The sequence below is a fragment of the Phocoena sinus genome, chromosome 20 (genome assembly GCF_008692025.1).
Source record: "Phocoena sinus isolate mPhoSin1 chromosome 20, mPhoSin1.pri, whole genome shotgun sequence".
Taxonomy (NCBI): Eukaryota; Metazoa; Chordata; class Mammalia; order Artiodactyla; family Phocoenidae; genus Phocoena; species Phocoena sinus.
The window spans coordinates 57474300-57544626 of NC_045782.1; the positions used below are offsets into that span (position 1 = coordinate 57474300).

A 70327-nucleotide genomic window follows, 5' to 3' on the forward strand; every position below is an offset into this window, starting at 1 on the left:
AGAAATGATTGAAAGCTGGAGACACTGACTCGTGAGGAAATAAGAAAAACGCGCAACAGTCCCCAACTGTGTTTAGCTTGGCTCGCACACAAAGCGGGGGATGTGAATAAGGGCTCCAAGTCAGAGGGTGGCTACATGGGAGAATCGTGGAGGAGTATAGCTGGGAGGGACCCTGCGTGGGGGGCGGGAAGCGGGACGGAGGGGACCAAGTTCGGGATCTGAGCTCGCGGGGACCAGAGCCTACAGGCTCCCACACACCCCTCCATGCTTCCTGCACGGGGGTTCTGGCCAGGGGAGTAAACGTCTTCCCTCCAGCAAACTCTCCAGCGCCCACCCTGGACCCGGCACCCCACCAGGCTGGAGGGGCAGCCGGTGAGGAAGCCAGGGTCCACTCTCAGGCAGCTTCTAGTGCACCAGCCAGCAGCGGTTCTTGAGGCCTCTGTGCCGGCCGTTCCCTCTTTCTAGAATGTTCTTCCCCAGATATCCAGATGGTCACTCACCACCGTCGTGTTGGGATGATGCCGACTTTATAACCGACCCTCTTTTTAACACGGTCAAACCGCACAAAGTCCCCCCCGACTGCTGCCCCCCAAATCCCTCTCCTCTGTTCTGCCCACGTGCTCTGCGCTCCGGAGCTCTTGGCACTTTCGAACACACGTGTAGCTACTTGTTTATTCTGTCTATTGTGTTTCCTGACTCGTCCCCGTGGGAAGGACCGGGGCCCTCTCACTGTCCCCTGAGGCTGGGGGTCTTCGGAGCCCTCAAGGCCAACAGGACCACGTGGACCGAGGCTCTGGCTCGGGGATCCCTCTGGGGGTTCCAAACACCCACTTTGCGTCTCTTCCATCCTGAGTCACCTCCTCTGAGCCTCCTTTCCTCCAGCTGCCCGTCAAGTGGCTGGGGTTGCCCACAACTGTAAAGAAAGAATTAAAAATCATCCGGCTACTGGGGAGGAGATGACTGTGGGGGCTCCCCACCACGTGACCAAGCCACCCACACTGAGTTATCGTGGGAATGACGCAAGCACAGTCTCTCCCCGAGCGGGAACACGTGTCCGTCGTGTAGTAGCTGCTTGCAAACGCCCCATCGGGGGTTTCACACTCTACCGAGAACGGAGGGGGTCCGAGAGGCCCAGGCTTCACCTGGAGGTGAGTGGTGTTTTAAAAAGAAGCAATAAGGGCTTGGTGGCGCAGTGGCTGGGAGTCCGCCTGCCGATGCAGGGGACGCGGGGTTCGTGCCCGGTCCGGGAAGATCCCACATGCCGCGGAGCGGCTGGGCCCGTGAGCCGGGCCGCTGAGCCTGCGCGTCCGGAGCCTGTGGCTCCGCAACGGGAGAGGCCACAGCGGTGAGGGGCCCACATACTGCAAAAAAAAATAAATAAATAAATAAAAAATGGAGCAACAAAACCAATTAAATAAGCCCAAATCACCAGCAGGGGGTCAGTGTGATGTTCTAGGGGCCAAACTCAGGAGGTCAAATCCCAACAGCCTCTCAGGTCTCTGTGACCTCGGTTGAGTTGTTAAAAGATGCTGAGCCTCCGTTTCTCATCTGAAAATGGGTTCATGACAGGGACCGTCCTCACTGGCCGGCGTGAAGCTCAGAACGAGGTCAAGCGCGAGCACAACGCAGGCGTCGGGAGCGCAGCTGCATGGAGCGGCACGGAGAAGAGGAGGGTGGGAACGACTAGCACTGCTACCGGGGGCTCAGTGAGTGGTTGGAAGACGAGGCAGGGCCCAGGGGCTTCGGGGGATGCTGCCGCCCGCGTCAGGGTACCCACCTCTGATTTGGTCTTTGAGTCAGTCAGTGGCCTTCTCCAGCCCACTGAGAAGAGTCCCCCCAGCCCCTCCCTGCTTCACCACATCTGGACGGCCTTTCTCCTTCCTCTGGGGCAGGGACCTCGTCTCGTTCACGTCCCCCAGATCCTGGTCCAAAACCAGGCACTGTGGCCAGCAAGCGCCCACTGCGTGCGTGTTAACGTAAAGTGGGACCCATGTAGACAGCTCATACGTACCACCTAAGCTGAGTGCTTCGTCATAGACGGAGGTCAGCTGAGGCCCCTGCAGGTTACGGGCCCAGCCCAGGACCACCCACCCGTTTGTTCATCAGCAGAGCCAGGCTTGGCATGAGCCCCCTGACGCCTGGCTGCAGCCTCACCCACCAGCTTTTGAGGTCCTCACTGGAAGGGTTCTGCTGGCCGTATGCCCCGGCACCCAGAAACCCAAGCATTGTGGGTTGTCAGAAGGACGGAAGGATGGGGTTTACCGTGAAGGAGACCAGAGCTCAGTGGGAAAGGATCTACTGTCCTCTGAGCAAGAGAAACAGAAGAGAGAATTCTAGAGAACCCAGAAGTTCAGAACAAGAATGAAACGTTCGAGTCTTGGTAAATGCTGCGTGTCGCCATCCAGGCCGGGACTTTTGAGGCCTCAGGGGTTTTCCAGGGGCAGGTGGGGGGTGGGAGGGGGGACAGGAGTGTGTGGGAAGGAGGGGGTCCCGGTAGGGAGGCCTCCAGGCTCTCTCCACCCCTGCGCTAGCTTTAATCTGAGGGCGCTGCCTTTATCGGTTTTATTTGTGTATATTTCTGGGTACAATTTCCTTTGAACAAAGGGATCTGTGACTCAAAGAATGTTTGAAAACCACTTACTATTTCCAGTACAAGATCAAGGCGAAGAGCAATCAGGAATGGCTGGGAGAGACGGGGCAGGCTTCCAGGAGGGAGAGTTGGAATTCGGACAAGGAGAGGGGCCCTGGGTCAGGCCGATGACGATAGGATGGGGCGTGGCGACCAGCCAGGTGACCGTGGGATAGCCAGGGGCCTTCTCGGATAAGAGCAAGAGGCGTCTTGATAAACAGCCAAGTGGGGAGGGTTAGAGGGGCTGGGGTGAGGGCTGCCCCGCTCTCTCTTTTGTTAGGAACCCCGAGTAGCAGGCCCAGGTTTTAAGGTCTAGGGCAGCAATTCCCGAAACCTGGTTCTAGAACGTTCTAGGCATCTCCCACCATCTTCATGAAGTCTACAGCACATGGTGTCATTGGAGAACTTCCAGCAGAGCCCAGTGCTCAGAAATGTCCTCCCTCCCCTGCTGTGTCTGACCCCCTTGCTCCTGGGTTTCACGGCCTCTGGTTTCAAAGGCGTTGATCCATGTTCACATACAAACATCCAACCCAGCAGTGGTACCCTTAGGCATTCAACCCAGAGACGTGAGACTCACGTTCACCCAAAAACCTGCACCCGGAAGTCCCTAGCAGATGTGTTTATACCAATGCAAAACTGGAAACCACCCAAATGTCCTTCAGTGGGTGAGCTGTGGTACATCCATTGCCCGGAATACAACTCGGTGATAAAAAGGAATGAATAATTGATGTGTAAACATCTTGGACGGATCTCTAGGGAATTATGCTGAATAGAAAACCCCCAGTTTTAATAGGTTACATGCTGTGATTCCGTTTACATGACACTCTTGATATAACAAAGTTACAGAGATGGGGAACAGATCACTGGTTGACAGGAGTTAGGTATGGGGAAGAGGGTTAGCCTGGCTATAAAGGGGTCGGGGGAACACCAGAAAGCCTTGTGCTCCAACAGGAGCAGTCCTGTGTCTTGATGGAGCTGGTGGCTATACCAACCTTCACATGTGATAAAAGTGCATAGAACTACACATGCACAAAATGAATGCATGTGAAACTGGCAAAATCTGAATAAGCTTTAAGAACTGTACCAGCGTCACTTTTATCATTTTGATATTGCACTATAGTTATCCAAGGTGTGGTCATTGGGGAAAACTGGGTGAAGGGTACACAGGACCTCCTGTGGATTCCTTTCTTTCTTTCTCTTTCTTTTTCTTTCTTTCTTTCTTTCATTTTCTTTCTTTCGTTCTTTCTTTAGTTCTTTCTTTCTTTCTTTCTTTCTTTCTTTCTTTCTTTCTTCTTTCTTTTTCTTTCTTTCTTTCTTCTTTCTTTCTTTTTTTTTTTTGCAAGTTCTTCTGGATCTGTAATTATTTCAAAGTAGAAAGTTAAACAAAAACCCCAAGTATCACTGGGAGGGGTCTCTTGCACTTCAGTTAAGTTGTTGGAAATCGGTCAGATCTTCGACAGCAGAGGAGGTGGCAGGGAAGGGAGGGCCGCTGAACCTCAGCCAGCATCTCAACTGTTTGCTCTGGCTCCAAAGCAAGTGTCAGGTTGCAAAATTAAAGCCAAACAGAACAACACCAACAGGATGTATCCTTGAAAAAGAAAGGTCCAGTGGTGTGCTGGGGCAGTCTGGTTGCACTTCTCCCCCATTTCATGTTCCTTGAGTCATGCTGTGGCTTAAAATCAGCCATGGTGGGAGTATTTACACCACAGAAATTGGCAAACACTACAAATCAGGTTTGTTTTGTTTTTAACGCAGGAAGCCAGTTGTTAAGTATTCACCAGCACCCCGCTGAGAATACCTGGCCAGAACTGTCTTAGACATGAAAGGACACATATCAGCATCTACAGAGAGGCCCTGAGGCAGGGTGTCCAGGACTGGTTAGTGTGGTCAGCTGAATAACGGCCCTCTGAATATAGTTCCATCTGTGACTGTTGTAGTCACGTGAGCTATGTGAACTGCCACTGGACACTTCATCCTCTGAACCCCCGTTTCCCTTTCTGGAAATAGGTATGGTGCTAATGCTGGCTGCCCTGCCTACTGATGGCTTACTGGAATGAGATAAGAGGTGTAGAAATGAAAGGGCTTCGTGAACAGGCGGAGGCTCTGCTCCAAAATAGACCATCAGTACCCGATGCTCTGCTGGTCCCACACAGCTGGTGTGTTTACGAGTGTGTCCCTGAAGATTAAGGGCAGGGGCAGATACTCCCCGCGGACGTTAAAAGCCACCCTCTAGAGACCCTAGGTATAAACTCACCGAAGAGGCCATAATGCAGGTGTAACCTATTTGGTCTACGTGATGCTGGCAAATCGTCTCCTGTCTCCAGACTCAGTTTCCCCACGTGCCAAATAAAGGCGTTAGTTGGCTGACGTACTTCTGTGAGTGCTGAGAGACACAAACCATGACGTCTACACTCGTAACCCCGTCTGAGCACCACTGAATTGTCCCTGCGAGCACTGCGTTCTGTCCTTAACCTGCTTCAACTCCAGTGTCCTCACAACAACCTATTTCACAGGTGAGGCATGAGAGGCTCAGAGAAGTTAACGTTCCCGATGCCACAGGTCACAGAGCACTGGGCCAGGACTTGAACTTGGGCCTACTTGCTCTGACACCTATGTGACTTCCACTTTCCAAACTTGCCATGAGATATGTTCATGTTGTTTTGTAGGGAAACCAGATTTATTTTCAAAACACTTGAGAGGGTCAAGACTGTGGTCATATAACAGGGTGAAGAGTGAATCCCCCCGACGAACAACACCCTGTACATAAACTGCGTCTACAATCCAGGCCTTTCCAGGGGGAGGGGGAGGTGCCTCGGGGAGGACGGACAGACACCCAGTGGCTCCTGCCAGGCCGGTGAAAGACACAGAGGTGGAAGAAGAAAGAGTAGGAAAGAGGTTTCGTCCCTGCTCAAGTTAGAAAGCGGGGAGAGACAGAGACAGAGCTCGAAAACCACTGGAAGTTCCCTCCTGTCAACCTCTCCCCGTCTTAATTAAGCAGCCAGTCCCCCCCCGCCCCCGCCAAAACTGCTTTGCACTCAGCACGAGCCACTGCCCAGCAGGCCCCAGCTAAGCCTTCGAAGTCCAACTGCCTCAGGAAATGCCAGCAGCCCACAGGTGTGGGCAGGGAGGCCCTTCCCGCTCTCCTGCACCAGGCAGAACAGCCTCAAGGTGGCCCGAGAAGCTGCGAGAACATTCCCCAGACCCTCCCCCACGGGCTGGGACCCCCAACAGCATCCCACCGACTGTGACCACCCCTAGGGGGGAATGCATTGACCAGGGAAGCCCAGCCTACACCTGCGAGCGCCCATATGGGTAAAACTCAAACAAAACCTCCTATACTTAGCTCTATGATATGCAACGCACATGTGTTTTCTACCCTCTTTTTTTAATGCTGGTGGCAGCCTTCGACATTCATTTTACTGCTCATGGATGGCTTTTGAGTTTCTTTTTGGCTGCATTGGGTCTTCCTTGCAGCACACGGGCTTTCTCTTGTTGAGGCGAGTGGGGGCTACTCTTCGATGTGGTGCGTGGGCTTCTCACTGCGGTGGCTTCTCTTATTGCGGAGCACGGGCTCTAGGCACGTGGGCTTCAGTAGTTGTGGCGCACGGGCCTAGTTGCTCCGCAGCATGTGGGATCTTCCCGGACCAGGGCTGGAACCCGTGTCCCCCTGCATTGGCAGGCGGATTCTTAACTACTGCGCCACCAGGGAAGCCCCTTGAGTCTCATTTTTGAAAACCCAGACCACTGGATGGAGGCACCAAGTCCTTTCTTTCTTTTCTTTTCTTTTTTTTTTTTTTTTGGTTAAATATAATTTTTATTTTTAAAAAATTCAACAGCTATATTTATTTTAAAATTGCACCCAAGATTGATTCTAAAAAAATGTTTCAGTTATGTGTACTTCCTTTTAACAAGCCAATCTGTAACTTTTTTTTAAAACTTATGTATACATTCTTTTTTTTATACATTCTTTTCCGTTATGGTCCATCCCAGGAGACTGAATCTAGTCCCCTGTGCTCTACAGTAGGACTTGCTGTTTCGCCATCCTGTATATAATAGCTTACATCTGCTGACCCCAAACTCCCACTCCATCCCTCCCCCACCCCCTCCCCCTTGGCAACCACCAGTCTGTTCTCTGTGTCTGTGAGTCTGTTTCTGCTTCATAGACAGGTTCACTTGTGCCATATTTTAGGTTCCACATATAGGAGGCACCCAGGCCTTTCAAGGAGGCCTGGCCCGGTCCCCAGGCTCACCGCTCCATTCCAGGGGCCCCGTGCTCCTGCAAACCCTGGCGGTTCCTGAATGTCTCCAGTCCTTCCACACGTCCGGGCCTTTGCCCACGCTCGTTGCTGAGCCTGGATGCCCGTCCTTCTGCCTGCTGATGTGTCCTACAGTTGCGACCACCTTGATGAAGCCTTTCCTGAAGCTCTCATTTGTGCCATGGGCCGTGTGCAAGCACCTCTGTTCTCCACTGATCACACGAGGTGTGGTCATCCCATGGGGCCCAGGCGTGAGCCCTCTGGGACCTGTTCCCCCTGCCTGGCCAGCATCCCACAGATCAAAGTTTCTCCATTAACATTTGTGAATGAGAGAGAGTGGCGGGTTGCAGAGGGAGGGCCGGAGGGGTAGGATTCGGACCTCCTCCAACGGCAGGCCCAGCTCCTAAGGAAGGGGAGCAGGGTTTATGGGTTCATCGCTGTGTCACGGACAGCGCCCACCTCTGTCTCCAGGTGGGGGCATGAGTCATCCTGCAGGTAAAATGTTTAAGAAAACCCTTAGAGATGCTTTGACAAACCTTCTTAGAAGAGAAAAGCACAACCCCTTGACTTAATCCAGAAAGGCAGGAATGAGGTAGAGATAGGGAGATTTGGGGGCAGGGGGCAGTGGGAGAGAGGAGAGAGGGGGCCCCATTTCTAGAGCAGTGATGCCTGACCTTGACTCTAGAGCCCCTCCCCCATGCCCACCCAGCCGAAAGACCCAGCCTTTAGTGTCAGTGGTCCTTCAGGGGACAGAAGGGAGATGGAAGGGAGACCTTCCCCACCGGCACGTGACGATAATAATAGGACCCGTCTCACAGGGTTTTGTGAGGACCCAGCGCGTTAACAGAAATAAAGCACTTAGAAAATGGCCTAGCATGGAGAAAGTGTTCCGTTCATCGTATTTCATCATCACATCAGCACTTCAAAGTGAATATTATTATTCCCAGTTTATAGAGAAGGAAACTAAAGTGGGAAGTTCTCCAGGAGAATCAGCTCAAGGAGAAATACATCACAGAATCAAGTCAGCGAAGAGTATTTCGTGAGCCTCTCTCACATGAAGGGCCCTGGGAGCGTTCCAGGAAACTAAAGGTCCTCCGTGCCCTGAAGGGCAGAGAAAACCCTGAGGGGAGGAAGGGGCTCGTGGCTGTCAGGGAGAGCTTGACAGGAGCGACCACACCTGGAAAGTTCTAATCAGGGTGTGTGATTAGGTGGAGAGAAAAAACCATCAACAGCTCAGAGGCGGGGAGATGCTTTAGTTAGATTTACCTCCTCCACCCTCCAGCCCTGCACGAGAAGGTGCTGATTACAGAAAATAACATTGCTCTGCGTGAGAGCAGGTCACAGGACCCATTTATCACGGGCCTCAAAGGAGGCTTTTGATTTCCAAGTGAGGATGCTACCCCACCTCACTCCGCTAGGGTGGAAAAAAGTATCCACCCTCCATCCTCACCATTAGAGGTAAAGCCCTTCAACCTTGGGGGCACATTAGAATCCCCTGGGGGAGTCCCACTTCCCACCTCAATTAAGTCTGAATCCCCGGGGGTGGTGCCCAGGTATCAGCAGGGCTGATACCCATGGCTGCTCCAAAAGCAAGTTTGCAGCTCTGTTTCTTTGGCTTATTATTATTATTAATTATTATTTTTAATGGAAGTGGCCAGAACCTCTTTCCAGGTGAAGAACAGAAAGCAGGGAAGAACTGGCTTCTCCCTGTGACCTGCGTCCAAACCTCTTTTTCTCTTGCTGAGGGATTCTTCCCGGCAACCTCCAAGCAACCAGCCGAGAGATGCTGCCCTGCGTTTTCGGTCCTCAGCTATAGGACGAAGAACGCTTAGAGGCTTAGTAAGAGGCTTCTCAGCACTCTGGCCCCTGGGCTAGTAAGATCTAGAGTGAGAATCCGGTGGCCCCTTCTAGGACAGAGCAAGCCTCAGAACAGGGCTGGAGGACTGCAAAGGCGGCAGCATCTCTGCCACTACCTGCTGCCCACCAGTCCCAACCTGCGAGGGGAGCCTCAGTAAACATGGGGCTGCAGGATACAGCAGCCTCAGGCAGCGGGCCCCACCCCGAACCCCATCCCTTAAATCCACTTGAATTCGACTGGTTGGGAATCTCTGTCGACAGACTATCTCCCAAGGCCCCTGCTCCCCGAGCTTTGTTCCTCGGGGACGCGACTGCAAGCTCGTCTGAAGTGGTCCTGACCCCCCTCGTGTTGGGGGTGGGAAGCTAGGCAGTGAGCGCTGAAAAGGACTTGGGTCACGTGAATGAGGCGAGGGGTGGAGGGGACATTGCGCCCACCTTTTCACTCTCTCCAGGAGATGCTGTGTGGCAGATGGACCTCTCTGAACCCTAGCGTGGGACCTGTCAGTCATGCCTTCTCACCCCTGCGGTTACCTGGGTCCTCTGCGTTTACCTTTGTGAACATTTGTGTCTCTCCAGGGTCATCCTGCCGGAACCCACATCTCCTCCCGCCTCCCTTGCTCTTTCGGGGTCTTCACCTTCTGCTCCCGCCCAGTCCTTCCGCTGGGCTGGTCCCATCGGATGACTTCCCAGACCTAGTCCACTCCTTTTGCCCAACGTCTCACGGCCTTAGGTATTGCTGACCACACAATGTAGCTGTGGTGGTAGGGTGAAAATGACGATCTTGATAGATGGATGGACAAACAGACAGATAGATAGATAGTTGATAGATAAATAGATGGTAGATAGATAGGTAAATAGATAATAGATGGATAGACAGATGATAAATAGGCAGATAGATAACTGATAGATGGATGGATAGAGAGCGAGATGGTAGGTAGATAGATAATACATAGCTAATCAATAGATGGTAGATAGATGATAAATAAATGATAGATAGATAATAGATGGATGGATAGATGGATATAGGTAGAAAGATAGCTAGCTAGCTAGTTAGATAGATAGATAATAGATGGTAGGTAGATGATAGATAGATGATAAGTGATTGATAGATAACAGATGGATGGATAGATAGATATAGGTAGATAGAAATATAGATGATAGATAGAGATAGATAGATATAGGTAGATAGATAGATAATAGGTGGATGGATAAATAGGTATAGGTAGATAGAAAGATAGATGATAGATAGATATAGATAGATAGATGATAGATAGATAGATATAGGTATCACCGAGTGCTTAAAGCGTGTTTGCTCTTTTTCCGCCATTTCTGCCTCCCCTCTTGAGGGTTTATGGTGCTGAGTTTACCTGGGGGGCTGGTGCTGTGTGGGTCAGCAGTGGCTGGAGGGGGCTACAGGGAGGAAGGTGTTCAGAGACGACAAATCACTGGTCTGAGGCCCCATGGAAGTGGCCATCCCCAGCCTTCTGGGGCCGCCATCCCTGGGGTGGAGAGAGTTAGTGAGATGGTCCCTGCCTCACCTTCCCATAGAAGCAGCACGACCAGGAGGTGGGACGCTCTTGCGACGGAAGTAGCTACAGCCCCGGCTTCTCCCGCGGCTGTGCTAATAAGGAGGCAATCTTTCTTTTCCTCTGTCCTTTGAAGATTTGGGTCTAATTTGCAAGGGAGCTGCTAGCCTGATTGTTCCATTTTAAGGACGTGTAGCCCTGGAGGAAAACACCAACTAAGAAAACGGATTATCTTACAGAGGCAGACAAAGGAAAAAGAAGAAATGGCAAAATTTATAATTTTTTAAAATTTGGTAAGAGAAACAGGAAAAATATTTGTGAATAGTTATGAGGTCAGGTAGGGAAGCATTTCTAAGCATACACATATTAAGAACATATAGGATTTCCCTGGTGGCACAGTGGTTAAGAATCTGCCTGCCAATGCAGGGGCACAGGTTCGAGCCCTGGTCCGGGAAGATCCCACACACCACAGAGCAGCTAAGCCCGTGTGCCACAACTAGTGAGCCTGCACTCTAGAGCCCACGAGCCAAAACCATTGAGCCCGTAAGCCACAACTACTGATGCCTGCGTGCCTAGAGCCTGTGCTCTGCCACAAGAGAAGCCACCACAATGAGAAGCCCACACACCACAATGAAGAGTAGCCCCCGATCGCTGCTGCTAGAGAAAGCCTGTGCACAGCAATGAAGACCCAACGCAGCCAAAAAGAAAATAAATAAATAAATAAATATACATATTTTTAAAAAAGAACATATAATGGAAGGAGTGAAAGATTTGAATACTTTTTTTAAATGTAAAATTTTTCTATGTGAAACAGAACAATTTCTATAGGTAAAAAGAAAAATGTGTACAATTATAAATTATATAGGTTAACAAACAAAATATTAGAACATATATGACAAAGTAAATGCCCTTCATATATAAAGAGCTCTTAAAAGTGAATAAGGAAAAAATGGAAAATTCCAGTTAAAGAAAAATTCAATGAACATGTAATTTACAAATGAAGACATACAAGAATACAAAGTATATCCTGTCTAGTAATAAAAAAAATACAAACTAAAATAACAGTGAAATTCTATTTTTTTCACTTAAGTAAATACTCAGTGTTGCTAAGAGTATGCAAAACAGGAATTCTGATTCAAAGCTACCAAAAATATAAATACATTTCTGGGGGCAGTTTGCTAATATGAATTAAACTCTTCACATCCCTTCACTTAGTCACTCTCACTTTTAGGAACGTCGCTTAAGAAAATAAATATGAAGCTTTGCATATGAAGATGTTAATCACAGAGTTCTTCATGATGATTTTATTTACTTTTTTATTTTATTTTTTTTTTTGCGGTACGCGGGCCTCTCACTGCTGTGGCCTCTCCCGTCGCGGAGCATGGGCTCCAGACGCACAGGCTCAGCAGTCATGGCTCACGGGCCCAGCCGCTCCGCGGCATGTGGGATCCTCCTGGACCGGGGCACGAACCCACGTCCCCTGCATTGGCAGGCGGACTCTCAATCACTGCGCCACCAGGGAAGCCCCTTATTTATTTTTTAAAAATTTGTATTGGAGTATAGTTGATTTACAATGTTGTGTTGGTTTCAGGTGTACAGCAAAGTGAATCAGTTACACTTATATATACACATATATACACTTATATGTCCACTCTTTTTAGATTCTTTTCCCATATGGGCCATTACAGAGTATTGAGTAGAGTTCCCTGTGTTCTACAGTAGTTCCATAAAGATCTTAAAATTAAGAACAACCTAAATGTCTGAAAATAGGAAATTGATTTAATATAGTTTAGCATAAATATATTGGATAAAATACAATACAGCCAACAAAACCCTATTTTCAAAGAATATTTAGAGATACACAAAAATGCTCACAATATACTATTAAATTTTTAAAAAGGCAGGCTACATTGACTTCCCTGGTGTTCCAGTGGTAAAGAATCCACCTTCCAATGCAGGGGACACATTTCCCTGGTCAGGGAACTAAGATCCCACATGCTGCAGAGCAACTAAGCCCATGCGCCACAGCTACAGAGAAGCCCACACACCACAACAAAGATCTCACGTGCTGCAACTAAGACCCGACACAACAAGAAATAAATTAAATAAATAAATAATACATCTTTTTTTAAAAATTGAAAAGTAAATTAAAAAGGCAGGCTACACACTTTGTATGCATTCGAAGGCAAATATGCCTTTTTAAAAAAACAAAAAAAAACAAGCTAAAGGAGCTTGGGAAGCTCTGTGTATCCCTGAGCCAAGCATGGGGCCAGATAAACTGAGTGAGTGAGTGTTCCACCTGGACCCCTTACCCACGTCTTTTTCAGGGGAGGAATAGCCCTGTGATCGGCAGCTCACCAGAGTCACATGGAGTCGGGCAAGGAGATTCCCCACGGGAGGGACTTGGGGAATACAGATATAGCCATCCTGCCTACGATGACATTGACTGTGATGATGGCAGTGGCGAGAGGGGGAGGGGCTAGAGGGGCACTGAAGGGATGCCACCTGCCGTGCTGGGGTTCCCAGGGGCAGTCTAAGCATGTACTTGGTCACTGACAAAGCCGGGCACCAAAAACTAATTTTTAAATGTTTCCCAAAAGCTTTGAACTAGAGAAAGACCAGAAATGATTGATTTCTTTATATTTATTTTGTAGCTATTATATTGAATTTGCCCTTGAGTATTGTTTTTCTTTTGAATTAAATAGGGCACGGAGGGGAGTGGGGCTCGTCTGGCCCTCATTATCACTCTGTGTCACCACCAGACTGCTGGGAGGGGTCTGATCTCCAGCCCACCCAGAGGAAGGGGGCTACTGGCTGCAGGACTGTGGCCCCTCCTGCCTGGGAAATGGACAAGGTCAGGAGAGCCTGCTGGTGGGCACCAAGGCTCCCAGACCAGAACTCAGTGCAGACCCTACTCAGTGCATAAGACAACTGTGCACCTAGAAGATATTCAGGAAGCTAAGAGAAATGAGTGAGTTCTGTAAGAGCACAGGATATGAGGTCCAAATTAATACTCAGTTATTGAGACTTCCCTGTGGTCCAGTGAAGACTTCACCTTCCAATGCAAGGCGTGAGGGTTTGATCTTCGGTCGGGGAGCTAAGATCCCACATGCCTTGCAGCCAAAAAACTAAAACATAAAACAGAAGCAGTATTGTAACAAATTCAGTAAAGACTTTAAAAATGGTCCACACCAAAAAATCTTTAAAAAAAAACTCAGTTATTATCTATAGACTATCAAAGAACAATTGGAAAGTAACATTTTAAAATGCCATTTATAATAGCATTTAAAAAGAAAACCAAGAAATACCTAGGAGTATATATAACAAAATATATCCCAAATATGAAATATGAATGTTTTGAAAACAACAAAACATTACTGAGAAAAATTAAAGACCTTAACAAATGGTAAATTATGCTGTATTCATGGGTTGGAAGACTCAGAGTTTTTAAGATGTTAGTTTTACCCAAACTGATCTATGGATTCAACTCAGTCCCAATCAAAATCCCAGAGTCTCTGGTCGGAAATTGACAAGCTGATTATAAAATGTGTATAGAAATGTAAAGGACCTAAACTAGTCAAAAATATTTGAAAGAAGAATAAATTGGGAAGACATACCATCTGATTCCAAGACATTATAAAGCTACAGTAACCAAGACAGTGTGGGACTGGCATTAAAGAAAGACAAATTTATCAACAGAATAGACTAGAGAATCCAAAAATACACCCACAAATCTATGGTCAGTTGATTTTTCAATGAGTATGCTAGAAAAACGTCAACAGGGAAAGGAGAGCTTTGGAAAAACTGGGGATCCACATGAGAAGAAAAAGAAGTGAAACGTAAATCTAAACTTACACCATAGACAAAAATTAACCCAACGTCAATCAGAGAGCTAAACTTTATAAAAGCTAAACCATAAAAATTTTTGGAGGGAAAAGTCTTTTTGACTTTGGCATAGGCAAAGATTTCTTTTTAGAAAAAACACAAAAAGCACTATCAAAAAAGGATAAATGGGGCTTCCCTGGTGGCGCAGTGGTTGAGAGTCCGCCTGCCGATGCAGGGGACGCGGGTTCGTGCCCTGGTCCGGGAAGATCCCACATGCCGCAGAGCAGCTGGGCCCGTGAGCCATGGCCACTGAGCCTGCGCGTCCGGAGCCTGTGCTCCGCAACGGGAGAGGCCACAACAGTGAGAGGCCCGCGTACCGAAAAAAAAAAAAAAAAAAAAGAATAAATGGATGTTTGACTCCATCAAAGTAAATACCTGGTCTTCAAAGATATTTCTTATTTTTCATTAAAGAATTGAAAACGAAAGCCACAGACTGGTAGAAAATGTTTGAAATACAAACATCTGACAAAGGACTTGTATCCAGGATATATGAAGAACTCTTATAACTCAATAATAAGAAAACGAATGACCTAATTTTAAAAATAGATAAAGATGCTATCAGATATTTCCCCAAAGAAGATGCATTAATAACCAATAAGCAGACTAAAAGCTGATCAATGTCATTAGTTGTCAGAGAAATACGATGGGATATACTATACAGGCACTAGAAGACTGAGAATTAAAAAGCCTTATCACTCCAAATGGCAGTGAGGACATGAAACTCTCACACATTTTCATCCATTGTTAGTAGAAATATAATATGACAAGACCACTGTGGAAAACAGTTTGGCCTTCTCTCATATGGTTACAAACATACTTATATAAACTAACGCAACATTTTAAATCAACTATAATCCAATATAAAGTAAAATTTTTTAAAAAGGGAAATTTAAAAAAACATATACAACTCAATGATTTCACTCCTTACTTAAGTGAAAACATATGTTCACACAACTTATCAATGGATATTGAAAGGAGACTTATGCATAATGTCCTCACACTGACAACAACTCAAATGTCCATCAACAAGTGAATGGACACACAAGTTGTGGTACGTCCATACAACGACTAAAACTCAGCAATAAGAACGAACTAGACACATAACAGGGCTAACTCCTCAAAACTACCATGAGCAAAACAAGCGGACACAAAAGAGTACTTACTGGGTGATTCATTTATCTGAAATTCTGGAATTGTCAACTGTGGATGATTTTGTGCTCCCAGGGGACATTTAGAAATATCTGGAAACATTTTTGGTCTGTCTCAAGTTGGTGTATGCTACTGGCATCTGGTGAGTAGAGGCTAGGGTGTGCTAAACATCTTAAAATGCAAAGAATTATCTGACCCCAAATGCCCAAAGAAACCCGGGCAAAACCAACCTATAGTGACAGAAAGTGGATTGCTGATTGCTCCTGGCTGGGCAGTGCGAGAGGGAAGATTGACTGCAAAGAGGAGAGAGGATGTTTTATATCTTGATTGCAGTAAACAGAAGCATTTCATTTTATGCAAATTATACCTCAATAAAACTGATTTTAAAAAATGACCCTTAACACTACCTTGAAATACTTGTCTGTTGTTCTCACGCACCAGGTCACTAAAAATGCATGGTTCTAAGTGTAAAGTACCCTGAGCAATCTCTTAGGTCTGAAGATACCCCTCCCATCCTACAAAACTGAACCTATGTTTCCTAACTAGAATTTGAGGAGGGTGAAACCAGGAGGAGAGGCAAGAACAAAGACGTCTGCGGTCAATCCATAGCATTATAATATTCGATTATTACACACACACATAGATGCGGATATGGACACATACACACATCCATTTCCACAAATGCCGTTTGCATGGCGCCTGACGTCAGGAAAATATATGTGTTAATAACCTTTGCTGCAACCCCACATTCTTTATGCTTTGATCTCTCCATCCATGGATGTTTTCATAAAGCCAAAAGACGCTTTAACCTTTTGGTGAGGGTGCAGGCTTTGGGAATGGAGGCAGGTGAGGAGAAAGCAGTTCTATGATAATCATCTCAGAAACGTTCATTTTGGAACCCTTTTCCGTGGTGTCCTGGGACCAGCTCACATAGGCTTGTGAAAGCTGACCTCAGGTTTCAGTCTCAAAGCAACCGTGGTGGGAGCATTTACACCATGGAAACTGGCCGATGCTACAAATCAGGGTTGACTCCCCGGAGAGCTGGTTGTTACACGTCTGCCGGCACGCCACTGCCTCTGACTCAGAAAGAAACGAAATTCATACCAAAAAGAGGATGCCCACGGGGTGTGAACATGGACGCTGCGGTTTGGAATTTTTTGCCTCTTAGGTCATAAAGACAGTTGCAACTGCACTGAAGATCCATCTTCCTGTAAGACAGAGGGTGGGAGTGGGAGGTAGGGAGGAGCCTGGACCACATTCCATGCAGAGGTTTAAGTGAAAATTGTACTTGGTAGCATGGGGGCCTCCTGGTTAAGCAGAACACCGTGTTTATTTTACAAACCTGTTCTTTGTACTGCACTGAAGCTGGATGCAGCACAGATTTGGGTGGGATCTTGGCCGTGGCCTCAACGCGAGGGCAGAGAAGCCCTCATTTAGGGAGGGTCCCACCCCAGCCTCTGCTCACTGTGTTTTCCGACGGTTCATGATCCTGCAGTGAGGCCGAGGAGACAGGATTGCTCGAGGGACCACACGGTGAGCCCCAGGCAGAGCTGAGGCGTCCTGCGGGGCTTCTGGGGCCTGACTCACTGCTTTTCCACGCGAGTAAGGCCAGGAAGGAGAGAGCATCCCCAGGGAGCAGCTTCTGGGGAGCTGTGGCTCTGCCTCTGGCTTTCTGGGTGCCAGCCTGGCCCACGCGGAGAAGTTCATTTCTTCCTGGTGCGGGGAGCAGCGAGATGACCAGACGAGATCCCAAGTCCGTGCAGTCAGTGGCAGCCAACGGAGGCCTTGGGGGCGGGATCCATGCAGTCCTGTGGCTTGAGGGCCCTCCTAGCATGTATTTAAATCACCTTGAAAACGGGACCTCTATTTTTTTTTCATCAAGGAGCAGTTTGGTGTCCCGGCAAGATACTGGCCCATGTCCCTGGGCTTGGAAATCAGACCTGGAAAGCTGAAGACCTTCCTGCCCTTCTGAGGGCAGATGCCAGTGCCAGGTCCCCTCCGTCACGCTGGGACACAAGGAGGAGCGGAGGGGGGCAGAGACGCCCACCACCAGCAGCCCCGCTGGGCCACCAGAGCTGGGCACAGAGTCTAGGCTGCCCCCCTGGCCTCCTAAAGGACCCTCGGCTACTTGGGCTCCCGTGGGACCTGGGATGGGGGGTGAGGAGTCTTCAGCTCCGTCCCCACCCTCCCAGCAGAACAGGATGGCAGGGCAACCTGCTCTCCTGCGTGAAACTGTTGGAGAAGACCCCCCAACCTCTCTGCTGCTGTCTGCCTCTGATAGCGGGATCTTAAAAACTTGATAAAAAAAAAAAAAAAAAGAAGAAGAAAGCAAGCATAAAGGATTGCAGGGGGGCAGGGGAGGCAGTTTGAGGAGTGGGGAGACCCTAGGTAGAAATCAATGAAGCCTTGAAGTCTTCTGCACTGAAAAAGCCTGCACTTCTCTGTTGTCTTTGGGAAGCCGCGGAATGGCTGGGAAACTGTTTTTAATAAACAAGAGTCCAAACGCTGAGGCTCCATCACCAACAGTCACGTCTTAAACTCTAAACTTTACATGAAAACTCTCGCAGTCCCTTTGAACTGGCCTCCCCTCTCCGTCAAGCATTCCAGTGTTTATGCATTTTTCGAGATTGCTGGCAGGATCTCGGGGCGCTTTGAATACTTTCTCTCTCTTTAGCAATCGTCTGCTTTCAGAACCCATTAATGCTCCACTCAGCAACATCAAGGTATTGCTTTGAAGTCCCTTCTGGCTACAGGCCTCTCACACTCTTTGGTTACTATGCAATCAAAGAATTAAATGGATTCTCAGGGAAAAAAAAAATCATTCTTTTCCTTGGTAATTAAACACTCCGGGTTGGACAGGAGTGCCGGCTTGCCAAGGAAGTGAGGCTCTGTAAAGACGTGGAGCCCAGCAGTCTTTTCTCGTGGTCCCTGGGGAGAAAAATAATCACAAGCACTCAGCTCGGTTCTCACTTCCCTTCTGCACAAGCAGCTTCCCTGGGCTCCGGGCTCTGGTCTCAGGACCTCCCTTCCAGGGCTGGGGGCGAGGGGATCCCCGCCAGGAGGCTCCCTTTGGGGGTGGGGGATGGCTGGGGTTGTGGGAGGGGCATCTAGAGGCCGAAATGGGCCTGTGAGAGATGGTAGGTGCAGGAGGGCAGGGACCGGGGCTGCCCCAAACCCCCTGTGAGTACTGGGAGGGGGAGACAGAAAGAGGAAGGGGAGAGGGGAGGGGGAGGGGGAGGAGGGGGAGGGGAAGCAGGGCACAGGGGCAGAAGAAAGCTGCTGCCACCGGTTCTGTGTCTCCATCTTCCATGTCTCCATCTTCTGTCTCCATCACATGTCTTCCAGCCTCCACCAGGGTTAGCTTCTCCCAGAACCATCAACCCCCCACCTTTGATGGGGGTAGAGCCCCAACCTGGAAGACCCCAAGGTCCCCCTCATCACCTGCTCCACCTCTAGACCCTCCATTCTCACTTCTGTCCTACCTTCTGGCCTTGGCCAAAGTGGTCCCCTCTCCCATGACCACCCTCCCACTCTTTTTCTGATCAATTCCTAAGCCCCAGTGAGTCTCAGCCCCGAAGTGACCTTCCTCTGGGGAGGCCAAGCCAAGGTGTCCTCCTCTGCGTCTCCAGACAAGCTTCGTTCAGGCGACAGCTCACCCTGAATTACATCAGAACCAGGCCCTCCTCTAGGGCAGGGACCATGTCTTCACTGTCTGTGTCCCCCACCCCAGTACAGGTACAGAGTGGTTCTCACTAGGTGCCGGTGATGCTGGCGATGAGAAGGTCTAGCAGAAAAGAGCCAGCGTGGGCTTAGGTCCCAAGAGTCACTTTAAAAAAAGGCCATTACATACCCTAAGCCTCTGGTTGCAAGCATCTAAACGTGGCATCCTCTAGAACTTGAACTTGAGATATCTCTTCATCACTCCATCCTGTTTCTCAAAGTGGCAAGCGTCCCCCCCTCCAACCTCTCTCTCCCCATTTCGGACCATGTGGTGTGTGCTCTTGGTCTTGAGAACACATCCGCCCACTCCAGGGACAGGAGCTGTACTATTAGTCAGAAGTCTTCTGGTTGAGTAAAACAAAACCCAAGTCAAATTGAGTTAAGACAGAAAAGGGATGACAGGATTTACTGACTCACAAGGCCAAGTTTGGGGGCTGTTGAATCTGAGGATACAAGTGATGTCATGGAAGTTGGTCAGTCTTTCTCTCTGCCCCCCCATCCCTTTCTCTGTGGCTCTGAGTTCTTCTTTGTTGGTTTCAACCCTGGGGGTGGGGTTGGGTCACTCTGCACACTGTGGTCTCCAGGAGCTCAAGGATTCTGCGCCCATTGCAGAAGCCCCAGCAGAAGGAGAGCATTCTCTGAATTCCTGGCACGAGCCCGTGTCTGACTCTCACTGGATCCACATTAGTCACGTGTCCGTCCTCGGACCCGTCATGATAGCCAGAGGGATGGAATGTATTAATTGGCCAGATCCTGTGTCGTTTGTATAGCTGAGGGGTGTTCCCCAAAGGAAAAACCAAGGTACTATTATCAGGAGACAAAAACATGGACGCGGAGCCAGCTAAAATAACAGCGGGGACAAATGCAAGAAAAACATCTCACCGGTGTCATTTATGGAGATTCTCCAAGGAAGTGGGGCCCAAAGGGGGGAAATCAGCCGGGATCAGAAACAAGACGTCATCAGATGTGGTACAAAGTGGGAGACGCAGAGCAGTGGAACCCGGCAAGCTGCCGAGGAATCAAGCAGGTGTGATCCAGAAGAAGGACCTCCCAACAGGTAAGGGGCGGGGCGAGGCAGGCAGGAACCGCAAGCCATTCCTTCCCCGTCCAAAAGTGAATTCCACAGTTCCTGGGGAGTCAGGAGCCTCTGCTGGGCTTAGCCTACCGCCTGCCTCCCAGCAGGAGAGCCTGTGAGATGGGCTCTCGTTGGAAGAGGAGGTCCAGGTGGCTGGTCTTCACAGTGACCAGGGAGGTCTGCAGAATGGCCACAAAGTTTGCTTGCGGCAATACAAGTCTTCACACGTGGGGATTTATCCTCAAAAACTGGGAGACGCTCAGAATACTGAGCAAGACATCGTGCCATATATCGGAAGGAAATGCACCAAAATATTATCAATTGGTGTCTATGGGTAGTGGGATTATAGATGGATTGGGAGGGTCTTTTCTTGTCATTCTATGTATTTTTCAAATTTTCTACCATGACTATTTATTTCTGTGGCTAGCAAAAAAAAAAAAAAAAAAGAAAAAATTTAAAGGAAAAATCTCTAAGTAACTCATATCAAATGTTCTATAAGCCAGACTTTTACTATCATAATCCACTCCCCCATTTAATTCATTTTCTCACCATCTCTCTGTCCCTTGCCCCGGGACCGGCGATCCCTCAGTCTGGATAATTGGCCTCCGGCTGACAGGGAAGCAGGTGGCCCGAGCAGCCTTGCCCCCTAAAGCAAGGCTGGGAGGCGTCTCTGCTTCTCCAGGTGGCCTGGCGCTGCCGCTGCTGAGGGGACAGGGCTCAGAGGCACAGCAGCTGCGCCCCTCCCCCAGCTCACGCCCCTCCCCGTTCTCTCACCCCCTGGGCGTTTTCGGGCGGGAGGAATGGACGGCTAAGGCCTGCAGCCGTCTCATGTCTGCCAAGCAGTGAGTGTCATCTGGCGGCCCTTCCGCCCAAACCTTTTATGTTGACAAGCCGTGTCCATCAGAGGACTAATTGCCCCTTGCTGTCTCCAGCCCGGCCAAGGGCTCCACAATGATTCACAAACCATCTACACAACTGATGATTGCAAAAGACTTCACCTCCGTGGAAACAGATGCCCGAGCACCCACTGCCTGGTTGAGGATGGGAGCTGAGGCTCGTTTTACCGATGCAGGTCCCTGCCAGGACAGAAACCATCCCCTAAAAGTAAGACTCCCCTGCCACCAGCTCTACCTACCCCCATCCCTCCCAGCTGGCCCCCAGCAACCAGGGAGCCGACCGTTTCCCTTGGGAAAAATACAGTCACCCAGGCCTGTGCCAAGCTCAGAATCCCATCTAGTCTCGGGCGCAGCCTTCGGGCCTAAAGATGACCACTGACGTCGTCTTCTCAACCTGGCAATCTGTGGAGACAGAAATTCCGCAATTTCTCCCAAGGGTTTTATATCTTGGTAGCCGAGAGGGTTTTTTGGAAAGATGGTGGCATCCTGCTTTTCGTCCTGTTGTGCCTTCCAGGAGAACAGAGGGAAAACGCCCAGATCCTGGCTTCATTTTCGGATGGTCAAGGATTCGGACAACCTGGATTTTCCAGCGTGACCCAGGCTGAGTGGAGATGAAAATCACAGGTGTGTGTAGTAGTCGGGATAGAGCGTGTGGACGAAAAGCCGGCGGTCTGCTGGGGTCTGTGACAGCAGGCAGGCTGGGAAGATGCAGTTACCAAGTTGACGGGCGGGCGGGGGGAGTGTGGAGGTCTTTCACGCGGTCAGAGGAAGTTTCTCCTTGAGACGATGCTTCAAGTTTTTCTCTTTGAAAGATGTGTGCTTTTCTTTTTCTGTTAGGACAAAATGGTAGGTGTCCCCATTCTATCGGTCGGGAGACAGCCATCACTCTAGGTATTTGTTATGGGTTGAAGTGTGTCCCCCCTACGGGGAAGTCCTAATACTCGGTACCTCAGAATGGCACCTCATTTGGAAATAGGGTCTTTGCAAATGCAGTCAGATTAAGATGCGATGATGAAGGTGGGCCCTAACCTAAAATGACTGGTGTCCTGATCAAAATGGGACATTTGGGCTTAGTCACAGACAAGTACAGAGGAAGGGCTGTGTGAAAAGACACAGGGAGATCGCCATGTGAAGACTGGGCTCATGCAACCACCAGAAGCTGGGAGAGGCAATGAAGCCCACTTCCCTCCAGGTTTCAAGGGGAGTCTGGTACTGCTGCCCCCTTGATTGGGGACTTCCAGCCTCCAGAACTGTGAGAGGATACATTCTGCTGTTCCCAACTACCCAGTTTGTGGTATTTTGTTACCGCACCCCAGACTAATGTAGCGTTTTAACATAAAGTAAACCCTGATACAGGGTAGGAGATGCTTAGAAATTTGGTGAACTCAGTAACAGGCCAGGCTGAGCCTGTGGTCATGACTTCCAAAGCTCCGCAGAGCTCACCTGCCCAGGCAGCGTTCCTGGGTCCACTGCTACGATCCTACACGTCCTACACGCACCACACACCCGCGAGCTGGTGGCCGGATGCCACCAAGGGGAGTCGGGCATCTCTCCCAGCTCCAAGCCCCTCGGGGACCAGGGAGCCGAGAAGGGGCGCCCACGAGGCTGCAACAAGCCCTGTGTCTCCACCACTTGGAAGTCGTCCGACGAGCCAGAGGGAAGATACCTCTGCCTCCTACTGAGAGAAACAAAGTGGTGGAGCCCACTTCACATCCAGATACAGAGGCGTTGGGAGAATGCAGTGCTCAGCTTTCCAGCCTCTGCCGTACGAGAGAGCACGTCAGCAGCAAAATGGGAGGAGGACCAGGTGAGAGATTCACAGCACCCATCACAGCTGGACTGGCCAGGTTAAACGCCCGACGCCCCGCTACCTCTGAGTTTCAGATACGGTTTTAGTATAAGCGTATCCCGACTGTTGTGTGAGCTATACTTACACCAAAAAATTATTCATTGTTTATCTGAGATTTAACTGGCGTCCTCTACTTTTATTTGCTAAATCTGGCAAACCCAAACACAACGCCGTAGGGAGCCGACCCCCGGCTTCCTCTTGCTGGTAAGATCACTTGGAGAGGGTAGGAGACAAAGCCAACCCTCAACTTCCTGACCATCGGACTGTCCTCTGATCCTCTCCGTGCACCACGTCTGACACGTCCAGGGCTCCCGATGACATAATTGGCGCCAAAGCCGAGTTTGGGAAAACGGAGCGAAGTTGGATATGGGGTTCAGGAGGGTGGTGTGGTCATGGGACGTCTGGATGAACTTGCCCTCGCACTTTCTCTATCACTCCGGGTGACCTTCTATCCGTAAAGCTCTTGCACGTTGAGGTCTGAGCCACAGGCCTTGCTCTCCAAGTGGCTTATAGCTCAGGGGAGGAAAAAGAAAAAAATAGCCGATGTGAGCACTGGCTGAGCGAGTTCTGGGGTTCTGAGACGGAAGGCTGGGGAAGGGGGGAGCAACGGCAGGGGGACAGGGCTTCATTACAGGCAAGAGGAAGAAGGAAGAGGGCTGAGCAGAGTCAGGCCTGAACCCAGACGGCAGGGGACAATAGCAGCCGACGTGTACGAGACCCTTATCGTGGGCCAGACTCTCTCCTGAAAACCGTGCACACCTCAGCAACTGCCATCAGCACGCTGAAGGACGTTCGTGACTCTCGTTTTACAAAGAGGCAAAGCCAAGTAGAGGGAAATTCATTGCTCACGACTACCCAGCTCGCAAGTGGAAATCACGGCAGAGAGACGGGCTGGGCTCAGATTAAGGCGAGCCTCGACTATCCAGGCTTGAGAGGAAAATTGAAGCCACAAACCCGGCTTGAGTGTTTGTTGCCCGTGAGCCAGTCACTGGGGAGTCACAGTCAAGGGTTCACAGACAGGATGTGGCCAAAGCCCTAAAAAGGACCTTCCGGGCTTCCCTGGTGGCGCAGTGGTCGAGAGTCCGCCTGCCGATGCAGGGGACGTGGGTTCGTGTCCCGGTCCGGGAAGATCCCACGTGCCGCGGAGCGGCTGGGCCCGTGAGCCATGGCCACTGAGCCTGTGTGTTCGGAGCCTGTGCTCCGCAGCGGGAGAGGCCACAACAGTGAGAGGCCCGTGTACCGCAAAAAAAAAAAAAAAAAAAAAAAGGTAAAAAAAGAGGAACTTTTTTTTTTTTTTCACAAAAGAAAGAAAACAAACAAACCAACAACCGCAAAAACCCAGTCTTACTTGATTATTCAGATACACTGGACTACTTTCTTTGGGGTGATTTCCAATTTCCTTCCTTTTGACAATACGATTATGGTCCCTAAGGCTGGGGGAGAAGAAGACGGGATCCTTTTCCCCAAACCCCACATCTCCACGTGAACAGTACCCCTCGGTGAGGGTCCACACAGATTTCCCAGGTACCGTGTAGGGTCAGACTTGATAAAAGAAAAGTTTAAAGACGCGCTGGGGCCAAAGCGAGGCTCCGGCTGAAAAGTCTCAGTTTCCGACTGCAGCAGCCTGCCAGTGCCTTGCCCCCCACTTCTAGGTTCTGTGCCAGGGCAGGAGAAGCCGGACGCCCACGCCCAGATGTTGAAGCAGGAAGAGGGACAGGGCTGGAATTTCCACGCGAGGAGCTACTCACCCAGGGAGCGAGGATGGAGCTGTGAAACTCCAACAAGCGCAGCCCAGAGTGGACTCAGCCCCGTGGTCCGTGCTGCCCCTCTGACGAGCTGGTCAGCAATTAATCAGGAAAATGAGGCCGGAGCGCCTAGGAAATGAAGATGAGGTTGGTGAGCCCGATTTACAGCTGGGGTTTCGAGAGGGAAGGTGGAAGAGGACCGGAGAGGTGAGGCTCCATCGCAGCCAGGCCCCCCCGGGGCGTGGACGGGGGGGGGGGGGGGGGGGGCTGGGGGCGGATCTGGATGGGGGCAGCTGTGTCTCACCAGCTCCCCGCTGAGACCGGAGGGCCCGGAGGAGGCAGGGCTTGCGTTTTAGCTTTTTCTTTCGAATATTCTAGTAAAGCCATAGACCCTCTCGTCAGAGGAAGGCACAGGTGATTCTGCAAACAATGTCAAGCGTTCGGGGATCCCAGAAGCCCATCCCCGCCAGGTGAGGAGCCCCAGACGGTGAAAACAAGAAGCAGAGGTACGGGGCCCCTGCGAAGAGGTACAAGCACGAGTGGTCACCTCATCTGGTTTCTGTCCCACAGATGCTGCTGGGAAGGTGCCCACGTTTCCCCAGGAGGTGGTGGCACCGGGACTTGGGTTCAGGTTTGTCCGAACCCCAAGCCCGTGTTAGACCTCATTACTCTCATGAGATGAACCCAAAGGCCTGAAGACGAAAAGCCCTAACCCCCCACGCCCCCCCAGGCACAATGGCTTGAGCCTCTTCATCCTTCCGGATTGGACAGAGCCTAACGATTCTGGGAGTGGGTCTGGGATACCCCGGTATGAGCCCCCATTCCAGCAGGAGGGGAAGGGTGCAGCCACCTGCATGCTGAGGACCAAGGTCACCGAATCCTGCAGCCCAGACTCTCTCGGACTCTCTCGCCAGCTCCCCTGGCAGCCGCCCCGTCACAACGCCACGCGAGGCTGCGCAGTGCAAGCCGGCCCCGCCCCCATCCCCGCGCGGGCCCCCATCCCCTGCCTTCCTCTGCCTCTTGGGCCCTGAACCAGCTTACAGAGGAGCAAAAAGTCAACCAGATCCCCCGCAGACCCCGCTCCTGAGAAGTGAAGTCCAGCTGCCATCACAGACACTTCTTAAATTTTATTGTAGTTGATTTTCAATGTTGTGTTAATTTCTGCTGTCCAGCAAAGTGGTTCAGTTATACACATATATACACTCTTATAATACATTCTTTTCCATTGTGGTTTATCAGAGGATGTCGAATATCGTTCCCTGTGCTCTACAGGAGCTTATTGTTTCTCCATCCTGTATACAATAGTTTGCATCTGCTAACCCCAAACCTCCCACCCCATCCCTCCCCCACCCCCTCCCTCCCCCACCCCCTCCCCCTTGGCAACGGCAAGTCTGTCCTCTGTGAGTCTCTGTTTCATAGATGAGTTCATCGTGTCGTATTTTAGATTCCACATATAAGTGATATATGGTATTTGCCCTTCTGACTTACTTCACTAAGTATGACAATCTCTAGGTCCATCCATGTTTCTGCAGTGGCAAGATTTCATCCTTTTGTATGGCTGAGGAGTATTCCACTGTATAGATCTGTACCACACCTTCTTCATCCGTTCCTCTGCACATCTGTACGGCGGACATTTAGGTTGTTTCCATGTCTTGGCTATTGTGAGTCACGCTGCTAGGAACACTGGGGTGCAGGTATCTTTCTGAATTATAGTTTTGTCCAGGTATATGCCCAGGAGTGGGATTGCTGGATCATATGGCAACTCTATTCTTAGTTTTCTGAGGAACCTCCATACTGTTCTCCATAATGGTTGCACCAATGTACATTCCCACCAACAGTGTAGGAGGGTTCCCTTTTCTCCACACCATCTCCAGCATTTATTATTTGTAGACTTTCTTAAAGATTAAAATTTTTTTTTATTTTGAAGTATACTTGATTTACAATGTTGCGTTTCAGATGTACAGCGAAGTGACTGCCATATATACTTTTTCAGATTCTTTTACATTATAGGTTATTACAAGATAGTGAGCAGAGCTCCCTGTGCCATACAGTAGGTCCTTGTTTTTTTATCTATCTTATATATAGTCGTGTGTATCTGCTAACCCCAAACTCCTAATTTATCCCTCGCTCCCCCACCTTTTCCTCTTTGGACATTTATTTCAAAAAGCGTTCATCATAGGACTCCTTTACGTGGACTTGTCCTCCGGGATCTGAAATGCAGCCCAGCCCCGAGTGCTCCGAGCACGGGGACGGGACATGTGTTTGTTGGATGAACAATGGCCACACAAAACAAACTGCTGGTGAACAGTGCCCTCTTCTCACTGAACCAACCGTCTGGTCTACCCAGCCATTGGGCGGATGGCTGAGTAGCACCGAGATCAAGGTTCACTGACCCCACTGGGCATTCACGACCTGCACACCATTTTCAGTGGCTTTTCACCCCCGAGACACCTATGAAAACACAAGTACTCCTGGGAGGACCCCATCCCAGCTCCTCACCTGTACCTACCTGGCCAGATGGCAGGCATCTGCCTGGGAGGAAGAGGGTGAATCCAGGTGGCAGACGGGGGGAGGACATCAGAGGGGATGCTGTCCACACCTGTCTCACGACGAGAAAATCCTCAGCCAGTCGGCAACCAGGTGATTTTGAAGAAATCGTTTTTTCAAAACACCAGTAGGGTAAGAAGAGCTCCAGGTCAGACAGAAATGGGCTCGAGCAAAGTGGGAAAAATCAAGCGAAGGATGTTCACGTACAAAAGGGTGCCTCTAACCCACTTCCACCCCAGGGGAGTCAAAGACAAGGCCGATACTTTGAAAAATATAAAATTTTAATAAAGGCTACATCTCTTAATTACAATAGTTATTGTACCAAGTAATTTTCCTTAAATGAACTCTTTGTAATGCATAATTTACAGTACAAGTAGGACAAGATGCCATGGCAAAAGTCACCGAGTACAAGACTTGTAATAAAAAGGCATAAAATATATTTATACATAAACCCCTTTCAAAAAACAAGGGAAAGCTGGAGCCCTCAATATAGGGCGACACACGGCATGGACGCCGTGCAGGTACAGGTACTGTACTGGTTCAAGGTCAAGCACTAGAGATAGTGGATTAATACTCTTTTCCGTACAATATATACAGACGTATGGTACAAGGAACGACGGCAAACAGAATGCACAGATTAAGTTAATGTAAAAACCCGAACGTCACGACGAAGGTGTCTGGAGGAAAGGTGCAGCTAGGTCTTCCCACAACTGTTCGCTTCTTTGCCGGGCGGGGCGCAAGGGGAGGGGGTAGTTTCCAGAATGGCTGGGGTCCAAAGACTACTTTTAAAAGACTCCCAAGGAGTTGTCATCTCAAGAAAAGCAGGAGTCGAGCCACATGGCTCCAGAAGGCCTCAGCCGTCGGGGGCTGGGCCCTGATGGGGAGCTCCAGGAAGTCACAGGGTGAACCTGGGGCCCCGGGGAGGCTCCCCCTCCTCCACAGTGAACCATCCTGTCCGACAGGAGGGCCCCCAAATCAAACTTCAAGACCTTTATGACAAAATAGAGCAGCGCTGGGGAAAAAAGATGCACCAATTTCTGTGTGTGTCAACGGCAGGACACCATTGTTTAAAAGTCTACGTTCGGGCTTCCCTGGTGGCGCAGTGGTTGAGAGTCTGCCTGCCGATGCAGGAGACACGGGTTCGTGCCCCGGTCCGGGAAGATCCCACATGCCGTGGAGCGGCTGGGCCCGTGAGCCATGGCCGCTGAGCCTGCGCGTCCGGAGCCTGTGCTCCGCAACGGGAGAGGCCACAGCAGCAAGAGGCCCACGTACCGCAAAAAAAAAAAAAAAAAAAAAAAAAAAAAAAAAAAAGTCTACGTTCACTTGGAGAAACGCACGGCACAGCTTAAATCCTCTTTCCGTGAAACAGAACCACGAAAACTTCCTCTCTCCCCCTTCCGTGTTTAAAGCAGCATATCCACAAACTGGGGGCGGGGGATTCGACTGTCCAATAAATAGCAGGAAGGATTCCTGTCCAGGTGAGCTACACACAGTCTCTCCTAGCTGATGGATCTGGAGCCCTAGGAAGTCATAGGTTATGCACGGTGGTCTCTCCAATACCGTCAGCGTCTACAAGAGCCAGGAGCCGTCCTGTCCGAGGCCGGTGGCCCGAGCCAGACACCGAGGCTCAGTCGATCCTCTCCACCTTCCCCAGGATCCGGCCCTCGTATGTGGGCAGCACCACCTCGTCGTCCCAGACCTCCTCAAACACGGCTCCACACGCGAACTCGTTGCTCGCTTTTTTGAAGTAATACCTTAAAAGGAAAACCCAACACGCGGCTTGGTAAAGCTGCATTTTCTACTGGGTTTGAGAGGAGAGTCTGTCAGCGCTGGGGGCTAAGGGGTCTGAGAATGCCGCTACCGCGGGCGGCAAGGAAGTCTCCGCCCGGGTGTCTGCTTCGTGCGGCCGGTGGGAGGGCAAAGCCAGGCAGGGACCCCGGAGGCGGTGGCGGCTGGGCACCCCCAGCTGCCAACAATGCTGAGGCCCAGCACCGTCACCCGACACACACGGTGAGAGGTACCCTTTGCAGAGGACGGCTGCTTCTTTCTCCCCACTTTATTTTTGGGGGGGGAGGGGCGGGGGAGCGCAAGGCGTGCCTGGAGGGGTGGGTCCCTCAAAGAGACCCCCGACTCAGTCCCACGACCCGGTAGGAGCCTGCGGAAGGCTGGCACCTCTCAGGCTCCCTGCCCTCCAGCGCCCAAGGGCCAGCCCTCCCGGCTGGTGTCGGGCACAGCTCGGGCTGGTGGGGCCAGGACAGGCTGCTTCCCCCGTGGTCACTGCAGGAGGTGGGCAGCCCACTGCTTCCCGGGGTTGCAGCCACCGAGAACCCCGCTGCTGTCCCCTCTGCCCGGCCCCTTCCCTCCCCTCCTCCAGGGCAAACGCTAAAGGCCCCTATTCTGCCCGCTGATTAAAAAAGCTCCTTCCATCCCACCCGGGCTTCTTGCTTGAAGCCTGTTTAGCTGTAAGGACGCAAACGACCAGCCTGTCCCAGGAGAGTCATGTGTGAAAACTGCTGTCCCGCTCGGCCAGGCCCACCCGAGACCCTTCCCAGGACACGAAGCCAAGGCCTATCCCTCCCCGTCCCAGGCCAGGGAGACCCCTCAGACGCTTTAAACTCGCCCCTGCAAGCTGTCATCTTCAGCCAATAAAGGCCACTCGTGGAGGGAGGGTCACGGTCCCCTGGGGGGAGGGTAATAGCTTCTCAAAAAAAAAAAAGTAATTGTGTCTCAGGGTTACAGTGGTTTTGTTTTTGTCTTTTCTCCTTAAAAAGTTTTTTTCAATTCCCCTTGGTTAGAGCTAAATTTCCTCTTTAATGAAGGCCAGCCAAGTACTTTCATAGGAGATAAGGCTAAACCCAGTGAAACAGCTGCATTTAGTCAAGGGTCTGGGTTTCTGGCGTTCCCGGCTGGGCTAAGGCATCGGGGTGACCGCCCAGCTCGAGGGGGTTAGCGGAGAAGACGCTCTGGCACGAGGAGGGACTCAGAGTCCCGGGGGGCCCGATGAGAGCTGGGGGAGGGGCGCCTGGGCAGCGGGGGGAGTTCTTTCTAAATGAGAGCTCCAATGCCTACGCCACCCCGGGTAGGCCTCGGGCCCAGCCTGGGGGCTCTCCCGGCCCCTCTGAGCAGAGACACGCAGCGAGTGACCTTGTCCCTGACTGCGACCTCCTCCCCGGCCCTCCCCTGTGCCCCCAGACTTCAAAGGCACCGAGCTGCCCTCAGCTTCTCCTCCACTGCGACCTGCTTTGTGGCAAACTCTGCTTCCTTCTGCCATCTGGCACGTCTGCAGGGGCTGCTCTGAAGCTCTGCCACGCTGAGATTGCCCAGCGCGGCCCAGGTCCCCGCTCCCCGCCCCCATCCTCACTGGGCTCCGGATGGCGGGCGGCGGAGAGGGGTGTGAGGAGAGTGTCGCAGTGCCACCCCACCGGGAGGACGAGGCGCGGCGCCCGGTGCCCTCCCGACCGGCGGGCAAAGGGTCCAGCTCCGGCCCGGGGAGCCGGTGGAGCCGCCTAAGGCGGCTGGGAAGGGCCGCAGCCCGACCCAATCAGCAAGGAATGTGCCAGTCGCCCATGCGTGCGAGTCTGTGTGCGTTAAAGGGGAGGCCGGGGCTTCAAAGCCAGGCTTGCGGAGTGTGCCTTAGAAAACACTCCGAGCCAGACGGGGCTCGAGTGGCTGCGTGTGGAGCCGTCCCTGCAGCCTCTGCTCAGCGCCCCTCGGCCCTGCTCCCCTGAAGGTCACCTGCGGTTCCAAAGTCCAGCCGAGCCAAAGCTGAGATCAAAATGAATCCCTGGGGGGCACACTTGTGTAATTAGTTTCATCTTGTGTCTGTTCAAGATTAAAAAAAAGAAGAAGAGGAAGAAGGAGCCAGGCCCGTTCCCCAGTCCCCTGGTTCATTTCCAGAACTGTCTCTGCCCGGGCGTGAAAGGGAAAGATCTCAGCCCAGCTCCGGGCCCCGCTGTCGGTCACCTGCAGGGTCCCGGCCCTGAGCCATGTCCCTTCCCTGCAAACAGAGTCACTCTGAGCCACTGCCCAAATCAGCACCTCCCCTCCCCCCGCACCGGCCCTGGTGGAAGGGCTGGGGTCACGGGCCCCGGGGGTGGGCTCGCTGGGGGTCCAGAGCCGGCACACGCCCAGCAGGTGGTGAAGTGTGTTAGAGCTCTCCGTGCCATCCCTGCTCGGGGCAGCAGCAGGGGAGCACCTTCCGGGCCTGGGCTGTCTCCTCTCTAACCTCCTGCCTCTCCTGCCCCAGCCCTGCACACAGCACTCGGGACTCAGCGGGATGGAACCCACGGGTTCCCTTGGGACGAAGGCTGCCGAGAAGGGGCAGGTAGGACTCTGGTCATCACCTGCCCCACGTCGAGGGGAAAGTGACCGAGAGATGCCCAGGGCCAGCCCCCGGCTCTTGAATCCCCTCCAGGGTCCGGCAGGCCAGGGTGGGCATCTGGACCGTGTAGAGGGGAGAGGACGCCGGGAGGGAGGACAGGTTCCCGTCCCGAGGCCCCAGCAGGAGGAGCAGCCAGCCCTGACCCCGCCCCCCCCGTGCCCACCCACGGGTCCTGCCCTTCCTCTGTTACAGGCAACCCTGTCCCACATGACTTGGGACACCGAGGCTGAGGGAAGAGGACGCCGCCACAGTGCAGGCAGTGGCCTCTGCCTGTCCCTGAGCCTTCGGTGAGGGCGGCCTCTCCCAGACGTGCCAGGAGGGCAGCCTTTCAGCCTTCTCATCAGGCAGTCTCTCCGTCTGCCTGTTCCCTCCCTAGCTTTCCCCCGCACCCCTCGCCCCTCTCAGGCAGAGCCTCCACGAGACGGCCCCAGCCCAGCTCTCCTTCTGGCAAAGCCAGCCGACCCCTTGCTCCTAACCCTAACCCTCAGGCTCATCCACCTGGTAAAAAGAGCCCACCCAGGTGCCCACAGAGCCCTCCCTGCCGCCGCTGCTGCCGTGTCATCTCGGGGAGGGGAGGGGACAGCGTCAGTGAGACAGAGTGAAGCATCGCGCAGCCCCTCCAGTGGCCCCTCCAGGTCTGGCCCGGCCAGGAAGCGACCCTGGCTCTTGGTTCTGAGCAAACCAAGTCCGGAGCAGAAAGAAGCCATGGGACGCTTACCTATAATTTCCCTTTTTGCTGAGCTGCTCTTTAAAGTGGCCCAGGGTCAGGCTCTGAGCCTTCAGCATCCGCCGGTACGGGATTTCCTCCCCGCAGAAGAAGTAGGTGACCACCAGCTCGCTGGCCTGGAGAGCGTGCACCCCTGCCAGCTTCTTTGGCTCTTTGTGACTGAAAATAAGATGGAAAAGCAACAAGTCCCGCATTTGAAGGCAGCAAGCACGTGTGCACGTACGTGCACGTACACACCCGGGGGCGCTGTCTTCAGAGATAAAGTCGGGCTGCAGCTGTACACCACGAGGGTGCGGGTCCCGATTCACAGAGGCAGCCATCTCTGGTGGACACACGGTCCTCCCTCGGGTCATCTGTGTGGGGCAACCAGGAAGGGACCGTCTCCTTCCACCCAATGCGAGGACAGAGCAGTGTCCATCAGGGGGGCACCAATGGGGTGCTTGCCAAGGAAGATGAGAAAGAAGAAACCCACCCAGAGCCACAGGGACACACCCAGGAGTGGCATGAGCCCGGAAAGCCAGAGCCCACTGGCAGGGGGTGGGGTCAGCCCTCAGTCATCTCAACTTCTGCGTTTTTGTGGAGTGGCTTAAAAAAAAAAAAAAAAAAGAGGCAGGCCCGGACAGCTGGTCAACTTAAGGTCCACCAGCTGTTAACAGGGTGGAGGTCTTCTCAGTTCGAACACTGTTCATTGCTCACAATGAACAAGCTAACCAAGAAAACTTTAATGATTTAGGCCACTTTAGATCTCTGCAACCTAACGCTTTTTCAACGCACCACCCTGGAGTGAGACGAAGCCTGGCTTCCCTGCCCAGTTTACAAGAGTGTAGGTTTAGGACAGGAATCATGGGACCAGTGGGGAAGATGTGCTGCTCCCCCCGCAAAACAGCAAAGATGGTCCCCTCTCCGTCCCTGCAATGGTGGAGAGGCACCCTCCCGCTCAGTGTGACACAAAGATGGTTTTCCAACTCGCTAACTTTCTGGGCTAATGGGGACAACTTTTCCATCTGGGTTTGGGGTCCCTCTACCCGTCAGCTAAAGGCTTCCCATCTGAGCTTGAGTCCAGGAACCCTGAGCCATCCACCACTTCAAGAGGGAACACTTGTGTACAAGTCATGATGCGTTTCTTGGTGCAGATGGGGTTTTTCGAAATCCTAATTTACGGCAACATCTGGGTTTACTGTTCCTTGTCGCTCATGTGAAAACGAAGGTGATTTTATAGACTAAAAAAAAGTTTTCAAAAACCACAGCCCCCGATAGAGAATTCCCCGAAAACGAAAGCCTCTGGGCAGATCTCAGCAACACCAGGTAAAGACACTCACTCTTCCGAAGCCAGGCTTGGGCTGGAGAAGGGCGTGGCTCCTGGCTGACCAGTGGCCGAGTGGTGCCTGTCCCTCTGCTGACTGGCCACGCAGCACCTGAGGACACCAAGGACTTAGACGGAAGCCTGCCGTCCCCGGGGCCAGTGGGAAGCAGTCAGAGAAGCGCTCTCCCCGGCCTCCGACTTCCATCCCCGCGGAGACCCAACCAAGGCCTTGTGTTGACGGCAGCCCCTGGAGGCCTGGCAGAGCTGTGCTAAGCCCCCCAGGAGCCCAGCACTGGGCATTGCAGCCCAGGCAGAGGGCTGAAGGCTCTAGAAGCCCCATCGGCCACGGCTCCTCGCAAGCTCACCTCACCGTTAGGGACCTTAGGGCCCTTCCTAAGGGAACAGGAGCTGTGAGGGCTGCCTCCTCCCACGCCTCGCCAGGTCCCGGGTAGCCCTTCGGCTAGCTCAGGGGAGCCATTCCTAGAGGCCGGCGAGGGGACCCGCCACCGGCCGCCCCAGCCACTCACCGCTGCTTCGGGGGCTTGGACACCTCCGCCAGCCGGCGGCAGGCCTCCTCCAGCTGCGCCAGGGTGTTGGGTGGGGTCAGGGGAGGCACCGCAGGGTCCTGGGTGAACGGGTGGGCGCGGGGGGCGGCGCGGGGGTGCCCGCTGCTGCCCACCCACAGGTGGTGACGGCCGGCTGGGGACGCTCGGGCGCACTCCAAGGGATAGGCCCGCTTGGTGCTTTGGGCACTGAACGGGCAAGGGCGAGAGAGAGCCGAGGGGAGACACGGGATTAGGGGGCCGGAAAGCACGACTTCAAGAGAAATCACAGAGACAAGGGGAGAAAAGAAAACGCGACGGTAACACGGCTAGGCGCATGGCCCCAGCGCGGCACTCCTGCGGGCCGCCCAGTCGGACGCTCACGACTAGAAGGGCGGGAGCCGCCGGCCGTGGTCGCGCTCGGCGCAGAGGGCCCCCCACCCACACCCCGCACCGGGCGTCGAGCCGGCCGTGTTCACCTGTGCGGCTTGGGCTTGCCCGGCCGCTCGCTCTCCAGCACCCACTGCCATACGTCCTGTGCCCGGTCTCCCTCCTCCCCGGGCGGCTGCAGCGGCCCCGCTCCGCCGGGGGCCCCTCCTTCCCGGGCTGGCCCAGCCGGGCCTGGCTCCGAGCCTCTCCCGCTCCGTCGGGGTGGGACGGCGCCTCGGCCGCGGCCACTGCGGGGAATGAGGAGCGCATCCATCCCGGGGACCCCGGCCGCCTCTGCCTCCGCGGCCCCTCCAAGCCGGCGGGCAAAGGGCCCCTGCTGCCCAGCCCCACGCCCCCGCCTGCCCCACCGCCCTCCCTGCGGCCCAACGCCTCCGCCCCCCGACCCTCCGACCACGGGACACCTACCCAGCCTGCGCGGCCGCCGCGGGCTCCGGCGCCCCGGGGTGGCTCTTGCACTTGGCGCAGCAGGGGTAGTCGGCGCCCCCGGGGGTGGGGACGGGGCAGGGGCAGCGCGCGCGCTGGGCGGCCTCGGCCTCCACCTCCTCCCGGGTCCGGGGGCCGGCGTGGTGGTGGATGTAGTGGTGGTGGACGTGCTTCGTCGTCTGCCTGCTCACGAAGCCCCGAGCCCCGAGGAGGGGGCAGCCGGCTGGGGCGGCGGTGGGGGGGAGCAACGGGCCCCCGGGGGGCGGGGGCGCGCGGTGCTGCAGGAGGTGGTGGCGGCGATGCTGGTCCGGGGAGCGCGCCCGGGGGCTGTAGCGGCCCACGCCCGGGGACTGGCAGCCGGGGGTCTTGAGGACCCTGGACAGGTGGTCGTCCAGGATGGTCTGCGGGTCCTCCTCGTAGCTGCCCGATGGCAGGAGGGAGAGGGGGTGCTGGGTGGGCCCCGCCTCCCGGGCGCTCAGCGCCAGCTCGGAGCCCTCCTTCTCCTCGTCCTGGAAGGCAAGGTAGCGGTCGGGGAGCGCCGGGGTCAGCAGGAGGGCCCCCCCCAACCTCGGGCAGGGGGCAGGGCGGCGCCCACCTCTCGGATCTGCTGCAGGCGCTCCTCCAGGCTGTGCCGCGTCTCCAGCTCCAGCTTCAGCTTCTCCAGCCGGGAGATGAGCTCGGCCGCGAAGGCAGCGGGCTCCACGGGGGTCATCTCCTTGGGCAGGCGGTGGGTTCTCTGCGGGGCGCGGGGAGGACACGGGGCGGACGCAGTCAGGGGGCTGCCCGGGCCTGGGGACGGCGCGCCCATGGCCGCGCGGAGAGCTGCTCGGCCGCTTTATGCGCCGCGGCCTCGGCCTCATGGAGAGCCATGGTCCCGGCAGCGCGTGCCGCAGGCAGGAGCAGTTGGTCGCACTGCGAGGGGCCCCGCTTGCCCTCCCTCTGGAGTACAACCAGCCCATCAGACGCTACTCTGAACTAGAAAATCTTCAAAGACTGTTGTCAAACATCAAAAAAAAAAAGGCAGCTCTCTGCAATGGGGAGGGGAGAGAGCCCACCTCAAGGAATAAAAAGTAGAGCCTAAACAGAAAGGGAGCTGGAAATGTAAAAAATAAGATTGGAAGGGCGGTGCGCGGGGGGAGGAAAAAGGGGGAGGGGGGAGAAAAGAGGAGTCACAGGGCCCAGATCATACGCAGCGGTAACGTCTCTCCTGGCCGTACACTGCGCACCTCTGAGGCGGCGCTGTCTACCGCCGCCCCGGACCCCCTCGTGCTCCCCGCCCCTGCGCCCGTCTCTTTGCACAGAAAATGGAAAGCAAGCTGCTGCTGGCTGTAGCAGAACACTGCTGCACTCGGCTGCCTGAAGCGCATCTACCGAGGGAAAAGGGCGCATCTCCAAACCGGGTATGGGATACAAACAGGCACGAGCACGCCGGCCACCGCCGCCAGCAGAGAGGACCCCCGCGGCCGGCTTTCTGTCCCCCTGCCATCGTCTGGTACCCGTAGCCCCCGCCCCTCCTGGTTCTGCCCCCTAACCCTCGTTTGCCTCCTGCTTTGGCCCTTTTCTTTGGGAGGGGGCGGGATGGGGGCAGCAGAGAGCCAGCCTGCAGAGGCTAGCATCTCCCCACCCGAGCCGCACATGAGAAAACAATCACACACCCCAGGACAGAATCACCTAATTCACAATCCTGGGGGGCCGTACAGCTTTCCTTGAACACACATACCTCTCCCCAGTGCCCCCACCAAGTCAAAAAAAAAAAAATATATATATATATATATACACACACACATATATGAATACATCATCGATACTGCTGTACGGGTGGGGGGGATGTTATTGAGGGGGGGATGCTGGAGGTCCCCAGAAAAGCAAACTTAGTAGGCTAATTTTACAAATTTAAGTCTTCCCTGGACTGTCTGAGGGGCTTCAGAGAGAAGTGGCAACAGTCCACACACTAACGCAACGTGGGATTAGCAACTCGACGTGTCCACTTCCGACGTGTGACATCACCGACGGACAAATCGGATTCTCTGAAGCCAGCAGGAAGGACTCTAAGCAGAGACGCTGCTCTAAGCTGGGCACTCTCTTCCCCTCCCTAAGGAGCAGCTGGACCTCCGGGTACCACAAGAAGCACAGCTCCTGAGACGCAGATGGGGCAGCTCTCTATGTGCGGGGGCCACGGGCTGGCTGCCCCCCGGGACTTGGAAATCGTAGGGGAGGACCCGGAAAAGCCCTCCACACCACGCTGGCCTCTCATCTCAATCGCAGGAAGGAGCTGCTCACGGGATGCTCAGACACTTATTGGGAGTAGATTCAACAAGCAGGCACTAAGCCATGTGCTGGGGTTGGAAACAGACAAGAAGAGGGACAGCCGACCTCCAGGGCTTCGGAGGAGAAATGGCCGAGCACAGAGATGAACGGTGACTGAAACGACACAGCCACGCGGGCAACGCAAGGAGAACGTCCCAGGATGCGACCCTCACTCAGGGGGCAGAGCCCTCCAGCCTCATCCTCTCTCTCTTTCCTTCATTCAGTCGACCAGCAAGTGTTCAGTGAGGCACTGTTCTCGCCTCCGTGGTGGGATGGACTTAACGGGATAGCCCAACGCAAAGCGCCGGTTCCTCCCACCCTCCCACCCTTCGCTGCTTCGCTTCTTTCTCATGGAGTTTTCTTTTTTGAATCGAGGAAATGGAAAAGGCCGACTAGGGCATCGTGGGCGCCCCTGCTCTGGGTTACACCCCAGTGAACCGCAGATCGCCCCTTGCGTGGCCCTCCACTGCCCTCCCTCCCCCCCAGGTCCCAGGCGCGCCGGCCCCCAACCCTTCACTCTTCCTCCCCGAAAAGAGCTGCCGGCCGACCGTACTCACCGGGAAATGAGGTAGGCACACCTGGCCGTTGGCCTTCACGCTGCGATGCATTTCTCTCTGGAGCTGTTTCTTACTCCCCCCGAGGTAAGGAGGGATTCCATCTCTAAGGGAAAGGAAAGGGCAGAACCACCGGCTCACGAGGAGGCCTTAGCGCACGGGCCGACTCACGCGCGCCCGCCTGAGACCCCGCCGACAGACGGGGCCGCGCACCTCCTGGAGCCGGGAGCGCCCCCAGACTCTGGGCGCTGTGGCCGTCCTTGCAGGGAAAGTGAGTCCAAGGCCCAACCGCCACATGTCGTGCCCCTCAAGCCTCTCTGGAAACGGCCCCCAGCTCCGATGCAGGAGTATCAACCTGGGAAGAGCTCGTGTCTCAGAACCGCACCCACCGCAGAGTGAAGGTCCCCCTATTTTACAGGTGCCCCAAGCAGGAGACTAAGACCCCTCTGGTCCCTCCGACGGTCTGTTACCACGGCAACCAGGGACCAGACCCACAGAAGACTAAGCCAGGCGCCGGTGGAGGGTGTGCGTTACCCTCCAGCAGTCAACCTCCCAGGCGTTCCCGAATGTCTCCTTTTTTTTTTTTTTTTATGCGTTACGCGGGCCTCTCACTGTTGTGGCCTCTCCCGTTGCGGAGGACAGGCTCCGGACGCGCAGGCTCAGCGGCCATGGCTCACGGGCCCAGCCGCTCCGCGGCATGTGGGATCCTCCCAGACCGGGGCACGAACCCGTGTCCCCTGCATCGGCAGGCGGACTCTCAACCACTGCGCCACCAGGGAAGCCCCGAATGTCTCCTTTTTATCAGCCACCGGCAGGCATCTCTGGGCTCCTTCCTTCCCTCAGCTCCAAACCCTACTGCCCCCAACCAATGGATTCTCAGATCCGTGACCAACGTGGGCATAAAGAGAAAGCCCCTACTCCACGGTACTCTGAGCAATTCATCCAAATATCTGAGTACCTACTATGTGCCAGACCTTGTTCTAGGCTCCAGGCAAGAGAGCAGCGAAGGAAGGGGATAAAAATGCAGACGACTGCCCCGAGGAAGCCTGTGTTCTAACGGAGCGGAACAGGTAATAGGCAAAAATTAAAAAGCAACATCTATGGCAAGTTTGAAGGTGGTAAAAGCACCGTGACGAAACACACTGCGGGAAATGGGGAGTGAGGACGGCTGGGGCGTGGAGCTGCATTTCGAACAGGAGGCGGTGGTCACTGAAATCCTCTCCATGGAGGTGATTCTGAGCAAAGACCAGAGGCCAGAAGGGCCCCTTAACGTTCTTCTTCACTATATTTTTAAAAAGCAAATGGAAGAAGTTTAAAAACAACTCTACCACCACCACCTCCACTCCAGCTAGTCTGCACTAAAAACAGGACCCGGAGTTGCTATGGTTTTGTTTTAAACTTTTGTTCTTGAAAGCAGTCGGACAGTCAAGGTGTGATCATCTTCCCATTGCTGTTCCTTCCAGAAGCCACTTATGGACAAAAGCCTCAGGGTTCACACATTTCCACACGGAATCATCCTTCGAGGCTGTAAGTGTTGAAATTAGCTGCTTGGCTATTTCCCTTTCCCTGGTGTTTTGTTCATCAACGGGTGCTGGCTGACCAGCGGTAGGTGACGATCAGCTGTGCCTAAAAAATGCCAGGAGCGGCCTGGGCCAACTGGTCGACCTCCGGCTCCTCTGCATGGCCGCGGATTCCGGAAGGCTGCTGACCTGGGCGGGAGAAAAGGGCTGCCGCCTCAGGGATGCAGTACAGATACAGATGAACTGACCTACGAGCCAAACCTTGGAAAAGAAGCACTTTATAAAGTCCGATCGTACCGAGGGTACAGGCGGGGAAGACAGGTCAACGTAAGGCAAGGACTGACGCGCGCGTGTGAGTCCTGTGTCCCAGGGAAAGGCTGAGGGGGGTCAGACAGCGAGCGCTGTGGAAATGGTCAGCCCGTTGACCAGTGAGGTCAAGTCTCCTAGGCAGCCTCCTACTCACTAAGGCCTGGGACGGAACTGGGCCCGTGAAGGTCAAGTAGGAGAAAAGGTTCTAAGTCTAAAAACTTCCTGAACCACGTGGAGCTTCGTTACAACTTCTCACCCCAGGATCACTCACAAGACGTGGGCCGGTCGCAAGCAGGCCTGGCTTGACCAGCAACTAAGGGTCATGCCCGCCGACTCCAACCCAAGGCTGCCGGCCCCCCGTGGACTGAGTGATGTATAATCCAACCGCACCCTCACAAAACCCCTAAATCGCCACAGTTTATGGATGCGCAGAGATGCTCCAAAGCTCTCCTGGAATCAGCCGGCAGGTCAGATCCAGGCTTCTAATCCAAGCCACTGGTGGACTCCAGAACAGGCATCCTTAACTCAAACACGCACAGTCCAGGCCCAGCTGGAGAAGCCAAGCTTGCCGATGGTCTGAATGCGGGGGACACCACTTCCTACGCCCCCACGGGGTCACCTGGCATTCTGAAGGGGTGAATGGGGGGTTTGGGGAACATCCTGAAAGTCCTGCTGATCACTTAGTGTTCGCTGGCTATGGGGCGTGCCGGCCCCCCATCTCCCACCTAAAATCCCTTGTGGGGTGCGGGTAACGGCAGGGGACCAACAGACTGGGTCTCACGATGGTCTGAGCAACAACTTCTGCTGCCCCAGGGCTGCAAGACAAGGTCCACGTTCCAACCAGCAACTCCTCCAGGGCCGTAATAAGAGGATGGCTCTGCTCCAGGCCTCTTCCAGGCAATCCTGGGGGTGGGAGTCAAGCACCCCGTGGATCCCACCGTGACACACACGGGGCTGCACGAGTCCCAGGAGGCCCCCGCCTGTCCCCTCCAAGACTCTGACCTTGAGTGTCCCCCAGAAGCCTTTGCTCCTTCCCCTTGCCTCCCAAGATGAAACGAGCGGTAAGGCTTTCACACCTCTCTCTCCTTCTCTGTATAAAGCAGGAGAAAGAAAAGTGAACTGGGGGAGGCAGAGGGAGCAGGTCCCTGGCCACTTGAAGGCAAGAGGAACAAATGCGTTTTTAAACCACTCCTCCAACCAAGAACATGCCCATCACAGCCAGGGCAGGTCAAAGGTCCAGCTGTAGGCAAGGAAACGTGAGACCAGCACAGAAAAGGGAGACCGACTCGCAGAGGCTCAGAGGCTCAAGAGGCACCTTCAAGGAAGTGTGCCTTTAATCCCACCCCCACCCCGACCCCCCAGCCAAGAATCTTCTTCCAACACAGCCCCTCATTCCAGAAAGGGGCCTCTCTTCTTTGTATCCAGGCTCTGAAAGCCTGTGATCAGTTTCCTGGCTTCTCAGGACCATGAGCTGACCCGTGTCTGCGTCTCGGTCCCCGGACGGCCTCCTTTAATTATAAACATTTTAGTTAACGCGCCCGCTGCCGGGCCCAGCTGTTTCTGGGGAGCGCTGGTTTCGAAGTGTGGACTCCACTTAGTTGCCATTTAAGCCGAGCCAATTAGTTTAGCCTTTTGACTCGGCCATGCCCAGCCTAACCTGAATGTCGCTTTCCGGTGGCTTTGAAATAGCGGGCTGACGTGCACACGCGTCCACTCGCATTTTCGTTTGGCCCCCACTCCGAAGGCGGCCTCTGATCACAGCCGACACCAAAAGGCCGGTTTGTAAGATAAGGCACTATTTGAAGTTCACTCAGATGCTTTCCCCGGGGTCCAAAGTAAACCCATAAGTAAGATATAAGGAAATAAAAATAAATATCATAAAATAACCTGGGCCACCCCTCTGTGTGAAAGGCGACAAGAAGGTCTCGGGCTGATTTTGTGACACCCTGAGCAGAAGCACCCTCCGATCGCGCAGATGCTGATTTCAGGAGCAGCTCTGCGCAGAGAGAGGTGTCTGCCACCTCCATGCTGTCCTCCTGGCTTTCACTTCCTAACGGAGGCCACACCGGGGCGCCAGGAACCCGCTCCTTCTGATGTTTCTAGCATGCCCCCCGCTCCCGCCACTGCAATCCTCCTACAGCCCCCCGCAGTCCTTCTGCCCAAGGGCTGGGGTTGAGGACTTGGCTGGGAGTCTAACTTTCCAAACAACAAAAACTAAAAAAGCCATTTCTTCTGACGATGTGGGTTTCAGAGCAACGGGCTCGTGAGAGGGCCTGCTCAGAGGCCTTGTACGAAGACTCAACTCCCCAGCCATCTGAGACGGGGCTTTCTGCATGGCGGGGAACCAGAAGTCGGCAGCGGGCCCTGGACTCGCCAAGGACAAGGCCCCTCGACCCAGCTTCTCCCGGGCCTCGTGCAAAGGCCCTGGGACTTCACTGCTTCCCTGGCAAGTGAGACGACTGCTTGTGTCCGATGAGCTCCACCTTCTGGAGTCTACTGAAGGCGTCCCGTGACCCCCGCGCCTCCCGCCCCCCGCCCAGCTGTGCCCCTTCCCCAGCCCCCAGCAGGGCAGCCAGCCCCGCCCCCCGGCCTCTGTGCCCACGAGAAACGGCCAGGGCTCCTTTCATGCCTTACGGGGCGCTCCTATTCACTAGCGCCAGGAGGTTTCAAAGGGGCCTGCTGCCCTCTCGTCCCGCTAAGCTTCCCCGACTCGGTTCAGCTCCGCGTCCCCCTCGCACTCCATCGCTCGCTCGGGCTCTGCTCTGTGCCGGGCCCCAAACTGGCCCGGCCGAAGAGGGCTCTAATCCCGGCCCAGGACCCCGGGGGACCTGCCCGACGGGTCAGCCGGCCAGAAAGCACCTCGCCCGGCCCGGCTTTCAGTGCCTGCCAAGCCTGCGGGCCCGCCTGCGCACCGTCGGAATGGCTCTTGTGCCGAGACCCCTTTCCCACGCTGATGGGAAATGTGGGCCCGGTGGCACCAACATGCCCACGTGGGGTGTGGCTGCGCCGGCTGCATCCAATAAGCTGCCCTAGAGGCTGGGAGGAGGACCAGAGGCCCCCCAGCGCTGACGTCAGAAGACGGGCTCCAGCACACGAGCCCCAGGTCCCCAGGGACCCTCCCTTGCCCCTTGGGGTCCTGGTTTTCTCATCCCCAGCACGAGGCAGCTGCGCCGAGGGAAGGGCTGGCCACGCCCTGAGGTTCTGCCACCTGGGACCCGGGGGCACCTGCTGTGCCCCGGAGAAAAAGCTGCCGAACGAGGGATTTGCCCTCTGTCTCGATTACCAACACAGACCCTCCTGGCCCACACGCTGACCCTTGCCGCCCAGGACAGCTGGCTTCTCTGATCCCGGAACGCGGCTTCCCCGGGTGGTGAGGGCCTTAAGCCCACGATCGCTCTAGCTAAAGGCGGGAAGGGTAGGCAAGGGCTCTAAAGTCATCGTTCGATAGAACTGGGGGTTTTTCTTCTGGGCATAAAAGGGGGTTAAAAAAAAGAGGGGAGAAAGCATTACTTACTCCTCCCTCCCCCTCCCCCTTAAAAAAGAAAGCTGTGTGGTCACTAATAAATAAAAACAAAAGAGACTCAAGGTAGCTCAAAGGTCTCATTATCAACTACGGGGCCTCACGTTCAGGTGGGGCCGGAGGGAGCAGGCCAAGGGCAGGGGAGCGCTGGGCGTTCCTCCCTCCTCTGTAAAAGTCACAAGCGTCGGCCAACCTTTCCGACTGGGTCCTGCGGGGCTCACCCGGGTATGGGGACTACACCCGAGTTATCTCATCCTGAACCCAGAATCGCACGTCCGTGACGGGGAGTCGGAGGCCAGCCAAAAATAACCTCGCAGGAAACTCAACAGAAGCCTCCTCGCCTAAGGGAAACTACATCTGGTGAAGGAGGGTCGCTCGATGCCCTCGTTCAAGTCCAGCTCACTCTTATTTTACACGTGACGCTGACTACCTCGTCATCCAGACACTAGTTCAAAGCTAGAGGAATGGTGCTGCTGGAGACAAGCGCACGAGCGAGAAAACGACAGCAGGCAGAAGGGCAGAGAGAAGAGAGGAAAACCGTCGTAAAAAGGGGGTGAGGCACCAGTATCTCCAGGGGCAGAAAGCCTTACACAATTTTGAATTCTGTGAGATGATATTACAACAGAGAATGAAAACAGACCTTGGGATTAATTATTTGAATCAAGAAACAAATTATGCCTTGCCTGATACTATTGGATAAACACAGAGTGAAAGCACGTTGCTTTAAGGAATACGTCCGCCAAAGGATAATATTTTTCAAGTACAGTAACTTAGAGTTCAGTCGATATGGAAAACTGACCTCTGTGGAAGCCCTCATTCCTTCACTTTGGATGAAAGGTGTGTTCCCTCCCTCCATTTTCACTCCTGCCAAAGGGCTATTCTCTTATTAAACTGGAACTTTTCACCTTAAACATCTCCCTCCTTTTACTAACAGGGGAATCTGAGGTAACACAATAAAAGCCACCAGGAAAATCAACAGTCGAGTCCCAAACCAAGCCGTCTACTTTCCTTTCAACTGGTTCCACACCGCAGGCCAAGCAACAGATCACCGGCCAATGGAAACCAGATCATTTCAAACAAACTGGGAGAAGAGCCGGTCCCGTTCTGGGACGCAAGCTAGAAGGAACAAACTCGACACAAGCATGCCAGAACTTACAGTGGCTCCACAGGCCTGCCTCGCAAAACGGTTCCCCTAGCAGAAGATCCTCCTCCAAAACGTTTGTAGAAAAGCCTCCAAAGACCACTTTTAGAACGGTGGTTCTCAACTGGGTGCTGGGAGACGTGCCCTGGGGAGTCTCGCCCAAGCCCAGGCCCTACCTCCTCCGAGACTCCTGAATCAGAATCTCCAAAGTTGGCAGGAGATGGGGACGCCTGGTCCACCTCCCCACTCCACTCCCACCCACCTGAGACTCACAGGGGATCACTGTTCTCCATCCACAGAGGTCACCACTGCGTGACCTCAAATGACCTCCAACTCAAAGCACGACCCTGCCCCGTGGCCTGCTGACCACATCAGACCACCCTGATGGCTTGGATTGCATCCAGAAATGCCAGCCGTCCATCTGCAAAAGAGCTGAGGTCAGAAACTGCTTTGGAGAAAACCCCCAGTTAGGGGCAGAGCCCCGGCTGCAGAGGGAAGACGCCCGCCGACACCTGATGAGCTGAGCGACGGCCGCTTGAGCACATCCGTGAGCGAGCCTGGCACGCAGTGTCCTGGAGGGAACCCTGGCTTTCTGACCCCACCTTCACTGAGCCCCCAGACACATAACCTTCCCAGGCCACCCCACCTCCCCACCTGCTGGCTCTGCAGAGGGACACCTGGATTCAAGACCCTCTTCTGCCCACCGGGAAGGCAGGCGAAATGATAACCGGAAGAGGGTCTTTTAAACTCAGGGAATCTGTGGATATTCACCTTAACCTCCTACCTTAGTTTGGCTTTCTTCTGTGAAGGTACCGTTCAACCCCCTTCCAAGGCTCTAAGCTTCACTCCACCCAGGCGACCACGGGAGCGTCCTGAGCCAGACCAGGCCCACCCCTGGGGCCTACTCCCCTCCCATCCAACCGACGTCCACGCGGACACGGGCGGGATCGGCAAAGCCAGGTGAGGACCCTGCCCCATGGCCTGGCGGGTCACACGGCCAGCCGCGTGCGTGGTGGGGAAGCCAGAATGTACTTACACGCTACTGTCCGTCAGGGACACGGAATCGTCGGCCAGTGCATCACTGGATATCTCGCTGTCGTTGGCGCTGGTGGCTGGCGCGAAGATGCAGCCGGAACCCACGTGGTACGGATTCACCGGATCGCTCCTCCTGAAGGACCACAGCACAGCATCACCGACTCTCACCCAAAACCCAGGGAACCGGGGGACCCCAGGACAATCCCACAACGTGCTCCAGGCCAGCCTGCTGCCCAGGGCTGGGTGCTCCTCTGGGCGGAAAGCAGGGGCCACAAAGGGGCCTGCTGAGCCGCGGCTCTGCCAGGGGACAGGGGACCCCAGGGGCTCTTACAGAGTTCTCGAGAGACACCTGGAGGGAGGACCCTGCTCTTAGAGGGGAGGCTAGGGAATGACCGACGGGATGGAGTGTCCTCTCTCCCTGCGCCCACCCCCAGGCCTGTACGGGGAAGGAGACAAGAGGACAGCGAAACTTCCACACTCCCCCCACCCCCCCCGGGCTCTGTTAGCAGAGATCTGAGAGGCAAACAACTAGCGGCTGGGCCTGGCGAGTGGACAGACGGACAGATAGGCAAGTTCAGGACGCGGTCTGGGGCTTCCGTCCTGCCCCGAGCTGGGCCCCGGCCCACAGCCAGGCTGCCCCCCCCGGGCCGCCGAGGAGCAGCACAGCGGTTTCCAAGGAAGGTCCAGGCCCTGCTCCGGTGCCTCTGCTCCGTTCTGCCCCCCCACCCCCCCCCTCCTCCCAGAAACGCCAGTGTGCCGGCCCAGCTGGGCTGCATTCCTCTTGTGTCACCTGCTGTGTCTCCGCGAGGGCCTCAGTGCGGGAGGGAAGGGAGAGGCAGAACCCGCCGTGGTCGGTGGGCTGCGGGAAGGGCCCTCGTCTGCAGAGAGCCAGGCCCGCTCTGCCGGGGCCACCGAGTCCAAGTAAGGGAACTTACTCCATCAGGCCGCAGCCGCCAGTCTGTAAAGACGGCCTTGGGGTTGGCGGATGAAAGGGGCCCCTGAAAGGTGACGGCACCTCCTGCCTGTGCTCACCGAGCCCCAACCCTTTCGTGAGGTGCACAGCCCCGGTCTCTGGTCCCCTGGCACCCATGGCTTGGCATGCGGGTCCCCGTGACGGGGTTCGGGCAGGGGTACCAGAAGGAAGGCACGACGGCGCCCCTGACACACGCCACCTCCTCCGGCCCTCACTGCCCCTGGGCGGGGAGCGCGTGTGCCCGTTTGACAGATGTGCCCGGGTGGCCCCGCAAGCACAGCAGCCCTGGATGTCAGAGCTGGAAGCAGCGGTTGTGGGATGGACTCGTGCGGCTCCCATTCAGCCTCTCTCTCTGCCCCTGTTCAGAGACCAGCCTCGACGTTTCAAAAAGCTCTCGCATAAGAGGCAGGATGAGTGACCTGGAAGAGGAAGTCCTGGCCCTGCAGTGTCGGAGGGGGCGGGCCGGGAGGCCGGGTGGCTCCCCGGGACGGGTGGGAGCAGATGTGAGGACCAGGGATGGGAGAAGCGGTGGACAGTCCTCCCCAGCCTGGGGCAGGAGGGCGTCAAGCTGGCTGGGTGAGGGGGAGCCGGAGGCTCCCCCAGCGGCACGAGGGGTCTGGGGGGGGCCACCAGGCTGCACTGAAGTGGCCGTGGGGCAGGCAGGCAGCCACTGCACAGTTTGGCGGGAGGCAGGGCAGCGGGGCTGGGAAAGGTGGGAGAACAGCTCGGTTGCTGTCCTCAGGGGGCCTATCCTCTAGCTGCAGCGACAAAACAAACAAGAGCGACACTAATTATCCAGCCCAACCCCACCGCCCCGAAATGTTAACGAAGCCCGAGGGCCACCAGGACTTAGGGCTCGCTGTGGGCAGGGCCTGGTTTACTCCCTGCTGCACCCTCCCCCGGCCCACGGCAGGGGCTCGAGGACTGTCTGTTGCCCGATCGTCTTCACGACCCCCCAGGGAGGTAACGGGCCCCAAGCAGGGGCCAAAAACCTTGTCGGAGGCCACCCGCTGGAGGCCCGGCCGCGTGGGACCCACCTCCGGTCACCTGGAGGAGGTGACGGCAGCAGGGACCCCGAGGCTGTTGGTCTGAGCTAGGACGGAACGTCAAGCCAGATTCCAGGAATGTGGCGTGGGTGGAGAAGTGACCAGAAAGTGCAAACGAGGAACATGGCGCTTGAACCCATTGACCGCCATGGCCCAGCGACCTTGACCTGTCACCTGGACACTCTGGTCATTGAATACCACGGGCCAGCGACCTTGACCTTGTCACCTGGATACTCTGCTCTCCCCCACCCCGCTCCGCCCCCAGGATTTTCTACGATGATGCAATGAGGCTGGTGAGATCTTCCATGACGTAGAACTGGTCCCCACGTCCTCAGTGTAGGATCTCCAGACACCAGGGCAAGAGAGAGAGGAGGGTGGTGAGAACCAAGGAGAGGCAGTTGGTCTTTCTGGAGAAGAGACGAGATGAGGGATGATTTAGCGAGAACAGTCTCCTAGCCGATAAGGAGGAGGGTGGCTCTGGTGGTATTGCCACTGAAGGTGGGACAAGAGGAAACGGCGTACAAGCCAGAAAGAAGAAATCACTTCTCCACGGCCAGGGCAGCCCCAAGGGGCGGGTGAGCGCAGGTCACGGGGTCGCCCAAGGCTTTAAAATGGCCCAAAGCCCCCAGCTGCCTCAGTGGGCCGCTGCCTCAAAGCAGGATGGAGAAGCTGATGGACTTCAGGAATCAAGTAACACAGAAATCAAGAGGCCGCGGGCTGGTGCCGGCCTGGCTCCCGGCCAGCTGGGTGACCCCAGGTGTCACAACCTCCGTGGACACAGGGCTCCACTAAAACAGCGTGCAGCTCAAACACGGCCACCTGCACAGGGTCCGTATGTTCTCCGAAAGGCCCAACGAGGGCACTGTTTACGGGGTTGGCATAGGAACGCTCCAAAACACCACCCGCCAACAAAAACAAGACTTCTTGGGTGACACTGATCATGACAATTACACGTCGTCAGTGCGTTTCCATGGTGGAGGCCCGTCCCGTGTACGCGACTACACGCTCCACGAGGGCAGGGACAGGTCTGTCTTCCCCATCTGGGTCTCCCCAGCTGCAGGTAGCGTGGGGCTCGTGGCAGAAGCTCAAAGCTTTTTCCACTCAGGACCAAGCGGGCTGCTGAGGGGTGTTTTCGCCTAAGAGGCGTAGCATGGAGATCAAAAGAGCCAAAATGGCCTTAAACCGCCTTCACACACTCTTTGCATCCCTTCAGGGTTGCTATCTTCGTGGTATTAACACATTAACGGTGCCCCAAGCATGAGGGTTGTTAACTCAGCCTCTGCAGGGAGAAAATGATGCAACAGAAACCCCTCCCTCCCCAACAGAAAAAGGCACCTCGCTCAAATCCCAAGCGTGGACAGAGTTCTGTGCTCCCGGTCAGACACACGGGTCCCAAAATAAACTCGTCTCCCTCCCTTCCAAAATAGAGGGCTACTGTGTGACCGGTAATTAAAAATGGAATATACTGCTCTTAGCTCAGCTGCCTGCAATAAAGTATTGGGATTTTCCTACCATCATAACAGGACAAGGCAGACGAAGGTGGCAGCCTGTGGGGAGAGACAGAGACTCAATTTTTTAAGAACTCAGAACTTTGTCAAAATCATCACGTAATTTCAAGAAACTGAATTAGAGCTGCTTTCTTGTGATCGCTTTAAAAAAAAAAAAAAAAAAGAAGAAGAAGGAGGGAAGAAACTCAACCACATTACAGTAATTGTGCCCAGATGCTCTGAGTATTTCTTCAGGGCTGTTGTGCTCCCAGTTGCTGCAAGGGTTTTAAATTCCTCTGGAGAGTAAAGGCCTATGTACAGATTTTGCACTGGGCATCCATCCACAGACCTGGTTTGCAATTTCAATAGGCAAAGGGCTTTCAGCTGTCAGGTAGCAGAGGCTCCTGGGACCTTAAGGGAAGGGAAATGTGGGCTCCTCCTCTGCCCCCCACCACCATTCTTATCTCTTATCTCACTGAGATGCTGCAGGCCCCCGCCTGCTCCCCAGACACCAGGGCAAAGCCCATACAGAGAGCACAAAAGACGTGACCTTTGGGACCCCTTTCTGGGTCCCCTCTCACAACAATGCAACTTAAAAAGTATTGGCTTCTAAGGCTGTGTGCTCTTCTTTTCAAAAGCCCTCTGACGGGGGCTTCCCTGGTGGCGCAGTGGTTGAGAGCCCGCCTGCCGATCCAGGGGACGCGGGTTCGTGCCCCGGTCCGGGAAGCTCCCACATGCCGCGGAGCGGCTGGGCCCGTGAGCCGTGGCCGCTGAGCCTGCACGTCCGGAGCCTGTGCTCCGCAACGGGAGAGGCCGCAACAGTGAGAGGCCCGCGTACCGCAAAAAAAATTTTTTTAAAAAAAACCCCTCTGCCTGGAGCAAGAGAGGCCAGGCACGCAGATGGCATCAGGCAACACCCTTCTGAGAGCAGGCAAACTTCAACAAGCGACAAGCGTGTCCCAGCAAAGCGCCCTCCTCAGAGCCTGCATCCGCTCGCCGTGGCCCGCTGCTTCCAGCACAGCTTTCCTCTCGCGTCATTTTCTTTGATGATGGAGGCCAAGCTCGATTCCAGTGGCTTCGCATAAACCGGCCCCATCAGCGAGCGCTCTGGGGGGACAGGAAGTGCTGGGAGCCGGCAGAGGGCCACCTGATGGGGCCCCCTGACTTTACGTGAGGCCAGAGCAGAGGGTCCAGTGAGAGACAGGTGAGACCGCCCAGGGAAGGACAAGGAGAGAATCCCGACCCCGGCTCCGAACTCCACAGCCCCTCTGCACACGCCTCCAGCTCCAGGTGTTGTGTGTGTCTGTGTGTAGTCTGTGTCTGTAGTCTCTGTGTGTGTGTAGTTCGTATGTACGTGTGTGTGTAGTCTGTGTGTGTGTCTATGACTGTGTGTGTGTGTCTGTGTGTGTGTGTAGTCTGTGTGTGTCTGTGTGTGTCTGTGTGTAGTCTGTGTGCAGTCTGTGTCTGCCTGTGTATAGTCTCTCTGTGTGTGTAGCCTGTGTCGGTGTGTCTGTGTGTGTGTAGTTTGTATGTACGTGTGTAGTCTGTGTGTGTCTATGCCTGTGTGTGTGCCTGTGTGTGTCTTGTGTAGTCTGTGTGCGTGTGTGTAGTCTGTGTGTGTCTGTGCAGTCTGTGGGTAATGTGTCTGTGTCTGTAGTCTCTGTGTGTGTGTAGAGCCTGTGTGTCTGTGTGTAGTCTGTGTGTACAGTCTCTGTGTCCGTGTGTAGCCTGTGTGTGTTGTCTGTGTGTGTCTGTGTGTAGTCTGTGTGTGTCCCCGTGTGTGTGTTGTCTGTGTGTGTGTCTGGGTATAGTCTGTGTGTGTAGTCTGTGTGTATAGTCTGCATGTAGTCTATGTGTGTGTGTGTGTAGCCTGTGTGTCTGTGTAGTCTGTGTGTGCGTCCGTGTGTAGCCTGTGTGTGTCTGGGTGTGGTCTGTGTGTCTCACCCTGGCTCTGGGTTATTTACATGGACCATGAGAAGCCCAGGCCTCCTGCCGGACCACTCTCCAACCTGAGCCCCTCCCTCTGAGGACCATGCCCGCTCTTAGGCTCCAACTCTTTACATGAAACCTGACACCACGTCAGCAAGGACACAAACAAGTCATTAAAACGAGGCTGCTCTAAGCGCTCAAGGAAATCAAAGGGCTTAAAGACCAGCCATGCCCTTGGCATCCAGCTGCCCAGACCGCTGCTCAGCAGCTGGTGACAGGGACCGACCCCTCGGCAGGGCAGGACTCGGGGCTCCTGGTTCATTCACTGCACCTGGCCTGACAAGTGGCGGGGAGGCGGACTTGACTTGGGGCCGATCCCAGACCGAGCTGCGAACGCGAACGCGCTCAAGTTCCGCAAGCAGAGTAAAGCCGCGGCGTGGGGAGGGGACATGCTGAACCTTCACAGTGGACACGTGCTAGAACCCAAGGCTCACTCTCTGAAAGTGGGACCCGAACCTGCTTGGCCCTTCTCACACAACCGGTGATGAGTACCGTTCAGACATTTCCCTTCGCAACGGGCTTTCCTGTTTATTATTTTGGTCCTAATGTTATAGCAACCTGTGACATAAACTGAAGGGAGGGTTGTCCGCTCCCTTTACAGAGGGCACACGGGCTTCAGAAAGACTTCAGCCCAGGTGGTAAGAGGCGGTCCGGGCTGCAACTCGGGTCTCTGAATAACTCAGGGCAGCTCCTAATAACACACCTCAGGCACCCATGAATACCTCGCATGTTAAAAAAAAATATCGGGGTGTGTCTTAATTTCTCTCTGATGATGCCCAGGTAAGACATGTGCAGTCCAGGTAAGATATGTCGTCTCTTCCCGACAGTGGGAGAAAACACACACACGAATCTAGTATGGAAAGCCCAGAGGCCAGCGAAAGGTGTCATTTGTATATGAAGACCCACTGTTCCCAACCAAAAGGCAAGCGCCGACACGCAAAGCACCCCAGGCCCTGCATCCAGGGTCTCCGATGCTCCCAAGGGCCCGCCCCATAAAGCTGAACCCTAGTGACAGCCCAGCCGGGGGGCTGTGGAAGGGGGAGGGGCTCGCCAAGGCTGGGTCCTACTGCCCACCCGCGAAGGGGAGGGGTCACAGCAGGGTCCCACCTGGGGAGCCTGTCTCGCTCCAAAACCACACGGGGCGCTGTTTACAAAGGTGGTGCTCTGGGCCCTGACACTGGGGGACGCAGAAGCCCCACTGTCTGAAGGCTCCCGGAGAACCTGCCTGACCACAGGCCTTAAGTAGCCTTGGCGACCGCTGCCAACCTGGAGGGCATGGAGGCCAGCGGGGTTTACCCAAACGTCCACCTAACAACAGGGCAGGGGTGGCAGGTGGCCCCTGACTGCCAGCCACAGAAGCCAGAGCCAGTATCTTCCTCCAAAACAGCCTGAAGCCATAAGCTTAAAGATGCTGAAACAACTCCGTTCACGTGATCCTTGGCTCCCTCGCAAAAGCCAATCCGTTCCCACTCAAGGTGTAGACCAGAAGACTGCGCGCAGACGGTCGGCTCCCGAGGCTGCAGGCGCGCCCCCTGGTGGACCCAACACAATCCTTCCCTCCCTGCAGGGCCACCCCGAGATCACAGGCTTCCAGGCTCAGACCCCGCTCCTCTGCCCCTCCTCCTGCCTCGGACCCTACAGAGGGAGGGTAACCTCCAGAGAGACAGCCGCCAGATCGCGTCTGCCGTTCCGAACCCACGGAGCCGGACACAATGGACAGCGAGATAAGCGGCTCCCGGCCAGGCCCTCCCCTGCATGCTGTCCGCAGCAACCTGGGATTGAGAGGCTCATTCTCTTTTTGGACATTTGGAAGGGGAGAGCGAGAAAGAGACAGAAAAACTCATTCTAACAGGAGGTCTGAAGTTGCCTCCAAAGGTCAAGAATCTTGAGACTTGGCCATTCTATAAAGAACCATTTGTTTTTGAAGCCTCGAAGGGGAAGGTACTCTTCCCTTCTCCAGTCTTCTCCGGCCAAGACCTCTTCTCCATCAGCACCAAGCAACGCAATAATCAACTGGGGTCTGATCCTCAGGCCGCAAGCATTGAAAACCCAGAATAATGTACCAGCAGGCTCCAAAGCTAAGGGCCCTGCATTCGGGAAAGTCACAGGGCCTCCCCTCCTTAGGAGGGTTTCTTGCAGGGTTAATATCTCATTCCACAAAGAGAACCGCAAGCCCAGCTGTTACGCCAATCGCTGGCTCTTATCTGAACTTAAAGCTCAATGGATCCCACTTATCCCCACGGTCGGTGGGCACGCACGTTATTTCCTGGGGCTCCGCCACAAGCCAGGTGCCTCCCTGGCCACGTCCATCCTACTCCCTATGTCTTAGCTGTGAACAACCCCTTCCCAAACCGGTGCCTGGTAGCTGGTGAGTCATCGGCCTCAAAAGCTGCTGTCCTCTCTCCACGCGCCCCCCCCCCCCCCCAAGACTGGCCCAGGATGGTAAGTGACCCGCATTAACGCACACTGCCTGCCCCTGTGTGAAGCCAAGCACTGGAAGACTACAGGTATTTAGCTGTGTGTGGCATCGCTTTCCCGCCCCTTTCAACAGCAAAACGCAAGATCGAAGCGTTCGTGGCCAGCGGTCCGAGCTCAGGACAGGCCTCTGTCAGCCTCAGCAGTACATGCATCCGTCCATGCATCCGTCCATCCACCCTACTTAACTCAAGACATCTGCAAAGGCCATCTCATCCTCCAAGCTCCCCCCAGCCCCTCACCCTCCACCAAAGGCTCACCTGTATCCATTCTCCACAGTTTCTGTGGACCTCACACCGACTGTGGCCTCAGGGTTTTGCTGGACAAGCCGACCACGCTGGGGGACCAGTTTGCACTTGAAGTCAGCGCAAGTCCACTCTTCCTCCTCATTCAGCGTGGGGAGGTAGCCACACACGAGCTTCAGGCTCCCCAGCCCCCCGCCGCCCACGCAGGCTGGGTTTTCACCCCCCACTCCTCATGTATTCGAGGTATATATCAGAAAGTCAGAAACATCTGGTAGGCATTGTCCTCCATCACCGCCTGGATCTCAGTCTGTGGCCTGGTCAAACACTGACAGATCGATCTGCTGCTTCTTGATGCCATCTCTGATGTAGGTCTTGGTGGCAGGTTTCAGCTGCTTGGGAGACAATGCTGTTGTTCTCGATGTACCTCTTGTAGATCGCTTTGGCTACTCGTAAAGTTTTGGCATCCTTCAAGGTTCATTCTGCCTGAATCCATTGCAGGCAAACCAGAAGGTCTAAGGTATCCACGCAATTTCTCCCTCTCCAGGAAAGTCCGGAAGAGATAAGCACCGTCTTGGTCACCCAGCAAGGAGTGCAGGGACTTGGGTCCACCTGGTCAGAGGGGAATCCGGAGACGCCCGCCCCTCCGGCTCCCCCAACCCGTCCTCATTCCGCCTGGCATTGGAGGAGACAGGCAGGGGTTTGGCGACCGGGCCCTTTCCCACCCCGGGCTGGCACGGTGGCGTCTCCCCTTCTTCGCCCGGCACTGGGGGCCGCGGGGCATCCTCGCGGAAGCTGCTGCTGGGGTCTGGTAGGCGAGGCACCAACACAGCGCTGCTCATGGCGAGTGAGTTCTTCTCGCTGAGTTGAGGAATTTTTTTTTTCTCCTTCCAGTTCCTCTCAGCAATCAGCGTGGTCTCTTTCTCTCTCAAGTCAGCAGGGACTCATCTGAGCCTCCTTTCTGGAAGAAAAGGAAAGGGGTGGGGAGGTAGAGGGAGAGAAAGGGTATTGATATAATCAAAACCAAGATTCTACCCAACATCAAAGCAAGAAAGTAAACAGGCTTTTCAACTCCTCAAATTCAAATCAAGCAACCCAGCTATCTGCGAGGTGCTCATCTAAAGTATCAGACGCTGCTTTTTTCAAAAGGCGAAATCTGAGCTCCCTGCACGCTTCGGGGGGAGGAGGGAGGAGGAAGGGGCGGGGAAGGGGCGCGGGGGAGGGGAGCGGGGGCGGAGGGCTCGGGAGGTAGAAGACACCAGCTTCCAAAAACCCACCGGCCCGGGCGCACGCAGGGCGGCCCTCCCCTCCCCTGCCCTCCCCTCGCCCCGACAGCATCCACTCCAAAGACGCGCAACCCCGCGCCGCTGGGCCGTGTGCAGGTGAAACCAATTTCGGTAATTTCCCCACTCGGCTCTCCGCACAGATAACTCGAGCTCCAAACGCGCCCGTCCCCGGCATCTGGTTCCATTCCCCCCACCCACCCCTTCCCCCTGCGCCCCCTCCCACTCCTTAAAAATTCAGAAGAGCCTCGACCGAGGAGGAAGCCCGCCCAGCACAGGGCGGAAACGGGCGCCCGGACTCCCGGCTGCAGCCCCCGCCCCGCAACCCAGATGGAAGCGTTCGCTGCGCCCCCACCTCCCGCCAAGAATCCGGCTCAGTCTACACCTCGGTCTTCCGGGCTCCCCCAAACCAGAAATCCACTCACTCAGACAAGGCTTTGATCTTCCAACTTTGCCAGGGAGCAGAGAAGCCTCACGACCCGTCGCCCCCGCGCCCCCCCGCCTCCTGGAGCCGCAAACCCTACAAAACCGGATCAGAGACCATCTCACGCTAACACTGCCTGTGCCAGGAATCCCAGACTCGGCTGACCTCAAGCCTCTTATTCCCAAAAGCAAAAAGTCTTATCTAACCAGTAAACCAGCCGCTTTCCCCAGCAAGGGGAGGATCAAACTCGGGAGAGGGCAGGGGCGGGGCGGGGGGCGCGACCCCCAACCGGGGGCGGGAACCCTGGGCTCCGGGTGGGCGCGCGTGGCCCCCGTGCGGGGCCTCAGGCCGCCGGTAGCGCCGCGTTCCCCGGGCGGAGAGGAGGTGGGGCGGCCCCGTTACCTGGAAGACCAAGGCGGCCCGAGGCCCGGCTCTCATCTCCGCCGAGCCCCCCCGGCCCGCCCCCCGGCCCCAATCCACCCCGGCACGTCCAGAGCCCCGGTGGGCGCTCGCAGACCCCGAGCCCGGGTCGGAGGCGCCCGCAGGAGAAGCGCGGGAAAGCGGCAGCCGGTCCAGCAATGGCGACGCGCGGAGGCTCGGCCTCTCTGCACGAGGGGCCGGGGCGGCCGGGGGGCGCGGGGCCGGGCGGCAGGAGAGACACGGGGGACGCGGGCGCCCCGGGCTCGGGCCGCTCGGGCGCGCAGACTGAGCCTCGGCCGGCGCTCGGGGCCCCTCTGCGCGGACCGGGGCTGGGAGGGGAGGAGAGGAGGGGAGTGAGAGAGAGGCGGGAGGGGGGCGGGGGGAGGGGAGGGGGCGGGGGGCGCCGCCACCCTTTCATCCCACCTCCCAAAGGCACTCCGGCGCACACTCGCACCCAGACTCCCATCCAGCACCGCCCCGGCGCGGCGCCCCCGGGGGAGGGGATCTGCCCCCGCTCCGCCCCCGCCGCGGCCGCCACTCGCACAAGTCTCTCCGCCGGGCCCCCGCCACCCCGGTCGAGCCCCCCGGAGCGCCGGGCGCCGCGCCCGCCGCCCCTCTCCGCGCCCGCCCGGAGCGCGCCCCGAAATAGCCGGCCTGCCCACTTCAAAGGGCCGCCCGGCACATCAAAGCGCGCGGGCCGCCCGCCGCCTCGGCCTCGCACTCACCAGGGGTCCGCGCGCGCGCTCAGCGCCCAGACCTCGCGGGCGCCCTGGGCAGGGGCCTCGGCCCCGGCCCCCGGATCGGCTCGCCGCCGCGGCCCCGGGCCCCCCCGGGCCGGTCCCGGCGTCGGGGAACATGGGGTAGTCGCGCGGCCGGGGAGGGAGTGCGGGGAACCCGGCGGCGAGGGAGGGGGCAGAGGCGCGCCCCGCCGCCCCTCTTTCTGCGGAAGATCCGAGTGGGCCTCGCCCCCGCCGCGGCCGCCCTCGGCCCCTCCGGCCCCCGCCCGGCCCGGCTTTCGACACGGGCCCCGCTTCCAGCAACCACTCCAGGCACCCAACGTCCTCCGGGCGCTTCCAACAAAAACTGCGCCGTGGATTTCACTGTGCACTTCAAAGGCGCGAGCCGGCGCACGGTCCTGAAAGGGAGGTACGCGCCCGCCGCGCTCCGGGCCGCCCCCGGCGCCCCGGCCGCCCCTCTCCGGGGCCGTCCGGCTCGCGGCCGCCCTCCCGGCCGCCTCTCGGCCGGGCCGGACCCTCTCCCGCGCCCTGCGCCCGCGACGCGGCTGGGCGCGACCTCGCCCCCGGCCCGGGGGGGACCCGGCTCGGAAGCGGCTCGGCCGGGGCCGCGCCTCCGCCCCCACCTTTTACAGCACAGCTTTCGCCGGGGGAGACGGGCGCCTTGGACGCCCGGCGGCCCGGCGATCCATGACTGCGAGGGGTTATTTTTATTTCCCGGCGCTCGGGTGGTTACCGAGTTGCCAGGACCTTATCAAAGCGCAGCCGGCTCCAGCCGACTCCCCCCGGCCGGGCCCGGGCCGCCAGTGATCCCGCCGCGCCAATCACTGCCGCGCTCGGCCGGCCCGCGCCTCCCGCCTTAAAGGAACAGCGCCCCGCGCTCGCCCCGGCCCGGCCCAGCCCGCCCCCGCCCCCCGCCAGGCCCCCGAGGCCACCCGGGCGCTCCCGGCCCGAGTTCTGATTCCGCCTTTCAAGTGCTCTGGCTTCCTCCCCGGGCCTGTTCCGTCCTCCCCAGCTCGGGAAAGCAACAGTTTATTGTGGCATCCCGGCCATCGCAAGAACTGCAAGCAGGCAGGTTTTTTTGTTTGTTTTTTTGTTTTGTTTTTTTCTATCATCGAACACTTTTCTACCTCTGTTCAAGTTTCCCTGGGACTTTGGGCTTGGAGTGGCTAGTCCCCGGATGGGATGGCCAAGTGTCACAGGAGGGACGCGGACCTGGACGCAGAAGGCAGGGACGTGCTTGTGCGCTCCTGCCTCCGAGTGTGAGTTAGGGTCAAGGTGCGTAGTTTGTGGATGTGTGAAGATGGGGGTGTGACTCTGCCAGCAGAGGCCTGAGTGCTGGAGAGGGGCCCTGACACCTCGCTGGGAAGCAAGCCTCAGTGTCCTGAAGATGTAACCCCAAATTCCCAACCTGGCCATCAGGACTCTGCCAGCACGTACATCTACCGTCTTTCTGTATCAACTGCATAGGCAACGCTCTCTTGGAAGCATCCCCCCATCCTCCCATACGTTACATATTAAACAGACATGGGATGTCTTTTTTCCCCATCGACTCTCAGTTTTAATGTATTGAAAACTCTTCACCCCACTGCCGCCTTTGAATCCTTCCCAACATCCATCCAATAACGTTTAGGAGGTACAACCTTCTCACTTAAAGTAATAAGAAAACATACCACAAACCCAGAACATTATTTACTTGTCTGTTGCTATAGAATGATCTCTCATATGATGAGCTAATAATTGATTTTTCCTCCTCTTAAAAAACATACAGGTGCAGCCCAAATTTGTCCCAGAGGTGAGAGGAAGAGCTTGGCATCCTCAGAGCTGCGGCTTTCAACTCTACTCACTTTTTCTTTATTTACTTCCTTAGTGAACTGAATGGGCGACAAACCCTTTTCAAATGCAGAGGTGCCTCGAACCTTCATTAGGCCTTTAAAACAGGCAAGAAGTGTGTTTCTTTGTCTGTTTAGGTTTCCGTAGGAAAAGGGGAGGAGGATGCACCACCTCGTGACCTGCTGGAACACGACAAGCAGCAGGGAAGATGCTGTCCTGGCTGTGACAAGGGACCAGAGCTCTGGAAAGCCACGCTGCCGGACTTGTCAGCTCCTGGGCACTGTGGGGGGGTGGCATCTCCCTCCCCAAGACCTGCCTCTCTGTGTCCATGCTCTGCTCCTTGGCTCACCTCCCCAGGTGGCCAGGCTGGCATAAAGCCAGTGGTCCAGGCTATGAAACACATGGCCACCTTGGGGCAAACCAGGCAGGCCAGTGAGCGGGTGTGGCCAGATGACTCAGCCCTGCCTTGGGACAGCTGCTGGGTGCAAGGAAACTGGAAGGCGGTCCACTTGAGGTCAGCTCCCTCCAACAGCCCAGCCTTTCAGAGTGCTGCACGCCCACCCCCTTGGGTGACCCGGGAGAGCCAGGAGCAAAGCTGTCCCTGTGGTTCCCAGGAGTCTTTCAGCCACAGAGGGTGTGATCCTAGGGCCCAAAGTGTATACAGAAGGGGATGAATGGCCATAAAAGCGTCTGCAATATAAACAACAACAGCATGTGTGTGTGTGTGTGTGTGTGTGTACACGCACACACACGCGCACACACGTACACGCACACACGTGCGCACGCAATGTGAGGGAGGGGAGGTTGCCAACTCCAAACGTCCAAAATCAAAATAAACAATGATCAGAAAGAGGAGGCTTTCGAAAAGGAAGTGGAAAGCTGGTCTTCATGGGCGGTTTTCCTCCCCTCCACTGCCCCCCGCCCAGCCCTAACCATCACAGGCTCAGCTGTAACCCAAGGGCCCGCCTTCTGCTCCCTCGTTAGCCCAGGGCTGTAGTGACAAGAAGGGCGGATGGAGATAGCGTCACAGGAGCAAGGCTGAGTTCAGTTTGGTCCTCTCAGTGATAACTCTTCGGAGAGCCTGGTTTCCAGAACAGGTGCTCGGTCACCTTGGGCCAGTGACTCCCCTCCCCCCAGTTTACCCATCGCCTGTCCCCTGGTGGTACATTTGCCACCCAGCAGTGGGGCTGGACTGGGGACCCAGAAGCCGGGAGCCCTCTCAAGCCTCCAGGTCTCCGACTACTTGTTGATAACATTTCTGGAGGAGAATCCAAAGGCTTTGCTCATACCCGGCCCCTTTCTCAAGATAGCACAGTTTTCCATTCTCCCCTTCTTCCTGGCAGCCGCGAGGTCACGTGACTTGTTGTAATCCTGCGCGGTTGCCTGGAAACGGCAAAGCAAGGTGATGGATTTCTGCACATGCTTGCTCCCCCCTCCTTTAGAGACAAACCCTACCCAGGATCAACAGCCCACTTGGCCTAAGTGCAGACAAGTTTAATAAAGCAGAGAGTAATTCTTTTCTGCAATTATGTACTGGGCTGAAATCCTAGAATCCTAGAAAACTCAGGGCTCCCTGAGAGGCATCTGGCCAGATCTCCAATCTTTAGTCAGCCCGACAAAAACCCCTCTGGAGGGGAAGTCACACCAGCTGCGACTTCAGAGGAGCTCGGACCCAGGACATCACTCTTTAAGACTCCATGACTTTGTCTTTTATTTCTTTGGAAAAGTGGCACCTTAGACAATGTAGCTTTGTTTGGGGAGGTGGGGGTGGGGGTGGAGAGACACTCAGGTAGCCTTTCTAGAGACTGCAAGTCACCTAAACGCTCTGAGGCCCTGCCGCGTGTGTTTACCTGTGACGTGCAGGGAACACCCCTCAAAAGGCTGCCGTGAGGTGAACACGCAGAACCATGCTTAACACATCGCAGGTGCTCAGAACCCGGCAGTCATTCCTGTGCAGTCACCCCATTTCCTCAATAGCCTGTTAGCTGTTCTGGGAAGAAACTCCCATCTCCGCAGCAAAGATGCCCTCCAGTTAGAAGCCACACTCTGGGCTGGAGGCCTGGAAGCTGAGCAGGGGGGTCCTGCTGAGGTGACACCCCCCCACCCCCCGCGGACTTCCCAGGGGAGAGGGGCAGAGCTGGGTGGCACAGGGGGCTGTGCTGTCTGCCGGCTCTTCCTATCCAGTACTCCCCCAATATATCAGCATCTTCTAGCCAGGGGAGCCCTTAAAATGTCATCGAACCCAACCCATCATTTAAGAGATGAGGAAAATTAAGCAAAGAGGAGGTGAGATTTCCCCAAGATTTCTTGGCCCATTTCCCAGCTGAGCTAGAACCTCCGGGGGCCCGCACTCCTGCTGCACCCTCTTTCCTCCCATCCTATGGTGAGGAGACCCAAGGCAGGGCTGTCTAAGAGGGGGTCCTGAGCATCTTGAGTCTTTGGCTGCCATGGCAGGGCTGATAAATAGAATTTAGCTAACACAACATTGTAAATCAACTATACGCCAATAAAATTTAAAAAAATAAATCGCCAAGTTAAATGATCACAAAAAAAGGTGAAAAAAGTCACCAGCCATCTTAATTACTACAATTATGAAGATAATCAAATATTCTCAAGTGAGTTAAATAAAGGAAGGTTGCTACTTTAAAGAATAATTTGGGATGCTTTCCTAAAAGCATCATCACAGGGCTTGAGCTGGAAATTCCGCAGAAGCACATGTCATTCAGCACCGACCAATGAACAGCCTCGACCCCCGGAAGTGGGCTCCCTTCAGCCGGCTCCGGGGGGAGGGGGGTTCCACCAAGTCTTTAATGGTGACAGACGTTTCCACGTGCATCTCAGTGGGGTTGGTGCACCTAAGGGAGAATTGGCTTTTACAGAGTCTGGGAGGAGGAAAAGAACAGGAAAAGACGGGTTCAGCTTCCTGCCACCCTCTCCCTACTTCCTCCCACTTGGAGAGGGGTGGGGGAGGAGTGGGGATGTCAAGGTGGAGACTTTGAAGCCACAGTCGAAAAAGTGAGGTTTCCTTAGGAAATCCCATCCCTAGCAGTACTGGGCGGGGGAAGCATTTTTTTTTTTGCGGTACGCGGGCCTCTCACTGTTGTGGCCTCTCCCGTTACGGAGCACAGGCCTCGGACGCGCAGGCTCAGCGGCCATGGCTCACGGGCCCAGCCGCTCCGCGGCATGTGGGATCTTCCCGGACCGGGACGTGAACCCGCGTCCACTGCATCGGCAGGCGGACTCTCAACCACTGCGCCACCAGGGAAGCATATTTTTAATAAAAATGCCTCGTCTCCGGTCTGTTCAATTTAAAACACAGTTAACCAAAACGATCATTTCAAACTTCCTAATCTGATTTACCTTCAAGTGCTTTTAATACTTATTATAAATGGAGCTACAAACGGCTGGCATCGTTGGTGTCCCACCAGGAATCATTGCGGAGTTTGACTTTCAGGGGTTGGTCTGCGTGCGGAGCAAGAAGAGACCATCGATATTCAAACAAATCCAGAAAGAGGTTCTGGTTTCCGCACTTATCTTCTCCAAAGGGTCAAGCACGTGCACACACACACACAGGTTATTTTCAGAAAAGGAAGTAAAAGACAGATAGGAAAAAAAAATCCCTGAAGTCAGCACTCCAGCTGGCAACATGGGAAACTTTGCAGATAACTAGGCCTGTGCGCCTAAGCTCTCTCCGCAGACGTTTCTGTTTTCTGCTCCTGAGGTTTCGTCCTCCTCCTTTTCAACCGCGTCTGGAAAGCGAAGTTGTGCCACAGGCTTGACATCGGCTCCTTTCACATCAGGGCTTCTGGACTGGTTCTCAGCATCTCTGCCAGCTACGGGTGCCTCCCCGGCTCAAAGGATGGGCCACGGTGGCCCAGCACGCTTGGCAGGGCCCCAGGCTGCCCCAGAACACCTGGGAGGGTCTGGACTTTGCTCCCTGTGGAATCTTCCCTCCGTCAGGTCTGCGCTGATGCTCTAGCGAGGTCCTCATCCCCTGCCCCCCTGGCATGAAAGCACTGGGAGTAAAAGGTGGCTGACGGACATCTTTCAAGAGGCGTCTACACTTGCGTCTACACTTCCTCCCCCTCACGGTCTCCTCCACCCGCAAAAACCCTTGGCAGCCAGGTAGAAGGCGTCCCACGTGAATCACGTGGGCCCACCTGGATCTGTGTATGTGGCTTGGCTTGCCTGCAGCTCCCCTACTTATCAAGTCCCTTGCGCTTCTCTGCAGGACTTTCTACCAAGGACCGACTCCCTCTCCTGCCTCTCTGGGTCCTGCCACCTACGGCATTTTCTGGGCCAGTCTTCTGTCCCCATCCACGGCTCCGAGGCCCGCTCTCCCGAGACCCGGACCTCCTAGCCCTCTAGCCCCACCTCTTTCATGAGCCTCCTTCATCCTGCCCACTGTGGACTGCCGGCCACAGGTTCTCGAATCTAAGGCTCTTGAAACAAAAGGAACTTCCTTTGTGCCTCGTGGAAGCCAGGCGTCCTCCGTCAGGCAGTGCCCAGCATCCCCGCCGCCTCGGCGAGCAGCCCGGGCTGCGTCCAGACTCCTTGTCCCTCATGCACCCCCATCCAGCGCCCAGCCCTGATCATTCTGCCTCCTAAAAATCGCCTGAAAGCACCACCCTCTCCCCATACCTGCAGCCACCACTGGGCTCTGACCCTTCTCATCAGGAAGAACGGAATGTCCTAACCGTCCTCCCCACCTGCAGTTTACAGCCCCCCGGTCCCAGGGCCGCCTTCCGTGATGCTACCGCGGAGAGCGCTCTGTACTCCCAAGTCGACCGCGGCCTTCCTGGCTTCAGATCCTCTCCTGGCTGCACATGACCTTCAGGATGAGGCCCAGAGCTCTGATCATGGCGCCTGGGGGGGTCGGCCGGGCTGACCGCCGCTCAGTCTCCTGCTGCCCCCCACGCCCACCAAGAGCAGCCCACACGGAGCCACCGCTATCCTTCCTCGGCGCCTTTACGCTTAAGGGTCCCCCGGCCACCCGGCCACCCTCTTAGGCTTCCTCACTCCTCGCCCGACCCCTCCCGCCCAGACTGGGAGCATCTCTTCCTGCCTCCACGGCACTCGGGCTGCGCCTCTCAGCAGAACATCCAGGTTGCTCTGCTCTGGCTCCACCACTCCACCATGAACCCCAGGACGAAGGGGCCGTGTTTTATACTTGCACCCCAGCCCCTGGCACAAGGTCGGGACTTAATAAATGGTTGAACTGCTCTGTGGGCAGAGGTGACCTGTGAAATAGTGAACAATTGGGGAAACATGTGCATAGGCCGAGCAGTGCGGATGCTGGCCTGGGCGCTGGAGCCGGGTCTCGGAAGCGCCCCCGTCAGAGTCAAGCCTTTAGTTGCTGCGTCAAGGACAGCCGTGGTCGGCAGCCTCTAAGGTGGCCCCCGATGACCCCTGCGTCTTGGCCTTCAAGCCCTGTGTAATTCCTTCCCACCGAGTCCTTCAAGTGGGACTTACTGACTCACTTCCAACAAATAGAATATGGCAGACGTGACAGGATGTCCCTTCTGAGATTAGGTTATGAAAAGACGAGGACTTCTGTCTCGGATACATTTTTAGGATTATAAGGCAGCCCTGCGGAGTGGAGAGGCCCATGTGGAGAGAGACGAGGCCTGCTACCCACCAACCTAGTGATCTTGGAAGAGGATTCCTACCCAGCCAAGCCTGGAGATGCCTGGAGGCCCAATTGGTAGCTGATCCGGAACTCCATGGGACACCTCAAGCCAGAGGCAGCCAGCCAAGCCATGCCCAGATTCTGGACCCACAGACTGAGATGCATTCTTTGCGAAGGGGAATGGCAAAAACAGACCCGCTGATAAGACTTTTGCCCTGTCAGTCAACATTGCTGATGCTAAGAACCCAGTTGCAATATACACAGGTGACAGGAATCTGTTTTGCACCTCATTACATAACAGCACATTGATGGGGGGCGGTGACCAGCATGAATTGGCCATAATTATAACATGTTAGAAGTTCTTCAAAGGTCTCTGGAAGTTTCTATAAGAAATATATCAGATTTCTCCAAGAAGTTTATGAAATGAACACCAAAATCATTTTGAGATTTCAGTGGATTATGGGATAGTGACAGTTGATCACACTCAGAAACATTTACTTTGTTGTCACATTTTCCCAAGAATGTTCTCCCCTAAATGGAGACACAGAACTTATTGGTCTAGAAGGTAAATATGAACGTTACTGGTTAGTTGTCACATTCGAATTTAGAAGAGGGAAATGAATCTTCCCTCTGGAGTGATGGGAACCTCGAAGAGAGATGCTAATGAGAATATCTTTGGGATTAAAAACGCTGCCAAATGTAGCAGGGACTTGGGGCTAATTCTTTGAACGATGACGTTCTTTACAGAGTAATTCTCAGAATTCCTGTCGATGAACTTAGGTGGGGGTGAGGGGCCATTCCTGAATGGCATGGCCCAGAACTACCTTGGAGAAGTCTTTTTTTGTTCTTTGATGATCACCTTAACGATGTACCGTGAAGAGTAGGTCCCCTGAACAGACCAGGAGAAATCATCCGCACATTAGATATGGCTTCTTAGCAAAAGCATTAGTATCCCAAACGTAAATTAAAATGTGTGAATTGGACTTCACTCCTCTTACTAACCGCTCTCTTGACATAACCACTTTCCCCAATAACTCGAGCACAGAACAAGATACAGTCATGACTGAAACTGGCAATCCGTCTTGACAATCTCGGGGAACCACCCCAACACTGAGAAAATGTTAGGGAAGAATTAAGTGGAATATTCGATCTTCTTGAAAAAAAAAACTCAATTCTGCAAAGAAGAAATACTCAGTCCAGGGGGAGGGGACTAGATATTATCAGCTACAAGCCTGGTGTCCGGGCCTCAGGCTTCTGCTGAAGTTGGTGGAATCTCACTCCCTATCTTCCTGTCTGAAGAGTTGGGTCAGAACTGAGTTTGTTTTTTCAAGAAGACCAAAACTTTTCACGTGAATCCATTAATTCACAAATCAGAAAATGATCAAGACCTCTTACAGAAGAGTCAGTTTTAAAATGATCATTTGTGAGACCAAAATATAAATTTAAAAAGTTTCAAGAATCTAAAACAACACAAAAGACAATGACCAAGACCTGGTGGCTTGATTTGGGGGCCAGAAAATATGGTCACCAATCGGGAGTGAGTGAGGGGCTCCGTCCCCTCCCCCCATCTCTATTCCAAGCTCAGAGAAGACCTGAGAACAGTGGGCCAGGTGTTCCGGCAGGTGTGAGACGGCTGCCTGCTGAGTGGAGAAGCCGGGGGTGGGGGGGGGGGGGGAGGACGGGAGGGGGGTGTCAGGGTCTTCCTGGTGGATGCTCGGCCCCCGGGGGAGCCCCCAGCTTCAGGAAGGCTTCCAGAGGCCAAGACCGTGAAACTGGCGAGGGCGAGCTCTGCCACCAGGGCGGGCAGGGCGGCGGGTGGCCTCGAGGGCTTTATCCACTTGGGCATTTCCTAGGCAGCCAGCGGCTTCGTGTAGGTCGGGCAGCTGCTTCACCCAAACTTGGCTTTTCTGCGACCGACCCGGCCCTCCCCAGCCCCCCACCCTGAGCGCCGACCTTTGCGGCCCGACCTGGGCCACGCCCCTCCCCCGCTCCAGCCCGCCCCAGGGCGTCCGGACTCTGGATTTCCCTGTGAAAAGGTGTCAACCTTAAACTCTACAAGACAATGGAGGTCCTGCGTGCCCTTGGCCTGCCCCAGAAGCCGGGCCTGCTCTCTGGATCCAGGACGGGAAGAGGAAGGCGGGCGTCCACCCCTGGGCAACGAGGCCCCGGAGTGGAAGGGAGGCCGTGGTGCCGGCCCTGAGCGGCCTGTCTGGGGGCGTCAGGGAAGAGGGGACTTCATAACCCGACAGCTGGGTCGGTATTTTTTGTGCAGGCGCCGGGCAGGAGAAACCAGGGGCACAAGATGGGGCTCTGATCGCCCTGGGAGGCGAAGCCGGGGTGGGGGTGGGGGTTGGAAGAGCCGGGGCCCCAGAATCTTCCCCGGAGTCGGTGAACTGCAGCCCAGGGGTGGCTGGAGCTGGGACAGCCGGAGCGGGACCCGCACAGGCCCCGGGCAGCGGGATGCCGCCCTTTTCCGGAAGCCCCTAGAAAGCAAGAGCAACGTGGGCAGACTGGCCTCGCGGGCCCCGGGGAGGGGCTTTTCCTTAACCCTGAAGTGTCACTGTGAACCAGGAGAGTGTGGCTCACAGGTCAACACGGAGGCTCTGAAAGTCCCCAGCTCCCCGCCACCGGAGAGCAGTCGCGTCCCCAGGCCTCAGTTTCCCCAAGCATGGAATGAGAGGAGCGAAGTCCCTGTCATGAGGATGAAGTGAGGTGATACAGTGAAGTGGTGAGAACCCCGGTCGGGGACACGGAGCCCTGGCTGAGAATTAGTCCTGTGGGCGGCTGGGGAGGGCAGCCTGGGCTGGGCCCGGATCCCCGACGAGGACGGCCTACAAGTCTTTGGGGCTGAGACTCTTCCCTTAACTCTCAAATGGGAATAAAATCCTGGCACAGCTAAGGTGGCGTTTGCGCGGACACATTCTAGCTGGTCAGTGTAGCTTCTGAAAGACGTACGTGCTCCGCTTCCCGGCGCAGAGGTTTCCCGAGGTGGACACATCTCATCTGCCCAGCTCAGGGCCGCAGCCAGCTGACTTCCTACTGCGGCGACCGTGTGCTTTCCTGCCGCTTGAAAACGGTGCCTCCTTCTTTGTACAGCCTTGCACGGCATCAGCGCCCACGGCTCTGCCGTGTGTTGACGTGTTATATGATTCTTGCTGCTCGTCCCAAGAGCAGGGAGATGGGCCCCACGGGGTGAGGTCGGGGAGCCCGGGGACCAGCTTCAAGCCGCGCCTTCCACAGAGCTTCGCATAATTGGCAGCAGATACCCACCTCAGCCTGCTGGATCTCTTCACTTTAACAATTTTTTAATGATCGAGGTTAAAATCCTGCGGGATGCTGTGTGTCATGGAACCTTTTCGGTGGAGATTCCAGCCTCCTTCATTTTCTGCGTTAGAAAAAAGGCCTGTCTCACTAGAACTCTCGGGTGAGTGTCTTGGTGGCCATCGACGTGTCACGTCTTCCTGCCAGGGCGCACGTCCTGCCGCTGGCGCAGCCGGTGGGATGCAGGTGGGTCTCACCCACCCAAGGCCTCGAGTGCCTCTGGGGCTCCTCTCCGGCCCTCTGTGCTCTCCTCCTGCTACAGGTGCCTGGTCTACGCGTCCTGGCCCTTGGTTTCCCATAGGCCTCTGGGCAGAGCCTTGTCCACAGACACCATAGTGGGTACGCAAGCCCACCTGCATCTCCCGCCATCTTTGAAGCCAGCCCAGTGCCCTGCATGGCGGGCGTTTACTGCTGCCCCTTGGAGGGAAGGGAGGTGGGAGGGAGGCCCTGAAGGGATGTCTGGCTGCCCTGCGGTGACCACCGGCCAGCAGTTGTCAGATTTCAGTTCCCTCTCTAGGGAGAGGGGCTGGGTGACCTTACCGGGTGCAGTGGGCCCAGTGCGGGGATTCACTGTTTTTCTGACTCTGGAGGGACGTGCGGGGAGGGGGGGCAAGGGGGACAGCTTTGGGTTTTCCATGCGTGGCCTTGCCCACTTCTGTGAACAGAGCTCAAAGACTTAGGGACGGAGGCGCGGGGAGGTCTCCTCGCTGACCACGTCTTCCAGCCACCCTTGTGGACACAGGCGAGCTCCATCCTCTGCTCGTCAGCTGGGGGGCTGCGTCCTGGCCATACGCCCTGCAGGGGGGCATGCTTGCCTTGCTTATTCCTCTAGTTTCCAGGTGGGGGGCCCTGGTCCCAGAAGATGATGGGGCTCTCCAGCTCTGCCCCTTCCTCTTCGGGGCTGAGCTGCAGCGTGCCCCCGTCACCCCGTTCCCCCTAGGACAGGCCCGACGGGAAGGTTCGAGGTTGTCTCTCCAGCCCAGTGTCAAGCGACGAGTGTGCCTGCTGGGGACCTGGCCCTGGGGAGCCCTGTTGCTGGTCCCTGCTGGGCACTTCACCTCCATCCGCCTGACCCTTGTGTCTGCTGTCCCTCCGCTGTGCCCTGGGGCAGAGGAAAGGGGTGCTATTTCTTAGCCCCCCCTAAAATTCCAACACCCAGTTTAGAAGGTGTTTCCCCTATAAATATACTCTTTGAGGTGGGCCTTACCCAAGGGCACCCAAGGCTGGGAAGAGATGGAGACAAAGGGGGACACACGGAGGCAAGAAGCCACGGTCACCCATCACAGAAGTATTTTTTCCCACACTTCACCACGCAGCCTGCGCTGGGCTGTTGGGCACATATACAAAGTGCCGGGCCTGTCCAGGGGTGCTCGTCAGGACAGCCTGACCGACATGGAGCTCCCAAAGCTGCCAGGACCAGCGTTCCATTTCTCCCGAATCCAGCACAGTGGAATGAAGGAAGGACCAGGGGAATTAACGAACCGCACATTTTGGACTCAGGAGTCAGGAAGATAAAACAAGTTTCAAATCCTGACCCCACCACCATTGAGATGTGACCTTGAATAAGCCCTATCTATCTATCATCTGTCTGTCATCTATCATCTATCTATCTATCAATCATCTATATCTATCATCTATCTATCATCTATGTATCATCTATATCTATCATCTATGTATCTATCAATCATCTATATCTATCATCTATCAATCATCTATCATCTATATCTATCATCTATGTATCTATCTATCATCTATATCTATCATCTATATCTATCTATCTATCTATCTACCTACCTACCTACCTATTTATATATCTTTTTGAGGCCTTTATTTTCCCATCCATAAAATGGAGCTAAGGACAAATAACTACTTGGTAAGGGTCGTTCATGACCTAGTTTTCAAGTTGTCCTTTTTGGTTTCTTTGCCACTTTTCCGTGCTGGTGCCTGATAGACCCAGGACGTTATGAGGATCAAGAGAATACACCCAAAGCGCCTGCCGCAGTCGCGGGCGCGGAGACAGCAGTGACGCTAGTGCTGGGATGTTCCTTTCCTGGAGCCGTGGGCAGGGTGACCACCCTCAGTCCAGCAAGTGCTGCTACGGGGCCTCGCCAGGCGTCGCCAGAGCCAGACCCTGCCCGCTGCAGGGACTCCAAGCTGTCCCTGTCCCCTGAGGGAAGGTGGGGAGGCTCCCTCCTTGGCGCCATCTGAACCCTTGGGGCTGGGGCAGTAAAAGGGCCATAAAGAGAGCCAGCGGCCATAAACCAGAGACAGAGTCGTTAGCAGTTTCCTTTCTGATAAGGGCTTCAAGGGCTCCGAGGAGACAGCTGTGAACGCCAAGTCTGGGTCCCTGTGCCCTAGATATTTGAACCCTTGGTTCAGAGTCCACAGAGATAGAGAAGATCAAGGAGGGGACGGGAGGAAGCATCCCGCCCAGGGCAAGCGACAGGTGACACCAGCAAAAGACGGCAGAGGTGACGCGGCACCTCCTGGCGGCCAGGCCCCCTGCGAGCGGCTCACCTCACTCACCCCTCAATTGACCACCACCGTTATCAGCCTATCTCACAGAAGAGTATGTAGCGGGACCTGCCACAGTAAAAAACACAACTTCAGGCCCTGTCCAACCGTTATTAGGAATTTCAAGATGGCGACAGTAGACATTAAACCCAGCAGGGGCCCTCCCATCACGGGGCCGCGTGGCTGCCCAGATCACAGACTGAGAAGCCACCCTGTGCAGAGGGTTCCAGACTCCTCACGAAGGTCACCCGTTCAGTGGTGAGCGGCGGGGGCTGGGTGGGAACACAGCGTGTGGGAAAGACCACCCGCTGCGTCGGTCTCTCCATTCCCCCCAGCCCTTCTGCAAGGTGCACAGGGCTGCCGCCAGCCCAGCAAAGCTGAAAGCTCAGAGGAGCTAAGTCAACAGTTCGAGGTTGCCCAGCTCCCTGGGAGGTGGGCTCTGCTGATGACACAGGGACTTCGGTGGGGGGTGCGGGGTGCGGCACGGTCGGGGAAGATGCAGCCCCACTCGTTTAGGTGCCCTTCTGGGGCAGTGCCAGCTCCCTGGCTGGAAGCAGCTGCTGCATGAACCTCCCTCCAGGACGGGGGGCGGGGCGGGGGGGGGGGCTGCC

At 55.3% G+C, this 70327-nt stretch overlaps 1 protein-coding gene and 1 long non-coding RNA gene across 2 annotated transcripts; one reads left to right on the forward strand and one right to left on the reverse strand.

Annotated features, from left to right (window-relative positions):
- Nucleotides 1-24136: 24136 nt before the first annotated feature.
- On the forward strand, nucleotides 24137-25696 carry LOC116745832. The gene is made up of 3 exons (XR_004347560.1): nucleotides 24137-24734; nucleotides 24966-25057; nucleotides 25158-25696. It is a non-coding gene; the product is annotated as an uncharacterized LOC116745832 (long non-coding RNA).
- Nucleotides 25697-28447: 2751 nt separating this feature from the next.
- On the reverse strand, nucleotides 28448-56870 carry AXIN2 (axin 2). The gene is given in 19 exon segments (XM_032617536.1): nucleotides 28448-28888; nucleotides 32234-32401; nucleotides 33562-33657; nucleotides 34073-34297; nucleotides 34567-34764; nucleotides 34943-35469; nucleotides 35556-35696; nucleotides 37825-37927; nucleotides 45348-45479; nucleotides 53577-53785; nucleotides 53787-53816; nucleotides 53818-53871; nucleotides 53873-53956; nucleotides 53958-54035; nucleotides 54038-54070; nucleotides 54072-54089; nucleotides 54091-54162; nucleotides 54164-54519; nucleotides 56411-56870. Coding segments are annotated over 18 exon segments (2532 nt in total). The 5' UTR covers nucleotides 54401-54519; nucleotides 56411-56870; the 3' UTR covers nucleotides 28448-28761.
- Between the last annotated feature and the right edge of the window lie 13457 nt (nucleotides 56871-70327).